This window comes from Punica granatum, chromosome 1, assembly GCF_007655135.1.
Source record: "Punica granatum isolate Tunisia-2019 chromosome 1, ASM765513v2, whole genome shotgun sequence".
Taxonomy (NCBI): domain Eukaryota; kingdom Viridiplantae; phylum Streptophyta; class Magnoliopsida; order Myrtales; family Lythraceae; genus Punica; species Punica granatum.
Window position 1 is genome coordinate 14222213 of NC_045127.1, and position 70597 is coordinate 14292809.

Sequence of the window (70597 nt, forward strand, 5' to 3'; positions counted from 1 at the left end):
ACGCTCCGAAAAATTTGATGATCGATATTATGCGATGAAAATATTTTCAATCTCGAATTTTGTCTCGAATTTTAAAAATTGACGTCGATGTACGCGAAATTCAAAAACGTCCCCAAATAGTATTATTTTTAAAAAATTATAAAATTGGTGTTAAATCAAGAAAATATCATTTTCAAAAAGTCGTGAATACTCAAGTAGTTAATTGGAAATACTTCCCTCACGGGTGGCAAAAACGACGATTCTGCCCCTCTGAAGCCGGTGGACCAAAATTGGGTGCTGACAGCTTGCCCCTCTTTGGTTGCGTGCTCGGATAGAGGATGCAGCCAAAGATAATGAGAAGCACCCGTTCGGTCTTGACGACCACCTAGCCATTCTCTCAGAAGCAACGGATCTGTTTGTGGGAGGAAAAAGACAAAGGAGTCATGGCAAGCAAATGCAGGGCTAAAGTTCGTAAAGCAATAAATGGGAACACGAAGTCCTAAAAGCGATAAAGGTTGACACGAAGTCCGGAAAGCAATAAAAGTGAACAAGAATTTTAAAAAGCAGTAAAGGTGGACACGAAGTCCTGGACGCGGAGTCCGAAAAGCAGTAAAGATGGACACGGAGTCCTGGACGCAGTAAAGATGGACACGGAGTCCTGGACGCGGAGTCCGAAAAGCAGTAAAGATGGACACGGAGTCCTGGACGCGGAGTCCGAAAAGCGGTAAAGATGGACACGGAGTCCTGGACGCGGAGTCCGAAAAGCAGTAAAGGCGGACACGAAGTCTTGGACACGGAGTCCGAAAAGGTGTAAAGATGGACACGGAGTCCTGGACGCGGAGTCCGAAGAGCTATAAAGATGGACGCAGAGTCCTGGACGCAGAGTCCGAAAAACAGTAAAGATGGACGCGGAGTCCGAAAAGCAATAAAGATGGACACGGAGTCCGAAGAGCAGTAAAGATGGACGCGGAGTCCAAAGAGCAGTAAAGATGGACGCAGAGTCCCGGACGCGGAGTCCGAACAGCAGTAAAGATGGACGCGGAGTCCTGGACGCGGAGTCCGAAAAGCAGTAAAGATGGACGCGGAGTCCTGGACGTGGAGTCCGAAAAGCAGTAAAGATGGACGCGGAGTCCGGAAAGCAGTAAAGATGGATGCGGAGTCCGAAAAGCAGTAAAGATGGACACGGAGTCCGAAAAGCTATAAAGATGGACGCGGAGTCCTGGACGCAGAGTCCGAAAAGCAGTAAAGATGGACGCGGAGTCCGAAAAGCAGTAAAAATGGACACGGAGTCCTGGACACAGAGTCCGAAAAGCAGTAAAGATGGACACGGAGTCCGAAAAGCAGTAAAGATGGACACGGAGTCCGAAAAGCAGTAAAGATGGACACGGAGTCCTGGACGCGGAGTCCGAAAGCAGTAAAGATGGACACGGAGTCCTGGACGCGGAGTCCGAAAAAGCAGTAAAGATGGACGCGGAGTCCGAAAAGCAGTAAAGATGGACACGGAGTCTTGGACGCGGAGTCCGAAAAGCAGTAAAGATCTGGACGCGGAGTCCGAAAAGCAGTAAAGATGGACACGGAGTCCTGGACGCGGAGTCCGAAAAGCAGTAAAGATGGACGCGGAGTCCGAAAAGCAGTAAAAAATGGACACGGAGTCCTGGACGCGGAGTCCGAAAAGCAGTAAAGATGGACACGGAGTCCGAAAAGCAGTAAAGATGGACACGGAGTCCGAAAAGCAGTAAAAATGGACACGGAGTCCTGGACGCGGAGTCCGAAAAAGCAGTAAAGATGGACACGGAGTCCTGGACACGGGGTCCGAAAAGCAGTAAAGATGGACACGGAGTCCTGGACGCGGAGTCCGGAAGGCAATAAAGATGGACACGGAGTCCTGGACGCGGAGTCCGAAAAGCAGTAAAGATGGACACGGAGTCCTGGACGCGGAGTCCGAAAAGCGGTAAAGATGGAATGTAGAAGCAATGACTAATGTTGGGGGACGACGCAGGGCGCCGGAGGGCGAAGGCCATGATCCGTTGGATTCGAGCTCATATTGTGCTTATGACGGTGCCGTGGCAAGCGTTGTTCGTCGCTTGTCGCAGGATTGGGCGTTGTGTGTCTCCTTGAGGTCATCCGCTCGGATTGGGATTTCGCCTTGTCGCATAAGGCAGACATGAGTCCGTCAGGAAGAGACACCTTTCAGGATCCGAATGCTCACACCTGCACACAAGGAATAGCGGCTAACGGTCGTTGTCAGTCACGCAATACCGCTGGAATTACGATGTGCAAAGGAAATCTATGTAGCGATGCTTCGGGGATTTGGACACAGTGGCCATTTGAGGGGCGGCCGTGTCCCCGAATGTGACATGTACTTGACTAAAAGAAAGGCTTTTTTACAAGGAGGGGCATGGCCCGCAGAGTTTTGAGTAAAGGTAAAGGGAGGGATCTTTAGGATCCTCCAAATTAAGGATACGACGATTCGACCCCATTTCGAGGCATGTCTCGAGCCTGGAGAGTCGAAGAGAGTTTGCTTGCGTGAGGACTGCCGAACCACTACTAGCTGTAGCTTCACGCGAAGTGCCGCTGTTCTTTCGTGGTCAAGCCGACAATTGCCCCTAATTTTTGCCTAGGCCGTAGGATGAGTAACGACCTAGCGGGGTATTTTATTTGACTTTTCTCACATGAGTGCTCACCTTTTGCTACGATCGCCCCTGTCCGGGTCTGATCGCACCTCTCGGTTCCTCTAACTTTTGCCTAGACCGCCCTTTGCGGGTTTTCGGCCTAGCGAGAAATTGATTTGCGCTCTCCTTTTGCCACGACTCCCCTTTGCGGGATTTTAAGTCGTGCCCCTCGTTCCCTAACTTTTGCCTAGGCCGCCTCAAGGAGGTTTTCGACCTAGCGGGAAAATTATTATTTTTCTCTCTGAAGTATCCTTAGATGAGAAGAATTGAATGGACAGGACACGTGCGTGATAAGTAGAAAATGTGGTGAGGTGAAATGGCACAGAGCCCAAAGGAAGACAGAGGAAGATAAGGGCCTGGACGGTAGCCTGAAACCTCCGAGAACACAAAGAAACCGCCGGATGACAAAGAGGCCATTAAGGGTAGTACTTCTTAAGGGCATCGGCATTGACCGGGAGTGCGTTTTCGGTCCCGTCCATATCGCTTAGGATAATTGCCCCTCCGGAGAAGACTTCCCTGACGACGAAAGGTCCATCATACTTGTATGCAAACTTGCCCCGAGAGTCAGGTGTGATGTGCAAGACCTTTCGTAGGACGAGATCACCGGGGCGGAATTCGCGGTGGCGAACCCTTGCATTGAACGCTCGAGCCATTCTTTGTTGGTAGCATTGACCGTGGCAGAGCGCTGTTAGCCGTTTCTCGTCAATGAGATTGAGCTGTTCGTAGCGCTGCTTCGCCCATTCTGCTTCTTCGAGCTTGGACTCGGCGAGGACCCTCATGGAGGGAATCTCCACTTCGATTGGGAGGATTGCTTCCATGCCGTAGACTAGGGAGTACGGAGTTGCCCCGGTTGAAGTGCGGATGGACGTTCGATATGCCAAGAGCGCAAAAGGGAGCATCTCGTGCCAATCCTTATAGGTCACCGTCATTTTCTCGATGATCCTCTTGATGTTTTTGTTCGCAGCCTCCACCGCACCGTTCATTTGGGGACGGTATGGTGTGGAATTGCGGTGGTGTATTTTGAATCGCTCACAAAGCTCATCGATGATCCTGTTGTTCAGGTTCTTAGCATTGTCGGTGATGATTGTTTCGGGGACTCCATATCGGGCGATGATGTCGCGCTTAAGGAAACGTGCCACGGCATTTGCGGTGACCGAAGCGAGCGTTATGGCCTCGATCCACTTGGTGAAGTAGTCAATTGCCACCAAAATGAACATGTGTCCATTGGATGCTTTGGGATTGATAGGGCCGATCACGTCAATGCCCCACATTGAAAAGGGCCACGGGGCCGCCATCGGGCGTAGCTCATTGGGGGGTGCTTTGATCTGATCGGCATAGACCTGGCACAAGTGGCAGTGTCTGACGTGTTTGGCGCAGTCGGCCTCCATGGTGGACCAAAAGTAACCTAGGCGCATGAGTTTCTTGGTGAGCATGAGACCGCTCATATGGGGTCCACAACTCCCTTCATGTATCTCTCCCATGAGGCGTTGTGCCTCGTTTTCGTCAACACACCGGAGTAGCGTGGCGTCGAAGGAACGGCGGTAGAGAGTCTCTCCGCTCAGGAAGTAATGCGCTGTGAGTCGCCTAAGTGTTTTCCGGTCCCGACGGTTGGCAAATGTCGGGTATTGGCCAGTTTGCAGAAAATGTTTGATGTCTTCGTACCATGGCTGTTCATCGGTCGCCTCGATTGTGTCGCAGTAAGCCGGGCCTTTGGCAATCTCGATCTCAAGTGGCTCGATGAGGTTTTCTTTTGTGATGCTCACCATTGATGCCAGTGTCGCAAGTGCATCTGCAAACTGATTCTTGATACGTGGCGTGTAGGTGAACGAGATTTTCTCGAAGTTCTCCGCTAACTCCTCGAGATACTCGTGGTATGGTACTAACTTTGCGTCTTTCGTCTTCCATTGCCCTAACGTTTGGAAGATTGTGAGCATTGAATCTCCGAACACTTCTAGCTCCTTCACCTTGAAATCAATCGCTGCTTGCAAGCCAAGGATGCATGCCTCGTATTCGGCCACATTATTGGTGCAGAGAAAATTAACTTTTGCTGCAATCGGGTAATAACGTCCGTCCGGGGATATCAGCACTGCGCCGATACCAGAACCGGTGGAATTCACCGCGCCGTCGAAATACATCTTCCACGCGGTCCCATCCTCCTCCTCATCTACTCGGAGGATCCCTTCGTCTGGAAAGTCGGAGTTGATCGGCGTGTCATCCTCGATGGGAAATTCCGCCAAATGGTCTGCAATTGCTTGCCCCTTGACTGATGTGCGGGGCACATACTCGATGTCGTACTCCGTCAGTTGACAGCGCCACTTTGCAATGTTCCTCATGGAGGATGGGCTACCAAGTAGATATTTCAGGGGATCCGCTTTCGACAGCAAGCGGATAGTGTGATAGAGGGTGTACTGTCGAAGTCTCTGCATGACCCACACCAGTGCGCAGCACATCTTCTCAATCTCCGGGTAATTGGATTCCCCTTCAGTAAACTTCTTGCTCAGATAGTAGATGGCATGTTCTGCGCGTGTGGACTCATCTTCTTGTCCCAGCATGCACCCCAATGATTGCCGGCGCACCGTCAGGTAAAGAATGAGAGGTCGACCTGGCGTGGGCGGGACCAACACCGGCGACTGAACTAAGTATGTCTTAATATCGTCAAAGGCCTTCTGACAATCGTCGTCCCATTCAATTGCTGCATTTTTACGAAGCAGCCGGAAGAGGGGTTGACACTTATCTGATAAGTTCGCGATGAAACGCGCGATGTAGTTCAGTCGTCCTAAGAAGCTCCGTACCTCGCGCACTGTTGATGGCGGAGGTAACTCCCTAATCGCTTTCACCTTGTCAGGATCGACCTCGATGCCTCGTTCGCTGACCACAAATCCTAGCAGTTTTCCGGATTTCGCGCCGAATGTGCACTTGGCCGGGTTGAGCCTAAGCTTGTACTTCTTGAGACGTTCGAAGAGACGCCTCAGATTGACGAGGTGATCCTCTCCCTCCTTGGACTTTGCGATCATGTCGTCGACGTAGACCTCGATCTCCTTATGCATCATGTCGTGGAAGAGCGTAACCATTGCCCGTTGGTAGGTTGCCCCGGCATTTTTGAGCCCGAAGGGCATGACCTTGTAGCAAAACGTGCCCCACATCGTGATGAAAGTCGTTTTGATCTTGTCGTCTTCAGCCATCCGGATTTGGTTATACCCCGAAAAGCCATCCATGAAGGAGAACTGATTGTGGCGCGCGGTGTTGTCGACCAAGACGTCGATGTGAGGCAGAGGGAAGTTGTCTTTAGGACTAGCCTTGTTGAGGTCCCGATAGTCGACGCAAACCCTGACCCTTCCGTCCTTTTTCTCCACGGGCACGATGTTTGCCACCCATTCAGAGTAATTGCAGACTTCTAGGAATCCCGCATTTATCTGCTTGACGACCTCCTCCTTGATGCGGAGGAGAAGGCCGGCTCGCTGCCGCCGTAGGTGTTGCCGTTTGGGCGGGAAGTTCTCTGTATCGAGTGGGAGAGAGTGCTTGACTATCGACGGATCTAAGCCCGGCATGTCGGCGTAGGACCAGGCAAAGACCTCTTGGTACTCCTTCAAGAAATCGATCATCCGAGCTCGTTGTGTTGGATCGAGGCCCGTCCCGATCTTTAGCGTGCGAGGTTCCTCTTCAGTGCCTATGTTGATTTCTTCTGTTGGCTCAACTGAGGTGAGTTGACGGTTCTCGAGGCGGTGCAAACTCTCCTCTATCTCAGGCACTCGACCGTCCTCGTCGAGCCCTTCCCCGAAGTATATGGGTTGGGGCTCTTCGAGGAGTTCTTCGGATGGGTTCGAATCGACGCGTCGAAGATTTGGATTCGAGTGGAGCCTGGAAATTTAAACGAGTCGTCTTAGAAATATTTAAAGTGCTGCGAATGAGTAAGAGAGAAGGAAACGAAGGAGACACGAGAATTCAAAAATGCATGTAGGGATTTCATTGAAGGTGGGAACATTGATGCCATAACAAAAACCCCTCTTCCGTCGTGTGGCTTATGACTTTGCCGACACGCGGGAAACATCGTCTACAAAGATAGCCTTACACATCGGCGATTACAGCCGAGTAGCGCGGGACTGAGGTCCAGTTGTTGAGCTCCTCATTCTCCTGCGCGAGGCGGATGTAGACCCCTGAAGGAGTCTCCTCGGTGACGGCGTATATGCCTGGCAGATCGACAAGCGCGTCGTCTAAATCCGAGGAGGGGCCGTCAAGAGTACCTCCGACGATGTGCTGTGATCCTGAAAAGAAGTGGGAGAGTGGCGGAACTGGGGTGCCCCTGTTGATCTTCCCGTAGTACGCTGCGAGACGGTGGGGGCGCTTGCCTCTACGGGCTTCAATAATCTCGTGGCAGGAAGGGCGAAAACCGAGTCCCCTCCTGTTCTTGTACTCTTCGATCTCGATTGGGCGGTTGATCCCTTGCCCACGTGCTCCGAGTCCGGAACCCGGAATGTAATTATGGCGCAGCAAGATCTTCCCCACCATGCGGTCGGCGCGGGACGGACCGGCCTTTCCGTAGTCTCGGATGACGGAGATGGTGTCGAACGAATGGAAGGGGAGGTTCTGATCGTCCCCAATACTGATATAGGGGACAGCCGTCTCCTTATAAATCGCATAGTCCTCCTCACCTTTGACCGTGATGAGTCGCTCTTCCACGATGAACTTAAGCTTTTGGTGCAAGGTGGAGGGGACTGCGCCCGCAAAATGGATCCATGGCCTCCCGAGCAGCAAGCTGAAGGCATTGGGGATGTCGAGCACCTGAAAAGTGACATTGAATGAACATGGACCTACCTCGATCAGAAGGTCGATCTCTCCGTTCACCTCTCTCCGCGAGCCATCGAAGGCTCGAACCGCTGTCTTGCTTGGACGAATACGATTCAGATCCACATTCATCTGCTTCAGGGTGGAAACAGGGCATACATTGAGAGCCGAACCATTGTCGATCATGACCCGGCCTACCACGAAGTTATTGCACTTACAGACGATGTGCAACGCCCGCGAGTGTGCGTACCCTTCGGAGGGAAGCTCGTCATCCGAGAATGAAATATTGTTGGAGAATATCGAACCAACGGTTTCTTCAATGAGATCTGGAGCCGTCTCCTTGGGGACCTGTGCCGCCGTCAGGACCTTCAGGAGCGCTTCACGATGTGGCTCCGAACTTAAGAGAAGGGCGAGTAGTGAAATGTGGGCCGGAGACTTGCCCATTTGTTCAACAACCTTATACTCGCTTGCCTTGATGATCTTCATAAAAGCCTCGGCTTCCTCTTCGGTCACCTTCTTTTGTGGGATCGGCGTAGCTTCCGGGGCGATTCCTAATGTCGCAGCAGGCGCCTTTCCTTTGTTCGCGACCTCCGGGTTTTCATACACTCGTCCCGAGCGCGTCACGCCCATGACGCTGAATTGACGCTCGAGGTTCCCGACACTCCCTTCGTAGGTCCACGGAACCTTGCTATCTTGATATGGCTCTCGTGCGGGGACATCTATCACGAATGGGGCGGGCGTGGCATCAAACCCCGCGTACCCTATACCGGTTTCCGCAGGCACATATTCGATTACGAACGGGGCGGATGGCTCCTGCCCGGTCTCGTACTCCCCTATGGCGCAAACACTGATCATGTTAATGCTGGGTCCCGAGCTTGACCCGTGATCGGGAAGAGGATTAACTTGCACGTTCGGAGGTTTGACGGCGTTGAACGTGAGTTGTTTGCCATCAATCATAGCTTGGATCTTCTCCCGCAGCTTCCAACAATCGTCGGTGGTGTGACCGGGTGCGCCCTGATGGTACTCGCAGTGCCGACTCTGATCCTGAATGGTGGGGTCGAAATCGGGGTTAGGCGCTACTGATTTAATCCTATTGCCTGCGAGGAGTTGCCGGTATATGTGGGAGAGCGGGGCCGGAAGGGGTGTGAATTGTCTGCGCCGCGGCGCAGTGCTTTGTTGGTCCTGCGGGGCCGGAGCCCGTTGCACCGGCTGAGGAGTTCTCGAAGCCGGAGGCCTGCTTTGTTGGATCGGAGGGGGAATAGGGACGTAATTGTGCGGGGCCGGCAACGGAAAGGAGGCCGGCGGGGCGGAATAATATACTTGTTGCGCTGGGAGTTGCTGCTGATAATGCACCGGAGGTGGGGCATACGCCTGAGTGGTCGGTGGTGCGGGCGTGTAATTGATGGAATACTGTTGGGGGGCTTGGCGCCCTGAGTTAACAGCATTGACGGACGCGTCTTTTCCTCTCCTGTTTCCCGCGGAGGGTGTCCCAGTAGCAACCTTCTTCGAGGACTCTCCCTCTTTCTTCTCGGCCGGTCCTTCTATCTTGCCGAGCTTAACGCCGATATCAAGCTTCTTCCCGGCGTCGATAAGGTTGGAGAACGAAGACGTGTGAGCCAACAGGTGCAAGTAGTAGGCCCCTTTGAGGGTAGAGTGGAATAATTGGATCTGCTGCGCCTCACTGATCGGGGGGACATGTTTCGCCGCCTAGCCCTCCACTTTACTGCGTAGGCCTCGAAGCCCTGATCCTCGGCCATCTCCATTGTACTGAGCTCCAACAGGGTCGGGGGCGTTTCTGCACAGTACTTGTACTGGTCGATGAATTTGCCCGAAAGGTCCGTCCATGTAGGGATATCCGCGGCTTTCAGTGACATGTACCAATCAAGAGCCGCTCCCGCCAAACTGTCCTGGAACGTGTGGATGACGAACTCTTCGTAGTCCCAGTACTGCAGCATCTTTCCCCTGTAGTGACGGAGATGGTGACGGGGGTCGGTAGTGCCATGGTACCTTTGGAATTCAGGCACCTTAATCTTCGGGGGTAGCCGCATACCCGGAAAAAGACTCCAATCGCAATCGCCGGCATCGAGGCGAGGACCACCTGATTGTAAGGCTTTGATGTTCTCTTCCATCTTCTTCAATCTCTGCTCCTGCTCAGTCCCCATTTCCGGGAGAAAGTTTGTCGGTGGAGCTATGGGGACAGCCTGGGTTGGCGTGCCCGGTTCAGGGATGGGAATGTTTAGGGGAGGTAGAGTTGGGTAAGAAAAGCTGATGTGGGGTTGTGGAGCTTGGAATGGGACAGGCTCGGCTGTGTGAGCAGGAGCGTGGGGGCTCTGTGCCGGGAAGACCATCGGCGGAGGAGCCGCGTAAACCGGTGCCGGAACCGGTATGGACATCGGCGGCGGTACTAGAGTAGTCGGGTTCGACGGTGGAAGAGGAATGGCTGCCGGGAGAGTCACCGATGGCGGAGGGACGTTAGCTGGGAGGCCCGCCGGTGCGTGTATCGCAGGCGCTTCAATACCTTCCGGAGCATGGGTCGGCGGGACCCAAGGGTTTGGGTCGACTGTTGGCCCGTACCCCGGAGGCGGAGTAGAGTTCGAGGAGGTGTGGTTTGGAGCTCTGAGTAGGGCCATGAGCTCGGCCATGTCGGCAGCCATCTGATTGACCGTGCCCCTTAATGTGGAGATATCGCCTTCCAGTGCGACGATGCGGGCCGCACCCTCTGTAGAGGTGGACGGTGCTTGGGCTTCCGATGTTGGGACTGGTGGCGGGATTTCTCCCGAGTGTACCGGGGGTGCGCCTGCAGGAGTTAGTGGTGGCAGTGCTTGAGTCATGGACGGTTGATAATAAACCGGCGTCGGTGGAGTGTTCTCCTCGGAGCTAGCAAGCTGATTGTTCTGTGCCATCTTCGATTGCAGACGAGTGAGATAACGGTGTGGCGCCAGTTATGGTTACCTGTATTAACAAGTGTGTAAATATCTACGCAAACGAGTTACGTTCTAAAAATAAAAACGTGTGACATAATAAATAAGGGGATGACGTGCATGAGATGCATGGATTTGAAAACTAATGTTGTCACTCGCATTGATTCAAAAGGTTTCTAAGATACAATGCAATTAAAAACAAGCCCTAAATCGTTCTTCCACCGCGCTCAGGGTGCGAGTGACTGTTGCCGTGGAGAGCACCGATTCAGGTGAGGGCCTGGTGGAGGCGTCTATCCTAAGGGGTGCGTGGACCTCCACGGGCTCTCTTCCTGAACCTCTCCAAGGCGACATTCGCTCGTGCCAGCTCCTGTTCGCGCCTCTGCAGCTCGGCGCGGGCCTGGGCGAGCTCTCTCTGTAATTGTCGTTGATCCACAAGCTGCTCGTCTTTCTCTGCGACTTCCCGACGAAGGTGATCTCTCTCGGTCCTGAGGTTAGCAAGCTCCGCTTGGATGGCCACGTTCGGGGTGAGAGACGCTCCCGTTGGTCCGTTATCTTCAGCTCGTGGAGAGTCGGCGAGATCCTCGTGTGCTGTAGGACCCCACCGATAGAAACGGAGGACATATTCCTCGGTAGTCTGGAAATCCTGTTCTTCAAGGGTTGGATGCTCGGGGAAATACGGACGCTCGATGACCACGGTTCGCCACGCATCCAAAACCCGTTCGATGTCTCTTTGGCGATCCACGGATGTCTGATCCTCCCGCCAAGTGTGTTCGAATTTAGCTCGTGCCGTGTCCTCGGGGACTGTCTGCAGGCTGCCAAACTGCCTCATCACTCGTGCCGGAAAATATGTGGTGGACCCCGCATGACTCACGAGTGGTACTCCGTTAAAATCAGGGCACCTAAGGGCTGCGGGTCCGGGTGGCATCCACGCGGCTCGCCACTTAAAGCCCCTAGGTGGTATTTCGCGAAAAATCTTGATCCACTCAGAAACCTTGCGTTCTTCCACACGTATCAAAGGTAATAACTGCGAAATGATCGACCCCGAGCGACTGAAAAACAGGACTGGCCTCACGAGACCGAAGGGGTTTGCATGACTTTGAAGCCACATTTGTAAGAGGATTGGGGACCCTCTCAACCTACGATCAGCTGTTCGTGTGATGCGGTCGAGGGACCGGATAATCTCGGCCACTAGGCCTACCTCATACTCGCGGCCTCCGACCACTTGGAGGACGACGCTAGCTAAAGTTGCATCTATACGATCAGCTGCGCGAGGGAATAAAAGAGTCCCAAAAATCAAAAGTAAAACTGCATGACACAAATTCTTTTGGAAAAGATCCCCTCGGACCACGCGTGATTGTGAATCGATAAAACGGAGTAGTTTCGCAGTTATTTTCTCTGTACCGCCGGAATATGCGAGTTCGGCCTGCAGCGAAGACCTTTGCACCCCGAGTAGGCGCGAAACTAGAAATGGTCGAGTAGTATGGAAATTAGGCTCCATAATTCCGTGAGTGACTGTGGTCCGGCCAATGAGGGTCCTATACTCCTCAATAGTAGGCGCGAGCTCGGTGCCCTGGATGTTGAAGACGGCGTGTGCTGGATCCCAAAACGTTACAGCAGCTCCGAGAAAATTCCAGTCTACCCGACGAGCGGACAACAGAGGTACATCTCCGACGAAGGTGGTGATGTAGTCCTGATCAACTCGGCGCAGGCTTATCCATATGCGGTTGATTTCGTCCAGTGGTGGTGTGATCCTGTCGAGGCGCGGAAAGGAGGCCGGGCGCGACATCCCTTACCAAGATGAAAGGAAAATCGACTTAGGACTCATCAATGCGAGTGACACCCTAATTTTGAAAATTATATGATGTATGCATGCGGAAATGTAAATGCCCACGGCTTAATTGAATTACAAGGTGTATGTACATGTCTCTCGAAATTGGAAAAGACTCAAATGGCGCGCAGGCCGACTCAATGGACTGTCGTTGAAGCCGAGTTGGAGGATGGCATGAAGCTCCTGCAGAATGCATGGTTTTAGTGCTACAGGGACCGTGCTACGTAAGGATGGGGGCTCTCGACTCAAGGGTGTTAATTCCTTGAAACCGAGCGGGATTCTTTTCAAGGCCTAAACGGCAGTCGAACTGCGCGCCGTACCCCTACTTCGAACCCCTATCTAACCTATGCTCCTATTACCGGTCGTGGGACGCGACCCATAGGTACCTAGAAGCTAGTATGATATGCAATGCATGTGCGGGAAATAAAAGTGCGTTAAGTAAATAAGCGGGAAATGCGGAAAGCGGTAAATAAACAAGCAAACAAAGCAAGCGGGAACGAGCCCGAACCCTCTAAGTCTCCCCAGTGGAGTCGCCAAGCTGTGCGAACCCGAATTTCATCTCGTCGGGGCACGCGTGCGCGCGCCTATGCAACGCGGCTTGGGAGTGTCCACCTTCCTGGGGATGCGCGACGGACGCACGTGAGAAGGAGTCGCCACTTGCCATTTTACGACCCGAAAGGTCGAGGGCCAGCAAGTTACCCGGGTCTAGGGGTACGGGGTACACCTAATTGCTAAGGCATATGGTCTGCGAAACTCGAGGTTCCGAATTCGGGGGTTCTGTTACATGCGAGCCTATATCTCGCATGCTCTATCGGTACTCTAGCTTGTCTAAGCTTGCCATTTTAATTTAATTACCGCTCAATTAAGTTCCGCTCATCTTACGCGTTTTGACACCGTAAATTCGAAGGAACACTCCGACCGTCCACTCTCCGACCGGGATTCTTACATGAATAAATGTACAACATAAATCCTTACATTGTCCTATCAAATAAATAAAATACAAATTACGACAACTGAATCCCGGTCGAATCGCGTTCGGTTATTATTCCACTCGTGCTCACCGTGTGGTTTGAAAAGACCAAATTGAAATTAATATGCGCGCTCAGTGTTAGGGGAATTGGACCCCGTGATCTACGGTGGGGCGTTGGATCCCCTATGGGTCGCATCCTAAGGGATCGAGCTCGATCCGCATAACAAAACAAGTGCAAGAATGTAACAAAACGGGCATAAATAAGCAAACAACGGGATTTTGTTATTGCCGAATTTATGTGAATTAACCGATTATTAACCGAGGTATCTTGGCATACAAATCCTACCCTAAAACAAACAAAGTAGGTACAAGGTGTGAATCGATCAAGGATCGCCTCGGGAAGGTATTTCGCATTTGGCATTATTTTATGAGGACCTGACGTACGTGACGTCTGTTGTCAAGCCTTGTGTTTGTGGGTTATTTTTAGGGTTGTTCTATGTTGTGACACTACGGTTGTTACAGGTTATTACCAAACATTGATTCCGCCTGTACATCCTAAAACCTAGTGCCTATCCCACTATTGCCCATTTTGTCTTAGCCGAGTACACAATTAATTCGGTATTTGTATTTTGAGCTAATCCACCCGAACTAACTACCCGAGACTATGCTAGAGTAATAAAAAAACTCATCGGTCGGATAGAGCGGGCTGTGCAGATGAAGCTGCGCTTAGACAGGTAGCCCATCCCTACCCTAATACCGTAGTGTTTCTATTATTCTAACCCTAGGGGTGTCGCTAAGTTGCAAATAGACGATTTTGCCCTTGAGGTGAAAATATTTTCAGAAAAGAGAGATCATGCGGCGCGGGCCGCCTCGGCCTGCGACCGGCGCTAACCGATCCCCTGGACCCTCCAAGGTTGTCAAGAACCCCAGAAAACCAAAAGATCGGTTAATCTATCCGGAAGTGATCTAAGAAGAACTTCCACATCCCGACCTGAGTTTCCTGAAATCAGGTGAGGCCTCGAGTCAAGACGCGCAAGTCCTTCCTGGACATCCATGTCACATCGAACTACGTGTCTCGAGTTTTATAAAATTTGCAAGTTTTGAGAAGGGCACCAACGCACGTTTGCAACCTATCGACGCGTGTTACCGGTTTATTACCAATTCGTACAAAATTATTAGGGCCAAGTGAATTAATTAATCGTGTGAACGTTCAATTACCCCGTTAGTGGAATTATTGATTAAATTAATTAATGTTTTGCTAGATGCTCTAAATATTCGAGTTTCGGACCGTCGAGCCGATCATTGATGGACCGTCCGATGCGAATCCTAATTCCCGATCGCCTTAGGATTTAAAAGTTAATTTTAGGTCGAGTTTGCATGATTAACCCAATTCATGTGAGGTTTCGATTTAAACGATAAAGCATTTTAAACACCGATCAAGAGCATATCACCACATCAAGCACGGCGAACGTACAAATTTACATAACCGGTGCCGCCATGATCATGATAAACACATACAAACATACACGCAAACACGATATCAACGAAATCGATAAAACGGCACCGATTCATGGAAAGCGAAAAATCATGCAAAGCACACACGTTGTCATGCCGTATACATATAATTACAAGAATGAAATATTTAAACATGGCACACACGCTGTCGGTCGGTGATCCAAGTAGGAAAGGGCTGGATGTCTTTGGAAAATGTTCAGGACTGATTTGAAAATTCCGAAAAGTTAAAGGACTGGTCTGCAAATTCCGAAAAGCTCAGGGACTGATGTGAAAATTCGAAAAGTTCAGGGACTAATGTGAAAATTCAGAAAAATTCAGGGACTGATTTGAAAATTGTAAAAAGTTTAGGGACTGATTTAAAAATTCCGAAAGGTTCAGGACTGATCTGGAGATTCCGAAAAGTTCAGGGACTGATTTAAAATTTTCGAAAGGTTCAGGGACTGATTTGAAGATATTAAAATGACCGGGACTTGAACCGAAATAATTCAAAATTCAGGGCTGATCTGAAAAAGGCGAAAATGACCCCGGGACTAAATTGAAACAACTTGAAAAGTTCCTTGGAGTGCTTGAAAAATTCGAAAAATTCCAGGACTGAATGGGAAATGGTACAAATGACTGGGACTTGGCTGAAAGGAATTTTAAAATTTGGGACAGATCTAGAAAAATAAAAATGCGTCCTCTGGACTGAAATGAGACAAAATGAAAAGTTCGTAAAATCGAGTTCGCAACAAATCCGATCACCCACGACCCAATAACGCTCATTTCACATCATATTCGTCCAAGCAAGCATTAATATTCAGAATCGGAGCCCTAAACATGCCGCTAAGTCGGAGATTTACCTAGTTCGGGAAGTTGAGGGGTGATTCTGTAAATAAAAAAAATTAAAAAAATTAAGAATTCGCCGGGGAGTTGGGCTGCTGAGGGAGAATTGGCCGGACTGGGCCCTTGAGATTTGGACTGGGCCGATTGGGTTGTTGGGTGCTGGACTGGGCCGTCGGTGGGTCGGGCCGTGCCGAACGGGATTGTTGCTGGGCCGGGCTGGACGGCTACCGCTGGGTCGGACCGAATGGCTGGGCTGCTGGGCGGTTGGGCGGCTACCTGTGCTGGCCCGGAGAGGAGGAGCCGACGATTAGCAAAAATAATGAAACGAAGGAGAAGAAGGGAGGCGGTTCGGGGCGGCTCGGGTGGCAGCTCGGGTGAGCTGAGGGCCGAACGGGGAGCTGAGGGAGCCGAGGTGAGGGAAAGCCGGAGAATGTGCGGAGGGAGGCGTGAGAACCGAGATCCGAATTGCGGGGGTTCGAGATCGGGAGCTGCGAGCGTCCGGACCGAACGGGCTCCGGGTTTCCGCGAAAAATCGAGCTGCGGGCCATGAGCTATGGGAGACCGCGTGTGAGTTGAGGGATTTTTTTCGTGAACTCCCGGCCGAACTGTGAACTGCCGAGAGAGAGAGAGAGAGAGAGAGAGCGAGCCGAGGTACGGGTTTTAAACGAGAGAGACACAGAGAGAGAAAGAGAGAGAGAGAGAGAGAGAGAGAGAGCGAGCGAGCCGAGTCGAGCTGTGGGGAGGGGTCGTTCGCTGAGGGGCGACCGAGCTGCGGGATCCCGAGCCGGGCGAGGAGAGGGAGCCGGTTTGGTAGTTTCCGTGCGAGCCGGAGTTAACGTGTGCAGAGGAAAACGTTGGAGTGTGCAGAGGAATTGGCGTGTGGCAGGCCTCTGACGCCGCGCGGTCACGGGCTCGGGTTCGTCGCCGTCCAGGAGCGGAAGGAGAAAGGAAAAGAAAGAAAAAAGAACAGAAAGAGGAAAGAAAGGAAAAGAGAAAAAGGAAGAAGAAGAAAAGGGGAAGAAATGATGAAGGAGAAGCAGCGGTCAGAAGTCACTGAGTTCTTACCGGCTCTGACTTTTTTTTTTTTTTTTTCGAATTTCGAAATTGACGCGCGTACAAATTGAAAATTCCGTCTTCTCGATCGGACTTCGGAAAATAATTCGAGACCGCCATCACGCTCCGAAAAATTTGATGATCGATATTATGCGATGAAAATATTTTCAATCTCGAATTTTGTCTCGAATTTTAAAAATTGACGTCGATGTACGCGAAATTCAAAAACGTCCCCAAATAGTATTATTTTTGAAAAATTATAAAATTGGTGTTAAATCAAGAAAATATCATTTTCAAAAAGTCGTGAATACTCAAGTAGTTAATTGGAAATACTTCCCTCACGGGTGGCAAAAACGACGATTCTGCCCCTCTGAAGCCGGTGGACCAAAATTGGGTGCTGACACTTGCCAAAATTAAATGCTCATATATTATTAGTTTTGGTGATCCTGAATCCGTTAAAATCATATATTTGAATAGTCAAGATGGATCATTTCCAACTACGTCGACCTCTATAGGAGGTCACTGTCAAGGTCTACTGTCTTCAAACTTCTCTTTCACAATTTCGCATTTCAAATAATTCGGTTTATAATTGACCTCTTTATTGTAGATAGTGGCAATGGCATGGTAGATTTTCACAATTTTTGCGCTTTACTAAAATTTACATGATCTTGTATCGTTAAAATGTTGAGAAAAGTGGTAAAAAATGATCACATGATTAATGGAGCCCCATATTATCAAGAATTTTTTAACCACAGACTCCTTTTTTTTTCTTTTGCCCCTTTTGTGACAATTGAAATGTCGTGTTAAATTTTTAATTGAAACAAAACGTTAGGACGATTACCTAATTACCCAGAAAAATTCCATACCAAGATTAAGGATCATTGATTTATTAGGAATCAATCAAGAACCAACTGTATTTTATTGAAAAAATTTCAACAACTTTTATCATTTTGGACAGTTTTATGACTTTTCGTATATTACACTATTTAAAATAAATTTTTTTGTGACTGCAACAGTATTCACATCACGAAAAGTTTATTTAAGTATGTATAGGTGATTATGAGTTGTACCGTATAGAGACAGTGGAATATCAGAACATCAGAAGTACTGCAACGTATTCTTCGCTTTGCTCATATCTTTCTTCCTTGGACCATCCCTAAAATGACTTTCTTTTTTTTTTTTTATAGTTATCCCTAAACTGACTTCATATACTATCTCAGTGTTGATGATTCCAAAATTTTCATTTTTCCCTACCAAAAATTACTAATGAATCATCAGCAACTAGAAAACAAAGATCACCAATGTTTACCAAAAAAGAAAAAGGTCAAGAGGGAAAAAAAAGATTTAGTAAAAAAAAAAAGCAACTGCCGATATGTACGATAATGGCCCCTCTTTTTTTAATGAATGATGTACGATAACGGCTAGAGATAGCAGTGGGTCAACTCAATTAGTAATAAAATGTGATCAAGCAGGGTCCAATCCCAGGTAGCTAAGGCCAGTTGAACCACCATTCAATTGTTAACGCCCATAAAAAATAAAAAATAAAAATAAAATAAAAAATAAAAAAATAAAAACTTCACTTGTTTACAACAAGTCGGCTCAGCAGAATGGTTAATCTCTCATAGCAAATTATACAATTCGTCTTCACCAAAAAAAAAATTCTTCCTTTTTTTTTTTTTACTTGGAAGGTAATTCTACACAATTCTTCGGTTACACTGTAGCTTGTACTTGTATATCATCGAATCAACTTTTTGTTGTATTGATCACATTTTAGAAGACTTGATTAATTTAATGGATAGCAGGTATGAAAACAGTTTTTTTTTTCTAATAAAAGGTCCATGAGTATAATTGAACAAAATGTAAATCTTAATAGTTAATAAATAGATACATATAGTTCAACTTCGTGTCGAACATGTGATCTCGACATTGTCAGGCAAGGATGAGCGCTACTGCGCTGCACTCGATTTGATACGAAAGCAGTTCTTTATTTTTTGGATGAATGCGCAGCTTTATTACTTATTGCAAATTAAGTACAAGAATAGGGAAAAACACCCAAAATTACATCTTTAAGTCTAAAACCATCAGAAAAAGGATAGCTAGAAAGATCTAAGAGTAAAATTCGGGAGAGAAACAATCTTGAAAACGATTCTTTAGAAGGTCCTCAGTAGGAATTTGATTTGATAGTCACGCAAAAATTATTCATTCTCGAACTCATTTAAGAAGGGTTGAGATTGTAATTTAATCTGTTCGCATGTGCAAGCATATGAACACTTTAATTTTAAGATTAGGTAGCCTTCAATTAGTTTCTTTCTTTTTTCGGTGAATAAGATAATTTCTTACTCTTCTACTGTTCTACACTTTTCATGTTTACCTTTTTCCTATTATATTTTTCTCGATCCAACTTTGGCATATCAGAGACTGAATTGTACCTTAACCTATGTAACTTCTCTGTGATATCTAAAGTCAAACCATCTACCCGCCCGTTAATGTAAATTGGTTTAAATGATTCAACGTTATTCTTCTTAAATAAAATTTCGAATTTGAATTTTATGAATGAAAAAGAAAGTCAACATTTACCCTTCAATAAGCCGACTTGACTTTAAACTAGATTTGTTGACGTCCATTAGACTTCCAAATATTAAAGTGCACACTAAAAAAAAAAGTCAAAGCCTCTACCACGATTATATGGGCAGTGAATCAAATCTTCATAAGAAAAAAAAATTATTGAATTTAATAAGTAGCCTATCAATAAGTCAATTTTTATCAGAAAACGCCAGGTTCAATGTTGTTTTACCATTTAGGTTCACATGATTTAGCTAGCGTGACTGTACAAATTCATCAAATTTATTTCCATATTCATCGAATTCATGAATAAACATCCAGACACATCAAACTATACAGTTATCCGAGTGAAAAATACAAGTATAACAATCAAAAGAGGAGCGTCCATAACACCTATGCATGCGTAACAACTGCAGATTTTGTAACACAGAAATGATTGTTCCTCCGATTCGGCATATTCCGAATGTCTAAAAAAATGCCCCTGCTTTTAGTGGCAATTTACATGCATGCCGCATAGAGTGATTCGGCTGTGCCGAATTCGGAGGAAATAGAACTTCTCTCTGTAATATTACCTACCATATTATAATTATAACTTTTATTTAACATGCAGCAAGAAAGTCTTCCCTGTTAATTTATATATTATTAGTTCCATAACATCTTGTCCATCCCCAAAAAGAAAGAGAAGAAAAAAATGACGGGGCTCATACAATTATAATACACAACGAAGCTTTCAGCTTAATAATTAGCAGAAAATTTGGCGAAAAAAAAGGTACAGTCCAACAACGCATGCTTTCATATATCAATCAAGAGATATAAGATTCGATTTTTGTGGTGAGACTATATATGTCTCTTTATTAGTTATTAATATTTTTATTTCATTGTATAATTAAATCCATAGTCCTACCTTGTAATATTAATAAAAAAAATAAGCATAAATTTTTGGGGGAAAAAAGAGTACTTATTTCTTAGAGATTACATGTATTAGGTCCATTTGTTAAGCCCCTATTTTTTTTCTCTATATGCACCATGATTTCCGAAAGTTTAACAAGTTCCGACTAATTTAACTCGAGTCCAGTCGATTTATCAAAGGACAAGGTTTTCCCTTTATTAGATTTTTTTTCCTTTCACAAGACTCAAATTCTAAATCTTATTTTTTGAAAAATAATTGTCAAGCCGTTTGAACCAATTTATAATAATATTATGCCCCTTTACTATTGGGGCTTTTTCTTTTTTCCCTCAAAAGGTAACATAGGGCTAATTGGCTTGTTTGTTTATGGAATATAATTTACTCCACTTAACTCCACTTAATACACTTTATTTTTTCTTCAATTCAATTACACAATCATTACTTTTTTATATTTTCTTCATTATAATAATAAATTCTCTCACATACTTTTTCTTAACTGTCATTACAATTAATTTTTTAATACTAAATTATCTCAACTATTCATTGTTTTTCCCACAATTCAACAACACAATCATCACTTTTTTATCTTATTTTTCAATTTAATAACAAATTCTTGCGCATACTTTTTCTAACCATTATTACAATCTCACTTAAATATATATATATATTTGAAGTGGAGTGAAGTTAAACTCCACTCCATTACCAAACACCACTGTATAATCGCTTTGATTTTTGTGCTAGACTAGTAGCAGTGGAGGATAGGATTGAATGAAATGGAAAAATTGTTGTTCCTTTTCTTTTAAAAATGGAAATTGTTTTTCCCAAGTAATTATGTCTAGTGCTTATATAGATAATTATTTTCCCCCAGTTTTCTGCCACGGGTTCTAATAATTATTTCCAAACGAGGCCTAAGCTTCCCTCAAAAGACATCCATCTTGTTGGGATCGATCCTTGGTGTGGATTGATTTGTAAGAATCGGAATGGATCTAACTCACAATAATCTCAACGAAACAATTGAAATGAGATAAAGGGATAGAAGCTTGCACACTAGTATACGTGGTCCGGGCCGGCAGTGTGCCCACCGTACGTCCACGGGCAAAGGAGGCTTTGCGGGTTATTCTTTTACTATGGGCGATGAAGCCGTGGAGTACATAGTGTTTTTCCACCCCAGTTACAATGTTTTCTCTCTATATGATATATGCTTTACTTTCACCCCTTATGTAATCTTGTACAAGAAGAAAATAATCAGGAAAAATAAATCCCATACATGAAAGAAATCAACTGAGCAAAGAAATAAAAAAAACTAGCCAAATCTAATTTTGATATCAATTGAGGTGAAGTCTTTTGAGGTGAGGTTTGAACTTCAGGTTCGCTCTCACATTGATCCGAAGTAAAGATGTCTACCTTCCTTTGGTTAGAACTAGCTCTGGAGGAGCTTCGAGGCATTTTCATTTCCTATAGGAAGACACAGACAACTCCTTCCTCGAGTAAAGCATCACGAATTCATCAAATGTAACATCTCTACTATTAATAATTTTCTTAGTTTCAGGACAATATAATCTATAACCTTTGACACAAGGTTGATAACTAAGAAAAATACATTTTTTCGCTCTAGGTTCTAGCTTTCTTTGATTGACATGAGCATATGCAGGACAACCAGATACTCTTAAATGTGAATAATCAGGAGGATTACCTATCCATAATTCTTCAGGAGTTTTCAACTCAATTGACCAATGAGGAGACCGGTTCACTAAATATCAAGCCAGATTGACTGCTTCAACCCAAAATTCCTTCCCAAGTCCTGCATTTGAAAGCATGTACCGAGCTTGTTCTAGTAGAATCCTGTTCATCGCTCTGCTACTCCATTCTGTTGCGGGGGTTTTCCTACAATTCGATGTCGAACGATGCCTTCCTTCTAGCAAAACTTGTTAAACTCTGATCGGCAAAACTCAAGGCCATTATCATTATGGAGCCTCTTTACCTTTTTCTTAGCCTACTTGTCAATGAGAGTTTTCCACTGCTTAAAGATATCAAACGCGTTAGATTTATTTTTCAGAAAATAAACCCAACCCTTTTCGAAATTATTGTCAATCAAAGTAAGAAGGTATTTGCAGCCTCCTTTCGAAGTAACTTGTGCAAGACCCCATAAGTCTGAATGGATGTAATCAAGAGTCCCCTTCGTTCGATGTACTGCATTAGTGAAACTGACCCTCTTATGCTTCCTGAATATGTAGTGCTCGCAGAAATCGAGTTTCCTGAGACTTGGTGCTGGTAAAAGGCCTCGGGTGCTTAAGATAGACATGCCCTTTTTCACTCATGTGTCCCAAGCGCATATGCCATAGCCTTATTGAGTTGGATTCTGACATAGATGAGGATACTGCTGCTAAGCCCATCACTGTTGAGCCTTGAAGAACGTATAAACTACCGATCTTTCTTCCTTTCATTAAAACAAGAGCACCACGGGAAATTTTTATACTATTAGACTCGATGATAATTTTGCAGCCATTCGAGTCAAGAATACCGAGTGACACGAGATTCTTCTTCAAATCAGGCACATGCCTGACATTTGTTAAGATTTTGATGATGCCATCATGCATCTTGATCCGGACCATACCAGTGCCAACAATCTTATAGGCAGCGTTATTACCCATAAAAGCAACTCTACCTTCAAAGGATTTGTATGTGGAGAAATAGTCCAGGGCGAGACACATATGATACGAGCAACCGGAATCGAGAATCTACTCATCCTTGCACTTGGGCTTCCCGTCCTCAGTCACCAATAGCGCATCTTCGTCCTTCTCCTTGGCTACAACAGCATCAGTTATATCGGCCTTTTATTTTCCCTTCTTGTTGTCATGATTGGTCTTTTTCTTGTTCTACAATTTCCAACATTCGTCAACAAGATGGCTCTTTTTCTTGCAGTATTTGCTAGACTTGCCTCCGCTCCTCAACTTTAATCTAGACCTGTTGTTACTGGAATTTCTGTTCCTCTTGCAACTAACCTTGAAGCCTGATCATTTGATTTATTGCTAAATCCCAATTCATTATCCAGTTGTTCTTTACTCAGCAAATTAGCCTTAACATCCTCAAAGGTGAGATCTTCTCTACCATATATCATGGTTTCCCTGAAAGTCTTGTGAGAAAGAGGTAACGAACATAATAATAACAGAGCTTGATCTTCATCATCTATTTTACATCAACATTCTTCAAATCGTTAATAAGGCTAATGAATTCGCTGATATGAGACTTGATTGACATAGGCCATACGGAACGTGTATAGCCGTTGTTTCAAGACTAGCCGATTGGCCAGTGATTTTGTAATACATAAAGTCCCTAACTTTGCCCATAAATAGGCTGTTTTTTTCTCTGAGAGAACCTCTTACAGAATGTCATTGGTGAGACACAACTGGATCGTTGATAGCGCCTTTTTATCCAATTCCTCCCAGTCGCTTACGGACATGGACTCAGGCTTTATGCCCGACAACACCTTCTTAAAACCATTCTACACCAAGATGGCAAGCATTCGAACTTGCCACAAGCTGAAATTCGAGTTGCCATCAAACTTCTCAATGCGAAGAAAACCCTATCGATGATGGCTCTGATACTAGTTTGTTGGGATCGATTGTTGGTTTGGATTGATTTGTAAGGATCGAAAGGGATCTAACTCACAATAATCTTGACGAAACAATTAAAAAGAGATAAGGGTAGAGAAGTTTGCACACTCGTGAACGTGGTTCGAGCCGGTAATGTGTCAACCGTAAGTGCACGTGCAAAGGAGGCTTTGCATGTTCTTCTTTAACTATGGCCGATGAAGCCGTGGAGTACAGAGTGTTTTCCCGAAACCCCAATTGCAATGTTCTCTCTCTAGATTATCTCCTTTACTCTCACCCCTTATGTAATCTTTTATAAGAAGAAAAGAATCGGGGAAAATAAATCCCACATAGGAAAGAAATCAATTAATCAAGGAAATAAAAAAACTAGCCAAATCTGATTATGATATGCTAGAACTCGCTCATAAATTCTCCTGCTTTCTATAGTCAATTGTGTGGGCTACCACAGTCGACTGTCTGTGGCTTCTATCTTTAGCTTATTGAAACTGCAGTTGGTTGTCTACAATATTGCAGTCGACTATCCACAATCTAGGTCTTTTCCATTGTCTTCAAGTCTTAGGGTGAGAATTCGAGCCACACTCAACATATCTCGTCGGAGATTTCTAACATGACCCGCGTCAGATGACACGGGGTCATCATAGCCGTCCGCCGTGGGGCCCATGCGTAGAGGATGGCAGTGATGCTGTGTGTCACTTGATATTAGAAGTACCGCTATCTTATAGTTAAAACCAGGATAATGAATAACCGTTTGACAGGTAATAATGAAATAATCACCTACGTGCAGAGTTGCCCATCGGGGTAAAAAAAATGTGGGTTGATTTTCCATTTAGGTGGTCCATCAGTGCATGTATCTCTTAAATAAAGTCTCACTTTTCAATCTTGTGAATGAAGAATATCTACAATTGAAAGAACTTTACCCCCATGAGCCAACTCGACTCAAAACTAAATTAGTCAGGGCCCATTAAATTTGCGAAGAGCAAGTGGTACGCACTAAAATGTTAACCGAAATAATTGGCCAACATGAAAAACCAAAAGCAAATAAGAGCTGGACTGGATGAAGGTTTGCTAAGACAATTGCATAAAAGGTTCAATATTTTTTATAAATGAAAACTTCATTTCAGAGTTAATCACTTATTATAGGAAAAAGCATATGATTTCAAATCTTTGTAAATATGAGTCTCGTGGGCCATTTTGCTAAAATTTGCTTTCCTTTCACCCGGTATATTTCAAATACGCATATGAGAAAGGTTGAGGTGGCTCACCATCGATCACCTCGACCTCTATAGAGGTCACCATTGAGATCAATTTCTTCTACTGGCCTTTGCCATAAATCTGATTGCTAAGTTATGAGTCATGCGGCCTTTCTCTTTGTCGCATCTAGCGATTACTTTTAAGAATTTAGTACTCATAATTTTCACAGTACTTTAAAATTTATCCGTTGCAATGTCAGGGGAAAATGGTAAAAGTTAACTAAGAATTAACTAGGTCCAACATTTAAAATTGTTTATATGTGTTCTTTAAATTATTGGAATTTTTCAAGCAACTATATCTATATTAATACTCGAGTTAACTAATTAATTAATAGCTCATAGAAAGGGAAATTCGGGCAAGACAATTATTCTACTAAACAGGGATTATTCAGTTGCCTAGCCAACTATTTAACAAGAGCAATGCTATTTTGTCCGATTCGCATCTGCTCTCTCACGTGGCATTTCTGTAAATTCAAGAAGAACAAGTGACAGTTTCATGGACAGAGACAGATCGGAGGATCTTCCTCCGAAAGTGTTCAGAGGAAAATAATTACTGACTTAATAAACATCGAAAGGGTTGCATGTTGATCCAGCAGCCCAGAACGGTCGGGAATCGGGATCCGTCCGGCTATATATATAGGACTCGATAAATTCCCCTACTAAACACATAGAAATCTAAACTATTCATGATTAGTTCCTTTTTCTACTGATATCTCCCATTCACTAGAAGGGATTCAAAGAGAGTCGAACCCTAGCTAGGAAGGTACGTTCTGTAGTCCCCAGACGGCCTCCTGTTTGTCTCATTTTGAACACTGATGGTTCCTTTCCGGGCAAGTCGGGTTATATCATCTGATGTGTTTAGTAGGGGAATTTATCGAGTCCTTTTTCTACTGATATCTCCCATTCATCAGAAGGGATTCAAAGAGAGTCGAACCCTAGCTAGGAAGGTACGTTCTATAGTCCCCAGACGACCTCCTGTTCGTCTCATTTTGAACACTGATGGTTCCTTTCCCGACAATCCGTGTTATATCATCTGAACTGAAATATCGACGTATGAGTCCTGTGAGATCCAAAAGGTCATATCACCTGCATTTTGTCCTTCCCTTCTAGTATGGATTTAAACCTCTGCACGCGTTTTGACAATAAGAAAAGCACTCAAGCAGCTGGTTTGCTGCGAAGATATAGAGATTTCTTCGTAGATATTCATCTTCCATCCCTCCATATGGCTCAAGTTCGATACCAACATGCTCACAAAGAATCAAACGGTCTATTTCATTGGTTATGGTTAGCCGCATCGAAAGTACACAGCGTTTTGGATTTTGTTGCGTGAATATAACACTAACACCTGCCTAGGACATTAGACGAACGAATGCTTTCTCCTCTACTCGACTCTAAACTTTCTTCCCTTATCGCATCTTTATTGTTTTTGGGATGTTTTGAACAATGGTCTGCAGTTGGTAAGACCCTCTTCTAATGAGTATCTACATTCTACATGTGATGTTATCAAAAAGAAAAATCGAAATCTATTTATACTGAAAATTAAATTTTTTTTTTTTTGGGTTCAACTTTCAGGTCTCCCGAGACACTAATCAACGAGTCAGAAATTCATCGTATTCAACATCAGTGAGATTAGCCTAATTCTAGCCTAACGTGTCATAGTAGAGACCATTTAAGATTTTCTCGTCAATGTGACCATCGAATTGAGTGCCCCCAGCACCGATGTTCGGTTTCTATAGCTATAATTGACAGAAAAATTTCCAGTTTTCCGCCTCTGACATAGAAAATGTCCATTTATTTCTCATGCCTGGAAGACTAACCCGCATGATGCCCAACTTTTTAGTAGCACATGACATGATCCCTACAAACAGAAAATCTTCTAACCAGTTCTACTCGCTATCAATCCCTCCAAAACAACCCAATCCAGAGGTCCTGCCCGTCCCGGCCCTGCATGCCGGTCGACTGACTTCGGATATGTGCTGACAAGAAACTTGGGTTTCTTACAAAATCAGGGACAAGCGCAAATAATTAAATGTGATCAAAATTAAGGGGCCATGACCAGTCAAATGCAAACACAAGCTCTAGTACCACATTAATTCCCCAACCATCGTGGCAAACCAACTGCGCTCGCGTGTTCCATGCCCTTAAACCTTTCATCACATATGAAACACGAAGATGTTGAAGATTTAACACATTATCAGTATCAAAATAAAACTCCTAACATGCGACGATCATCAGAGAGGGAAGCCCCCCCAATATATTTACCCTCAACTCTTAAAAAAACTATTACAAAAAAACTAAAGAGGGCAAACTGATACAAACACAACATAGAGAGAGAGAGTGGGTCCCATTGAGAGCTACAACTAATTTGGTCCCGGCCAAAGACTGAAACGCACCACCTCGAGTGTGAGGATCATCTGCTCCGCGGCACTGGAAGGGTTGGGACGAGGGGCAATTAGATTCTGACACGTAGCAAGGCATTTATCACAGCTGAATCCACCGTGCGAGTTGCGTGGGGTTAACAATCCCCGGGATGTGGGCCCCCTCCGTCTTCAAGATACTCGCCACCTCAGCGTAGCTCCCGTGGTCCTTCCTCCCGCTCGGCTCCGCCTCCGGCTTCGTCCTCTTCGCCTCTGCCAGCCCGGGCCCCACCTGGACCGCCTCTGCCCGGGCGGGGTCGAGCCTCTGCCCGAGCAGCGTCCCCCTCGTCAGGAACTCGTAGGCCATGTAGCCGGCCAGGAGCCGGTTGTCCTGGGGCGGCTTGGCCGCTGCTTGAGCAGGCGCCGGAGGATGAGCCGACGGCTTCGCTGCGGTGATGGCTTCGGGACAGGCAAGCAGAGATTCTCTCTCCTTGCGCTTCCTGGAAGCGACAGGTGTCAAGATCCTACGGGGCTGGAAACTCATCTCCTGGAACGATTACCGCCACGTGGCAGAGCGGGGGAGGGGCAAAAAGGAGAAAGCACTTCAGGAGCAGGGGTAAAGTAGTAAATTGAGTGGACCGGATATCCGGGGTAAAACTGTCAAATCGGCCTCATCTGAAGAGGCGGAAAACGTCCAGAATGGGGGGTTTCACGAGAAAAAGGAAAAAATAATATAAAAATATTAATTCATTTAAGAAAAATAATAATTTTTTTGAAATATATATATATATATATTGGAAGGGAAAAGTTACTAATGTAATAAAGCCGGAAAATAAATTTGGAACGGACAGGAAATTGAAAAGAAAAGCGACGGGAAGGGGTTAGTTAAAGAGCGGAGACGTGACGAGCAATCAGATCCAGAAATCAGTGGCCGGTGGCCGGAGACGGCGGCGGATCTAGATGTACGGGCGGCCGAGGGAGGGGGGCCACGGACGGAAGGGACACCGTAGGACAGAGAACGGGGAACAGATAGGGAGAGGGAGGAAGGGAGAAAGAGAGGACAGAAGAACGGAGGGACGGAGGGAGAAATGAGAAGAAAGTGACGAAAAGAAGCGGTTCATGTATATATAGGGTTTGTTGTTCTGGGAGTGCCCCTCGTGTTTGGGATTAATTACCGGGAACGCCATTGAGAAAATGTGGTTTGACGTGCTTGCCCTCAGGGGCAGTTTCGGAAATTGAGTGTCCTCTCTTTTTCCTCCGCTTTCTCCCTCGATTCCTTGTTCCGTTCGTCATTTTCCACAACCATAGATCGGATTCATCTTTTAATTTAGAAGAAATTATCGCGTGGACCGTGATCGCGAGTAGCGGGAGTAAGACCATAGAAGATAAGGTCTCATCAGGCTGATCGTTTATGCGAAGTAACGAACGCATGTCTGTGATATACGATACGGTAGAAATGACGCATTGATATTTTCCTGCTGAATTTTGCAAATCTTAATTTTGAAATCACATGATGATATTATGGAGATCTTGAAACAACATGCTAGCTTATCTAGAGGGACCCTTATACAAGGGGGAGAAAAAAACTGAGAAAAGATGGGAGTTGGGCAAAAAAAAATCAAATTAATTTGCTTGGAAATTCCTCACATTTTCCTTTGTTCAATTTTCTTTTCCAAAATTGCATTCATATATGCCTACACTATCTGTAATTCATCAATTATGCTTTAATCTTCAGGGTTAGTTCTATAGTATCACTATTTACAACATGCAATGGCCGAGATCGATTCTGATTGCTGACCAATTAAATTGGTCCGACGACTAGGAGCGTATGCAATAACTAATCGGAGCTATCGTGCAAGCTTTCTTATCCTTTTCTTAGGGTATATAATTTCCTGCAAATCAATTTGGAGTTTGGCAAGGGACCTAATTGTTCGATATGATATAAGATTAGATAAAAATTAAAATCACTACCACCTAATACTGTCATTTCATTGAAAAAACCAACGCGTCAAATCAAATTAAATGATCCAAATGAGAAAGTAATGTAATTAAGGTAAACAAACATAATGATTACTAAAGAAATCATAAGCATTCCCTCAAATTAACTTCCATATAAACATGTCTCAGTAGATTTACATAGTAATTACTGAAATAACAATACTAATTTCACATTGTGGGTAGAGAACCAAATTAATTTGGAAGTTCAACAAGTGAAGTCTTTGTTGTTGTAGTTTTTTTTTTCTCCCCCTGGATAAGTCTGCATTTCTTCTACCTTCCGCATCAACTTCACTAAGGCAGCCAATTTGTTCAACAAAACTTGTTATTCAGTGTACAACATTAATCGTTAAAAAATGTTCTCAGAGTGCATATTCTCGGTATTTTTCTTCGGTAGATACATCTTCGTTGTTCCAATTAAAAACGTCCTGATTTTTACTCTTATTTTTGGCAATATTCATAAATAATCCCGACGCTCCTCTTGACATTTCATTCGGAAGACAGAAGACATTTCTCATAGAATATGTCTACATTGATCTCCAGGAAGTGTGCAAAATAAATTTACTTATCCAAGTCTCTATCCTGCTTTATCGATGAGGTGGTCGGGCTATAATACGTTTTTGGTGATCCGAATTCTTTTTCTAATCGATTGAAAAGTAGATATACAGGAAGGTCTACGGACTCGGGCTCGAGGCCCATAATGTCCAGTTGTGTGCTTTGGTGGGCTTATACGGCATTCATAATTTCTTGCACTCGACTTCAACCATCGGTCCAACTCGGTCCGACCGGGATTCGATGTTTAGCATAGCGAGGCTCCAAGGCCGCTTTACGTTCTTGTTGTCCAAGCTTTGGAATTCTGCGGCACAACAGATGTGGTATTTGATCAACTAACCGGTTTTTATAATCGAGGTTTCAAAATTCCTCCTCAGATCATCGCTCGTGGAGGTTCCATACATGCACTTGAATGATATATGATTTTGTTCATGTGTTGTTAATGAGGCTGCCATTTGCATACATTGTTTGTTCATGAGGGTCAAGCGATGCAGCGTGCTCCGGCTTGCCGGAGAAATCATGAGATTTATGTTCTTCAACGAATCAATGTCATTTACTTCCACTAGTTTTTTTATCTTAAATATTAGAAAAGGAAAAAGAATAAAAGAAAATTTTATATAAAGCTGTCAAAATCTACATTTTTATTAAAAAAGAAATCACTTTAAGATGGGGGAATCCAATCTCATTTCTCAAATCAGCCAAGCACGAGAAAAAATAACCAGTAGATAAGTATGGTCCAACCTCCATACAACTAGGGATTCTCCTACCAGGATCAATTTGTGTGTTTCTTTTTTTTTAATTATGTATAATAAAAAATTCACAATACATCAAATAACTTTTCGGACCCACGTGATACGCCAACTAGCACCCAATCAATCAGTCAATCAATTATAATATATAGAAACCGGGGGTGGCATGTGAAACCGCTACGACGTTAAGTTTAAACTCTCAGCTCGTGATGGATTGTCTTCTCGATTAATTGGACTTGAAGTACTTAAATTTCATGCTAGATTCGTTTATTTATTCACTTTTTATCCTAGAGCATAATGGGTTATTCTCTATTGAAACAACCTTGTCGAATTTTGAATATATAGTAAATATTTTTCTTGAAAATTTTTAAAAAAAAGTTCTGATAATGAATATATCAAAAGCAATCACAAATAATTATTCTAGATATTAAAAAAAATCCATAGTCGAATAAACTAAAGTTTATTAATTTTTCATACATTTGGGAAACGCACGGCCTGTACCCAGTTATAAGTGGAAAATTAGGATGATGAGGTAAAGAAAAAATATGTGGCAAATTAGGAATTATAGGCCCATAGATGGGCAAAAGTGATATCCTTCAAATTGGATTGGATTGGATTGGATCAGATTCAGCCCACAATGAAATCCTTCAAATTCACTTGATAAGTCCATATATATCCAACTCAACGATGTGGTCCAGTAAGCTCAGCACCCAGGACTTGTTTCACGGTTCTTGGTTCAACCGTTCACGGACTCTGGGTTTCATGAAGAGGGCCCCGAGACTCGAGGTATCGGTTCATGGGGTCGTGGGATGCTCATCGATTGGAATCGTCTCTAGTTCGTTTGGTTTCGGAATTGGAATGGTATTCAATTCCATTCCAGTCTAATATGGACAAAAGTAAATATTATATGTATATAATACATAGGAAAATTTTATTATTAAAATATTGATTGTAATAATGATAGAAAAAAACATATGTGAAAAATTATTATTAAATTAGAGAAAAATATAAAAAAAATCATATATATATATATAGATGTGAAAATTATTATAAAAATATTGGTTGTAATAATGTTGTAGAAAAGAGAAAATTACCAAATACACCATGAAAGATTGACTATACATTAAATTGAACCTCAAAATTTTTTTTACATCCCATAAACCCTTGGCTATTATAAAGCACATGTGAGGAGCCCTACCGTGTGGCTTTTGTCAAGAAATGAACGGAATCGTCCAACGTTGCATTGTTTGTTGTTTGTTTCTTTCTCTCCCTGTTTTTTGAATTTCTTCATGTTGTTTTTCCCTTCCATATGTCCTCTGTCCGATCTCGAGAGGGAAACGAAGAGATATTAGGTAGGATTTTGCCATTAAGGGAGCAGATCATGCAAGTGATAGAGAAACAAACAATAAACAATACCACGTAGGATAATTCCGTTCATTTTTACACGGAAGTCACATGGAAGGGCTCCTCACATGTGCTTTATAACGATTAAGGGTTTATGAGATATAAAAAAAATTTCGAGTTTCAATTTGTTGTACAATTAATTTTTTAAGGTGTATTTGGTAGTTTTTTTCTTAGAAACAGTATGAGTAAGAATTTATTATTAAATGAGAGGAAAAGATAAAAATAATAATAATTATGTCGCAGCATTGATTAAAAAAAATAGAATGAAACGGAGTGTAGTAGAATTTGATTTCAAAAACAAATGCCACCTATGATTCTAAATCTGGTCTTTGGTTTCTGGAACTTCTCCTTTTTTTTTTCCAGCAAGTCACTATCCTAATTGGTCCAAACGATTTCTTTTAGTAATATTAGCAAATAGAACTAATCTCTGTTTTCTAAAACTTCCTTTTCTTTTTTCTTTTTTTAACACACTTGCCCAATTGGTCCAACAATATTTCTCTAACTTAATTCATTCAAAGAGTTACTGATATTTAGAAATAAAATCGGATGAAGAAAAAGTTCAGGAAGTATACTAAATAAATCAGTCTTTTTCTATTGATCAGAGCACAAAAAAGTTTATTTCTTTTTTTCTCTCAAACGGTAATGAGGACCTTTCATTGATATATAAACGGATACAGCGATCCATTGCAAAAATGAATACAAGAGGAAAATATCCGAGCTAAAATTACAAGAGCGAATATATTAATTGACCCGCCAAGCTAGCTACAGAGGAAAACAAATGTGAAGTTACATCGAGTAAGAACAATTACAATTGTAACTAGTCTTCTTATAACCAATAATCTCAGTCAGCTATCTTCATGCAACAATTCACCATGGACCCAAGTGAAAACTGAGAAAGGGATCCTCAATTCAGTCCACTAATCCATGGCAAATTTATATCTCTGTTTCGGGAGGTAGATCAAAAAGGATGACTTGGGTTGGTATCCAAGAGTAGGATCCCATTATAGATAACAACTCTTAGATAGTCAAACCTAAGGAACTAAAACAGCTAAAAAGTTAAGCGGCTAAAGCTCCATAAATCGATTCAAACCTGTGAGCATCAATCAATCTTAATCAACCTAACCCTGATAATCCTATCTCAAGACAATCAAACCTAAGGAACTAGAGTAGCTAAGCGGCTACAGCTCCATCGATTGGTTCAAACTAGTGACTGTCAACAGGAGAGCCGAACTTGTTCAAATCATCAACAAAAAAGTTGATTTCTATTTTTTGGAGCTACTTTATCCTGCATCAATTTATGTGCCCAATAGGACCAAACATACATATACAACATTTGAGAGGATGAGCTGCGAAAATCAAACTTTAGAGAGATTAAGGCGCGAAATTCAAACATATATAGTGGGATGGTATTTGGTGAAAATTAATCTTTAGTGGGGTGAAATTGAAAACGGGGGACGGCAAATCATCTTAATAAACTAAAACTATTGGACATAGATACCATGTATCACCACCATGTTTTTTCCTTTTTTTTTATTGTTATTTGCCACAAATATTTTATCATTATTTGCCACAATTTATAAAAAGAATGGGATAGGTTTTTTCTTTTCTTTTTAAAAATAAATTAAACCTTTTTTTTCTTTTTTTAAGTTTAATGTATCACCTAATATTCGGAAGTGCGACTAATTTAGGTTTGAGCGAGCTCGATCTATTAAGGGATTAACCTCTCCTCATCGTGAATTTCTCTAACCACATGACTCGCACCTGTTGTCTTACCTAAGGATTATAAGCGCTAACTCGCCTAAAACCAACCAACATTGATATTTGTTTATAAGCGCAAACTCACCTAAAACCAACTAACGTTGATATTTGTGACTAATCTAAATAGTCTCTTTTTATTTGTGACTTTTTGGTGTATACCAGTTGATATTTGAAAGTCCTTTACATCCGATTAATCTATATTCGAGCGAGGTCAACTCACTAATGGATAAATTATTTTATTTTTTAAGCTATTTAAGTAGTCTCTTTAATATATGATGTTAGAAATGTCCTTCACTTTTATGGTGAATCTAATGTTAGATTAACATATTAACAGAAAATAATTCTTATTTGGGTATTAATATGGTCTTAGCCACGATATGCTTTTAATAAATATCAAACCTACTGCAAAAATTTCGTCTACCTAAAATTAGCGAAGCACTTAAGACCTATTATATTGCAATTATGATATTCTAATTAGAACAATTGGCACTTTAGTTATGTAATATATTAATTATTACACGAACTACTGATAATAAATCAACAAATTCATAAAAAATTTGAAGGACATTTTCCTACCAAACTTTAAGGACAGTATTGCACCCACACAAGTTATGGAAGAAATGTGTATTTATTTTAGCCAAAATTATAAGGCCTGAACTGCAATATTTATGTCTTGACAATTCCCTTTTTCTTTCTTTTCGGTAGTGATTGTCTTGACAACTCTCTCTACCTGTCTACCTGTTCGCTGCTCCCTATATGGTATGTCTTTATCGTAACATGCTTATCACTTTCCTTTTTCCCTTCTCGTACATAAACTTTTTCTTTAATTTCATTGCATTAATTGACTTGCCTATACGACTTATATTACTTAGGGTAAATCACACATAAAATTACGAAACTATTTTTTTGGGTCAATCACAAACTTTCATTTCAGTTTCGAATCTGCATCAAATCTACAATGTTGTTAACCTTTCGTCTCTCAATTAATATAGGAATCTTACATCCCACATCTGTCTTCTAGCTAGTGCGGAACTGACACATCATTAAAATATTTGAAAAATATAAAAATTCAAAATCACTAGAGGTGGAATAATGGCTGAGAGACAAAGTGCGTTTGGTAACCAAATAAAGTGTAAGAGTGGTCGCCATCGGCAAGATCACCACTCCCCAGATCAAGAATTCCCAACAAGAGTTTTGGATCTCTCAATCTCGGGAATGGTAGCCAGCCCACAACTCCTGAAATTTTCAAATTTGCAAGAGGTCGATTGTCTTTTTTCAGTTACTAGAGAGACCATGAACTTAGTACAATGAGATAAAAAATCTTAAATATATCTAAGAAAGGGGCACGAGTAGTTTCATTGGAGTATCAAACTTGGAACCTCTTGATCACCAGGTAGGACATGCGTCATTATATAACACCATCTTTGAGTATCAAATTTGCAAGAGGACCATTCTCTTTTAAACCGAGAGAAACAAACGTCATGCACATGTATATGTTATTAGATTGACGACCCAAGAAGGCAATTGTCTTTCCAAAGTTCCGATTGGGTAACATCGTGTAAAATAATACTTGTAGAACATAAATAATTGGTTGTTCAGTGGGAGATAGTGAGGACACTCTCTTATTGAACATTGATGCAATAAATTTCTCAACCACCAAGCACGTGGAAATTAACATTTGCAATCTGCTTACACATACACACACTTATATACATAGGATGCATGAGCTTTCATTTTGATCTTTTTTTTTTACTTTAAGCTCTCCCTCTGGCTATTCAGCACCTAATTTTTATTCATTTGGCCATGTGCAAAGCATTATTATGCTATTCACCCGAACAAAAAGTCGAACGTTATTATGCATTTGAAAGAGAGATCTCAAGGGTTTGGACATGCTTGTTCTTGTGTGTATATGATGCTTTTATGTCTTGCCCATAAATTTGCCACCTACCCTTGTATATATATATGTGTGTGTGTGTGTGTGTGTGTGTGTGTGTGTTTGTTAATTAATTATACTCACGAAGATGTATGAGATAGATTTCTTTTCTTTAACTCAACCGAGCTACCCAGTGATGTTGCATCTATATATATCTTAGACCCAAAACTAAATTTATGTCTAACTTTGATCATCAGTACCTTCTCTTTTTTCTTTTTTTCTCTTCTTTTTTATTTGGTTACAACAGTACCTTCTTTTTCGATCTAGCTGTAACATAACGCGATACAGGATAATGACATGGAAGCTGATTTGCTATTGCCATTATAGATATTGTCCTTATATGAAAGGTTGATGGAGTTTCGAACTTTACGGAGAGAGCTGGCAGTTGGCTGGAGTGAAGATAGAGCTAGGACCAATCGATGATTAATTCAATAAGAGTAAGAGATCGTGTCTAGTCTGATTGTCGAAAGCCTTAACAAGATCGCTGCCGTGCTGTTTGTCAAACATATTTGGTGCAGAATATTTGATGACCAGAAAGGAGGATTGCAACACCGACAATTTTCTCTTTCAAAAATCCTTAAGTTCTGACATGGTTATGGCTCAAATTGAGCATTCCGCAGCGAGATTCAGACCAATATGGTTACTAAGGGTTGCTGCACTGGTCGCTCTCCCAATCCCTTTAACTTATAATAAAAAAAATTCTCTTTAGTATATGCTTTAAATTTGAACACACTACATCATATATAGTTTTTTTGTAGATACATTGCTTTGGATGAAATTTTGATAGACACTTTATTATATACTAGGCATCGCGCAGGATCAAGAAATTTAGTTATTAGATTATAAAATTGATCAAATATATGTTTATGTTCGCTATCATCAGTAACTAATAAAATTTAATAGTACTTCCATATATAAATTTTAATATCCAACTTAAACTTATGACTAACAATGAAAAATAAATCAAAATATCGGCATGTATAAATACATATAATTTGTTAGAATATATTCTTAAAAGGTAGATTTTTATAAATAGGAGGGAAGGATTTTGTATATACAATAGTTGACAAACTCACATATTAGAAATATGTAAGTTCTGTCTCTTAATTAATATTGGGATTGGGATGTTAAAAATAAGAAATGAAAAGAAAACGAGTGAAAATAAAATCAAGTTATACATTTTAGAGGTTTTTATTTTTTATTTGTGCAACATATATAAGTATTTGTAATTTCTCATGCAATAGTCGTTATGCATTGTACGTAGATCAAATATCGACTAATTCATTAAGAATGATTATCAGAGCACGTTTCAATATGTCATTTTGAAAAAGTACCAATCAATAACAGTGCTTCGAGACAAACCTTAAGCATCAATGTATTAAGAATTATGAGAAAGGTAAAATGAAATTATTACAAGTTAAGAACAATCGGTTCAACCTCCGATTTGACTATTATTTATTATTATTTTAATAAATTATAAGTAATTCTACAATTATTTAATTTAAATTTAGAATCATTAATAAAACAGCAATTACAATTCGCATTTGAATTTGGAGATCGTAGTCATGTGACTGTGGGTAGAGATTATAAAATATATATCACAAGTAACACAAATAAGATTGAGAATTGGTATCTCAATATTCAAGATTTTAATTTTACAAAATCATTTTTATACAAAGATCAATTTGTAATATGTACATAAATTTGAGGAAAAAAAGTTGGGGAAAATATTTCTTGAAATAATTGAATTGGGGTGGTTGAGCAGACAAGTCTATTGGTTTACCTGTTACATTGTCTCCACACTTTTAAAATGACCGGAAATTAAAAATAATTAAAAAAATGAAGAACCTTGCTAGCAAAATCGTGTGACTCGAACCAAAAGGGCGAGTAAGGCCACCGCCAAACAGCTAAGCTAACTGCCATTTGATGCTAGGTTTTCGTTATAATATAAGAAGGGAGAAAAAGGAAATTCATGCAAATGGAAAAAAGAACAGTACTCGCCACCTAGAGCCCAAACAGTCCTGTAATCACTTCTTAGGTAATAGTAAAACAACAACCAACTAATTAAGTTTTAATTGTTTGACTCGATTACAATATTTTATAATTATTTAACCCATATACACATCTCTATCTATACAAAATAATAAAAACTGAAACGATGCGTCAAAATATGCCATGTAAGACGAAACATATATTTAGTTACAAGACCTTTCGTGTCGTCACCAATGAGAATGTGACAATTTACATAGTATCATGCCAACAACTCAGCTCTAGAAGCCGAAAAGATTTAAACTTATGAAAAGTCATAAATCATATATTTATGATTATTTATAATAAATTGAATTTGATTATTGTGGACTCAATGGAGTGTCGTGTATAAGAGAAAAAAACCAATTTTTTGCCCAATGATCTTTTACATGGAGGGAATGAGTAAGAAAGTTCTTCATCAATCATGAAAACCGAAAGATATTGGAATCGTCATCATCTTGAGATAAGTAAATTATATTGTATATTGATTAGAGTGAGATGATTTTATATCAAGTAGAGACCAAACATTTTATTCAAACAACTGATAGACTATTTGAGAAGATGCAATCATGTAATATATAAAATATAAGGTATAAATTATATATTTATGTATGAAATAAAATACGTTTTAGGCTTAATTACCTAAAAAAAGCACGACATTTGCACTTTTTCCTAATTATAGCACAACCTTTGAAAAATAACACCAAAATGCACAACCTTTGCATTTTTTCCTAAATGTAGCGCGACCTTTGGAGAGTGACATATAAAGGCACGACATTAGCACTTTTTTTCCAAAATATAGCACGACATTTAGGTTTAGTTGTGCATTTAGTATAATGTAAATTATTCAGTCAAATTGTAATGATAACAGCTAACATGGAGTTAACGGTATTACGTGACAGAATATGATTATACGAGTAGACCCCACATTATTGGACAATAATAGCTAACGGCGTCAAGTGCCATTCGTCCAATCATATTGTTGCATATTGTATCGTTAACTCCTGCTATATGTTATATTTACATTTGATGAAATAATTGATGTTGTGCTAAAATCGCAGCTCAACCTGAAAGTCGTGCATTTCTGTGATTTTTTTCAAAGGTCATGATATATTTAGGAAAAAGTGTAAAGGTCGCGCATTTATATACTACTCTACAAAGGTCATCCTATATTTATGAAAAAAATTCAAAGGTCATGTATTCTTATACTATTTTCTAAAGGTTGTGCTACATTTAGGAAAAAGTGCAAAGGTCATGCCTTATTATGCAGTTAACCATATATTTTATTGAGAATTTTTTTAATTATGCAAATTTGAAATAAACATAAAATATTTTTATAGAGGTCATAATGAAATAACTTATTGACAACAATTTTGTTAATTACCGCAACAATTTTATTTCACGCACACGTGGGCCATTCATCTAGTTGAGGGTAAATTCCAAGGACGCCAACTATTAAAGAACACATTTCTTTTCGGTGTGCAGCACCTGATATTTAAAAATCTAATGGACGTCGCGGCTAATTCAGATCGAGCCAAATTGACTTAATAAGAGGTAAAGCTCTTAACTTATATTAAAAAAAAATCTCTTTACTATATGGTTTGAATTTGAACACACTACATCATTTATAATTTATTTATAGATACATTTTTTGGGTGAAATTTTGATAGACACTTTATTATATACAGTAAAACAACAACCAACTAATTAAGTTTTAATTGTTTAACTCAATTACAATATCTTATAATTATTTAACCCATGTGGATATCTATATTTATATAAAATAACAAAAATCGAAATGACGCGCCAAAATATGCCACGTAGGATGAAGCATGTCTCCTGTTGCGAGACCCTTCGTGTCATCACTAATGAGAACGCGACAATTAACACAGTATTATGTCATCATCTCGGCTCCATAAGCTGAAAAGACTTCAACTGATGAAAAGTCATAAATCATAGATTTATGATTATTTATAATAAGTTGAATTTGATTAACGTGGACTTAACAGAGTGCTGACATGTCCCGGAGAAAAAAATCCATTTTTTGGCTCTACGATATCTTACATGGAGGGATATTTTAAGTAAGAAATTTCTTCATCAATTGTGGAAACCAAAAGATATTGGAATCATCATCATCTTGAGATAAGTAAATTGTATTGTATATTGGTTAGAGTGAGATGATTTTATGTCAAGTAGAAACCAAACATTTTATTCAGACAAATGATGGACTATTTGAGAAGATACAATCATGTAATATATAAAATATAAGGTATAAATTTTTAATTGGATGTATGAAGTAAAATATATTCTATTGATAATTTTTTGAATTATGTAAATTTGAATTAAAATTTGAAATAAATTTACGATCATGCAAATAATTTTTTTAGAAAGAATTAATATATTCTTACAGTAGAGAAGGTCTAGTATGCAATGGAGGAACCACGTAGGATTATGTCATAAGACCCATAGAAAATATTATCTTTGGCGATAATGAATTATTATTATCAATAATGGATTTTTCTTATTTTTGTTTACATACTAAAAATCAAAATGACAAATCCTTATTAGCCTGTGATATTGTCACATGATACCACCATTGCATATAATACTTCCTCCTTACAGTGGTTGAGTACTGAGATCACTCAACTAATCAAGGAGATATTACATCCATAAAATGCTCTAGGTTTGTTGAAAAATAAACAAAAATTATTTTTATAATGAAATAACTTATTAACAACAATTTTTTTAATGACCGCAACAATTTTAGCTCGTGCATGCTCGGGCCATTCAACTAGTTGAGGCTAAATTCCAAGGACATCAACTATTAAAAATTACATTTCTTTTTAGCGTGCTGTACTCGATATTCGAAAATTTAATGGATTTGACAACTAATTCAGATCGAGCCAGATTGACCTACTAATAGGTAAAGCTTTTCAAATCATAAATTTTATCCATTTGCCAGACTTAAATTCGAAACATTGTTTAATGGAAACAACGGTCAAATCAACTAAACCAACCCATGTTTGTAAAGGCACAAGATCATCCCTTTGTCAAGGAAGCCGACGCCCTAGCAAGAGCATTCTCTCTCTAGCCAGACCGAGGTTCTTGTCCAGAGCCCCTAGTTCAAACTCAAGGCTTGCGAGCCCATGATTGGGCTCGCAACAGCGGTGCAAACCCAGCCATGGGGCTCACGAGCCTTGAGTGGCTCAATAGCTCAAGCTCCTCTTAGGGCTCATGACCTACTAGAGCTCAAGCTCCTCTTAGGGCTCATTGAAATCGGATTTGATTTTGCTAGCTTGAGAGCAGCCAAGAGAGAGTCGTGGTGTTGCCAAAGGTGGACATCGAGCGGCCACGTGATGGTGGAGGGATAGCAGAGGAAGCAGCAGAGAAGTGGCTGCATCTTGAAAATTTGATGAATAGTTGAGGATGAATTAGTAATTTTAGATCCTATATATTATGGGTGGGTTATTCAAATTACATACTGGGATTAGAGTTTGGCAAATCGGTATTTATTACAGATATCAGTCCATCAGTAATCGTAATTACGATTTTGCGGATAAAAACAAATAACATAATCATAATAAGCCTGCAACTGAATTCCAATTGCAATGTACCACACCAAATCTTACGCATTGACTTGTGTAATTACGTGGAATCAATTTGCATGCTGTTTTGTTTTTGTCACAGGGTGGATAGAACAGGGTATTGGTGTAAGTGCTTTCTTCCTTGCGTCTCACCCTTTAGCCTCTTGAGACATTGCAACATTCATTTGTCCAAAATAATATACACTCATCATGGCGAGAATAAAATATAATATTTGATACCGAACCTTATCGCGCGCAATTAACCAAAGCTAGGAAAGATCGGTGCTTAGTTATCCAACACGGCGGTAAATGGCATGTTTAGTATATGCGGGAAAAGAATGGTTAATTGCATCGGTGGTCCAAAAAGTTTCATGAATGTTTCAAGTTGGTCCAAAATATTTTTTTGGTAACTTATTGGTACAAAAAGTTTCAAAACCGTTTCAATATAGTACATTTCGTCAATTGCCCCCTGACACCGTTAATATTTTGCTGACGTGGTGCGTCCCATGTGTCACTTTTATTACGTGGAACCAATCATAGTGCGCCACGTCATTTAAGAGAAAATAAAATTTGAAAAAGTCCAATAAAAATAATAAAATAATAATAAATAGTAAAAATTTAGAAAAAAATAAAAAAATTATTTTAAAATTAAAAAAAATTGAAAAAACTTTTAGAAATAATTCTAAAAATAATTTTAAAACTTTTAAAAAATTTTAAAAATAATTTTAAACTTTTAAATTTTAATTTTAATTTTAAAATAATTTTAATTATTTTTAATATTAAATTTAAAATTATTTTTAAAACTATTTTTAAATTTTTAAAAATTATTTTAAAAATAAGAAAAAATTATTTAAAATAATTTTAAAATAATTTTTTTTTATTTTTTCTAAATTTTTACTATTTATTTTTTTTTTTTTATTATTTTTGTATTTTTATTGGAATTTTTAAAATTTTATTTTCTCTTAAATGACGTGGCGCACTGTGATTGGTTCCACGTAACAAAAGTGACACATAGGACGTGTCATATCAGCAAAATGTTAACGGCGTCAGGAGCAATTGATGGAATGTACTACATTGAAACGATTTTGAAACTTTTTGTACCAATAAGTTACCAAAAAAATATTTTGGATCAACTTGAAACATTCATTAAATCTTTTGTACAACCGGTGCAATTTATCCGGAAAAGAATGAAAGAGAAGTCAACATACAAAATACCATCACGCATGCATTAATTCACTTTTATTCAGACCCACTGCAATTATTATGAACAGTGAACTCCTTTGGCTCGTCCAAACAGACTACCGACATCGGAACTTGGTGCGCATTCATGGAAATTACTCTTGCTGATGTCCGAGTATTTAACCTAAAACGTTAACGAGATTATAAGTAAAAATATCTCACAATTTTAGAATTTCTAGTTAATAATATATTTAGAATATATTCTTTCTCCGCTTTCACTTTTTCTTTCTGATATTACCTGTGATCTACAAGTACAACTAAACCAGTTCGACATTTAGTAATTAGTTCGGGAAACTTGATACCCAAATATCAAATGTAAATTGAAGTGCGACGTCCTCCCCGGCTGGTTACATTGGGACCTAGAGTCAGTCGACTTAATTTGATTTAGATCACACGTTCTGGGCCTTCTGGCCCCTATATCATTTCAAGGTCTCACTATACGACATACAACGATATATAATATAATTTTATCCATGTATATGCAGTTACAGTTTAACATATATGATCACATTAGTATATGTGCGTCTGACTTGTAGAGGCAATTGATAATTTGTATTGATTTTTGTGAAATATAAGTTGGATCATAGATTTCACATACGGCTTACATATGTGAAACCGTGCTGGGAAAAAAAATAAAATCCATCAGAATTTAACAATATATATCAATATATGTGTTCCTTTTGCTACACGATTGTATTTAATGAACATTGTGGTTGTTGGTACTGTCACAACAGTGAATTACAGATAGAAGTTTGTACATACTGAAGTGCAGTCGTTTTATTATTGATCTAACAGAAGTCATTAAGTGGGGCGTGCAAATTAGATTTTTCTCCATGAACATTCAATATGTATTATTCGGGAAACTCTGATCGATGATTTCTCACTGCCAGAAACAGAATGGAAGCCATGAGATCTATGAGTTGAATTGGCGCATGCCACTAATTCAACGCCCACTGATGGGAGGTCAAAGTTATTAGGCGTGCAGTTACTCTGTATAGTTTTTCAATGTTGACCATTGATATCTGGAAGTTCAATAATAGAGCCCTCTAATTCATATTCAAGTTGAGTTGACCCTGTAAAGATCTTTCAATTGTGAATTTTTCCCATTTACAATACTCAAACTTGAGTCATTACTTAAAGTGAATAAACGTTGAACCACCTGAACTAATCCACGGTAGTGGTTACCTTGTATAGTTAGACGCAGTAGATCTTGGTCTTTGAATTGTCCCACATAACATGGCGTGGTTAAAGTAACTAAAAAGTTTGTCAGATTTTCACAGCTTAACTGGACATGCCCTATTTGAATAAAAATTCATCCTCTCATGTGGCTGAGATATATAAAAAAGCATTTGACATTGTATCAAAACAATATAGAAGAGAGATTAGACAATATCTCGGTTCCTTTATGGAGGACTTTTGACCTCTGATGTGCTCGAGAGGATATATATATATATACATGAAGTGTGTACAGTCGGGTAGAAGGAAGTTTATATCACAATCAACTAAGATGGTTTATCTTTTAGTAACTGATCTTTGTGAGATTCGCTGTAGTCCAACCTCATGACAGGAATACAAGAAGTACTAGTTTAATTTGCAATGACAACTAATAGTTACATTTCAACTGATCAATATGACTATATCATTCGACTAACTATTAAAAGTACTGGGATGAGGTATATGTAAGTTTTCCTTTTCTTTTTGGTGAGACACGCACTAGACATCCTCGAACTATTACTTGAGCCTCATCCCAGTTCAGGTTCAACTTGGCTTTGGCCACGGAATGCCTCCAATGAGTTTCGAATCCATGCTTTACTGGCAAAGTTTGCCCATCTAAGAGATATTATTTGGTGTATAGTTAGGAAATTATTAGGTAAAAGTTTTGGCTAGGAAAATTTATGAATAATTTCACTATGCTAGGAAAAGAAATAATGGGAAGTGGTGATATATTCTTGGAACCATGTAGATATATAGGAATGAGAGTCTCTTAATTCCATGAAAACCAGAAGAAGCAGCCCTTAGAATCAGACAGATGAGAAAACGCGTGAGGACATGAATTGCCATTGTTAATATAAAATTGTTTGTTTTTACCCAGAAAAAAGTGTGTATATATATATATATATATATATATATTGTTTGTGTTTGTGGAGGGAGCTAACAGCTATAGGACGTAGTTTTATGCATTAAATGTCACAAAACAGTTGGTCGTTGAGTTTTCATCTCATTGAATGCTTCTTTCTTTCATATATCTTTCCCAAAGGCTATAAAATGCCACATACCAGTGTTTGATCAAATCACATGAGCTCAAGACAATTGCCAATCAAATTAATACCAAAAAAATGGAACGAGGCTTTCCTCTGTTGTCCTTTGTTTGCATTGGCTTTCTCGTGGTGAGTGCGGTTGCTAGAGATGTGAGGAAGAGCGAGAATGACGACCAAAAGAACCTAGGATTTGGTAAGGGAGGTGGCTTCGGGGGTGGCTTCGGTGGAGGCGCTGGAGGTGGCGGTGGTTTTGGTGGTGGGGGTGGATTCGGTGGTGGTGGAGGTGCCGGTGGAGGTGCCGGTGGAGGTGTCGGTGGGGGCGCAGGAGGCGGGTTTGGGAAGGGTGGCGGGTTAGGAGGTGGGATTGGTAAGGGCGGTGGGATTGGCGGAGGTGCTGGGGGCGGCATTGGACATGGTGGTGGAATAGGGAAAGGTGGTGGCTTTGGCGGTGGCATTGGTAAGGGTGGTGGACTCGGTGGTGGTGCTGGAGGAGGCTTCGGAAAGGGTGGCGGAGCCGGTGTTGGTGCCAAAGGAGGCTTCGGGAAAGGCGGGGGAGCAGGTGGTGGCGCCGGAGGAGGCTTCGGGAAAGGTGGTGGAGCGGGTGCTGGTGCCGGAGGTGGTTTCGGGAAAGGTGGAGGCGTTGGTGGTGGCATTGGGAAGGGTGGCGGAGTAGGTGGTGGTGCTGGGGGTGGCATTGGGAAGGGAGGTGGAGTAGGAGGAGGCATCGGGAAGGGTGGTGGTCTTGGAGGAGGAGCTGGTGGAGGAGGTGGCAGTGGAATTGGTGGAGGAATCGGCAAAGGTGGCGGACTTGGAGGTGGTGCTGGTGGTGGATTTGGCAAGGGAGGTGGCCTTGGTGGTGGTGTAGGCGGAGGCTTTGGGAAAGGGGGAGGAATTGGAGGCGGCATTGGGAAGGGTGGTGGCTTCGGTGGTGGAGTGGGTGGCGGATCTGGTGGAGGAGTCGGTGGAGGCTTTGGTAAAGGAGGAGGTTTCGGTGGTGGAATGGGAGGCGGTTCTGGGGGTGGCTTTGGTGGTGGTGGAGGTGGAGGTGGAGGTGGAGGTGGAGGTGGAGGGGGAGGGGGAGGTGCAGGCGGCGGATTCGGCAGTGGAGGTGGTCTTGGAGGCGGCGGCATTGGACACCGCTGAAGACCATCGATCATCACACGTTGCATGCATGGCCTCACCTGATAAGTTGTTAAAACTGTCGCAAGATTGCTGGAAACTAATAATCTTTGATGTAATTTATGTTTTCCGTCGTCCCTAGAAAGTCAAAGTACCCACTGTATCTTCTTTTTTATTTTTATTTTTTAACTTTTAGGTTTTTCATTTTTATGCTCGTGGGGGGGATGAAATTGAGATTTCAAGTTGCGCTGTATTTATTTTATTACTAAGGTAAGGACGTCTAATTGGTCTCTATTTAACAAATTGTTCCCTCTTCTCTCAAGCTTCTACACACGTGATAATTTTTCTCGGTTGAGAAAGATTTAACTTCAATTCTGTTTCTGGAGCTATAAGATGGGTTCGTAGAGTAATAAGAAACACAAAAACGATACAAACCAAAGGAGTATGAAAATTCCATTGATGATGATTATCGAACACAATTGTAGAATTATAATGACCACTTTCAAATCATTCAAATTTAGAATCATCATAAGTTCCCCTTGCAATTTGCCTTGAAAACGAAATCCTATACTAATATCATTCAATTCTTAGTATTAGCATGGACAAGTCAATTAGGTTGAAGCCTCATATAACTCACTGTTGGTATATTACCACTGGACATGTTCAATTTCTTTTGCAGACACAAACCTGATCCTAAAGTACCGTCTTCTCGCTGCTTTTCATCGTGCATCAATATGACACGAACTTGCTAGAATCTCTTAGGCGAATATGAGGATTTTCGGTAACCAGCTAGCGGTTGTCACAAACTTGGTTTTTTTCCTAGTGAATGGATTATCTTAACTGAGCAAGAGAGTTCTCTCTTCTTTTTATTTTTATTTTTATTTTTTCCTTTCTCGATTACAAAGACAGTCCATAAACCTAATAAACGATAGAGAAATGGAGAAACAATTAAACCAAAAAGCCCTTCGGTTTTAAGTAACAAGATACTGCATTGCATCCTTTCTTAAGCAGAGTTCCAATTAGTATGATCTGAACAATATATTGTTACAAAACTGATTATCTATAATCATTTGTTCGTCGTGGATTCAGAAGGTTTATGAAGGGATAAGCTGTAAAGGTTTATAAAACAAATTTGTATTATGACCTGTTATAACACATCCCTCCCATAACCCTTCGTAATTCGTGATCTAGACGAGCTATTAGAAAGAGAAAGACCAGGCTCTAAGTATGAAAATAAATTAGCAAAAGAAATAATGTGGAAAACTATGCTTTTACTATAAAATATTAATGTCCCTTTTCCAAATTTTCCTCAAATTACAAAGAGTTTTAAAGTCAACAGAAAATGGTTAATGTTGTGTACATATACCTTTTGCTGAAGATCTCAATATAGTTTTATCCCCTTATCTCCTCTTTGCTAATTGGAATGACTTCTTCAAGAACTGCTTCGACGCACGGTCGTTCCGATGGCACAGCACCCTCAGTATTGTGTTCGGGTCGGACCGATGCCATCTCCTTGTTGTAGGAGGCATTGGCAGCTTTTGCCCCACGCCCATCAATCCGATTCCACTCGTCTCGCACGTGACGATACTGAAGTCGTCGATCAATTGTTCGGTGGGCTGGCCCATCAGGGCGATGACCCCTTCCACTGACTCGGCCTCCCGGTCGACAACGTCCTCAGAAACCAAACCCTCACTGCATGTAGAAAACACTCGCTTCAAGCTCTCGAAGTCCTCCTCGATCATCTTGTGGTCGGACCGATAGAAAACCCTAGAGTTCCCTCCTGCGAGCAACACCATGAGATATGCCTCGAAGGAGACCTTCATCACCTCCTTGATTGCCAGTGGTTGGGCCCGGTCCGTGAGCATTGCGCATAAGAGTGACAAGTTCTGCTTGAGGATCCTCAAAATGGGCCGGATACGGGCATTCATCACGCCGCCGACATAGAGACTTTCATAGAAGGCAGAGTTGGAGTCGAGGAAGACCAGGCGATAGGCCGCGACCTCGGACACGTGCTGGCAGGCTGCCTGGATGGATGTCCTGGCGATGTCAAAGTAGGAGGAGGAGTTACCCTGTTGCCGGCGGTTTGTGAACCGGTTCCGAGCTGGAGAGACCCGGGGGGACAGGCTTAGAGTTTTGTTGAGGGAATGGATGTAGGTGAGGAGATAGTGCAGGACTGTTGAGGCGGATGTAGAGGCGCTGTGTCCCACGGCTTGTCGAAGGGCGGGGGCTGTGGCCCTCGTTCGACCCGCTGACAGGGTGGTGGTCCTCTAAGTTGACGACGGTACATGGGGCGGCTCTCTTGAATAGCTTGATGAATTTCGAGTCGCGGTGGCATCTAGTTAGAGGTGGAAGGGAAGGAATGTAGCTTTGCTTTGATCCTAAGAGAAAAAAAAAAAAAAAAGGGTATATAAGTTCAGGCGATGAATGTGACTTCCCGGCATAAACCGTATATCTCAGAGTGGTCGTCTTTCTTTGGGTTGGTAGTATTTTTTTCCGGAAACAATTGGTGACTACATATGCTCAAAATATATTGAATTGAAATTATCATCGAGATTTTTTATATGTGGATATGAATCGACAGAGGCCTCCTTGCTTACCACAAGATGCAGCAAATGAAATGTAATCCTGGAAGAGGTGTCCAAGTGCATCAGCAAGATCTTGGATCAAATCCTCAGTGATTCCTATGGGGATCTCGAAGAATTCTTCGACGGTTTCCTTGACTGTCTTCATCAGCTCGACCGCTGACTGCGCATATGGCTCCGTCTTGGACTTCGGATTCCATGTCTGCAACACAAGAATTGCAGCGGGTTACTATTGAATTCACCATTATTTCACATTCTTTCCATCCTCAAGCTCTATATTTACATGATCATAGAACTGCTGAAAATCAATCACTATCAGACTTCAGCTATGGCCAATGTCCGAAAAATTGAATTGATTACTAGAATGCAGTAAGGGACTCGATCGTGTAGACTTTCATTATCTACTTTGTTTCTCCCGAAAGATGATGTAAACTTACCTCAGTTTCTTTTGCTCTACGGAGACAGTCCTTCCCCTTCTTGAGCTTGTCATCAATCCACTGTTTCAAGAGTTTCAATATGACCGAATCAACTTCGTACGGCACCATCTCCCTAACAACTACCTTGCCCCCGTCCTCGCACTCGTTGGAGTCCTCGACGACCATCTGGACGAGGAAATTTTCGAGTTTCCCCGCTCTTTGTAGCACCTCGACAGTCTCGTTCGTCAGCTTTGTTGTCCCGATCAGGAACTGCTTCAGCAACGAGCCATAGCGATTGTGGAGCACCACCGCAGCAACTCCAACTGCAACGGGATGCCACTTCTTTAGTATCGGGCTAAAATATTCCCTCTCTCTGAGAGCCAGGTCCTCCATCTCTTTCGCCAGCTGAAGGAGCGCTTCGCTCGCCTCCTGCTTTGAGTCTGATGCGTGCTTGTAGTTTTTAGTGACGAGTATCTAATCAACAATAATTGAAAGAACAATTAGGACCAGAGGCATGTATTACGACTGTACCAGCTAAGTATTAATCAATTACGAACAAGTCAAATCAGTTAACGAAAGTTCTTTAATGTTTCACCTTTTGAAAAGCATTCTGCAAGGAAGATCTTATGTAGTCGTCGACACGATCCTTAGATGAGCTCAATGCCGATTCACCCTTCTCATTAGTCCCTTCCACTCCAGGAAGCACGACATCTTCACCCATGATCTTCGAAGCGGTGAGTGCCAAGGGTAGGATATTCTCGATCAACCCAACGGTTCCCCTCTGAAAATAGTCATGGTAGTGATGGAGCCTCTTCTCTGACCACGCCCTCATTGAGGACAGGACCGAGGATAGAATCCGCACAAATATGGCGTCCCTGTCAGGTTTCTTGGCATCCCTTGAGACCTCAGACAACATTGCATGAGATGCATAGAGGAGGTCGGGCTCCATCTCTGAGGTTGCAACGTACTGGTGGAAAAGCACCCAGGTGAAGCACACATTGTGGATGGCCCGGGTTATCCCTAGCGTCGACCAGGTCTTTTTCATTAGCTCGAAGAGTTCATCCACCTCATCAAGCACTGCAGTCTCATCCCGAATGTCGAAGACTGATTGGAGGAGAGCCATGTAAAGGTGGACGTTCACAGGGTAACCATCCGCCCAATGGCAAGCATCAGTCGGGGTTGTTCCGCTAGCGCTTCTCCAAGCTAAGGAGACAACTGAGTTGCACAAGGTCCGCATCGTGTCAGAGTTCTTGCCCGTGTCAATGGGGCGGGACTCGCCAGCCTTGATGATGTCCCGGAGACGGGCCGCAAACAAATTGGAATTCTCGAGTGGGATTGACGGGTGGAGGAGCAATCCCGCCTCAAGCACCTTCAGCTGACGCTTCTGCCAGGCATGGTACTCCTGAGAATCGCTAAACTCCGATGACTTAATGTGGCGCAGCAGCTCCAACGGGAGCACTATCGTCTCCGCACGTCGTCCCATCTAATGGCAGCATATGCAAATTCGAGAGCGAGTAATTTTACAATTTTACGGAATTTGAATTTATAAGTGACAAAAAGAAAAACAAAAGAAAATCTGAAACGTATATAATGCAAGCAAAAGAACTTACTTGACCAACAAGGGTCCTCACGAGCGTCTTCCTGAGCCTATTATCACTGTGCTCCGTCACCCTCATCTGCTGCCTCATGATCTCAGCCGAGGTGAGCGGCCGCCTGGCCCTTGATGGGGGCACAGTCTGACCCAACATTGTCGAGCTCGATGAGCCACCTCCTCCTCCGCCGCCACCTCCAGAGCTGTGCCAACTTGGCGAGGTCGGGGCTGACGGCCCATTTCCTGTCCAACCCGACACCATTTTCTTCGACGGCGAACGCTTGAGCATCTTCAGCCCGAGGGCCCGCTTCACCCTGCTAGTGGGGGCCATCCCCACGCCACTAGGGCGTGGCGAGCCAGAGCCCATCCCACCATCCCCACCGCTGCTGCCAGACTCCTGGGAGACTGCCGACGAGGACAATGAATTGTTGGAGTGGAAGGTGGGGGCATTGCGGCCGCCGAAGCCAGGGGAAGAGCGGCACGAGGTGAAGAAGATCTCGTACGCAGTCTCGCGGATGGCATCACGGTCGAGACCATCGAGGGGACCGAAGGGCCACTCGAGGTCTTCAAGGGAGGCGGCAACTGGGGCAGGGGGAGGGGAAGGGTTGGGGTGGCAACGGGGGGAGAGGTGGCTGGACTCAGAGGGGCGGGAGGCCGAGTAGGGGCCAGAGAAGGATTCCCGACGGCTGTGGACCATGGTTGTCAGATGTCCGGCGGGATAGAGCGAGGGAAGAGGTCGTTCATATTATGATTGGGAAAAAGGGGAAAAGGAAGGGAGGGGATGGGCTGTGTTTGTGTTGTATGTTTTCTCTGTCTTTCTTTTCTTAATGAGTTGGTTATTTTGGACAGATCACTTTTGCTATCATTCGTGAGAGACAGAAACAGAGAGAGAAAGAGAGGGTGCGTTGGGCACATTTGTGACCAGTGAAGCATTGGGGGAAGAGACGGAGACAATGAAGGGACAAGGATTGCTCTCCACTTCCGTGTATTTCTCCATGTCTTCATGCATACACGTAGACTACATATATACATGTATATGGCTCTTAGAAGCAATCCATTGCCATACGATCAAGAACTCCATGTTCGTGGCTCTGCTCGTCTCTAGTACACTTGAGCAAAAACCAAATCCAAAATCCGACGGCCTCGATCATCTCATAAAGTACGAGTCCCTTAACAGAGCATGATGATGAGTGACCTGTATGTTGAGCTATATGAATGAACCATGAGGACCCCATTAACAAATATAGAATTGTAACGGGTGATGGTTGAGCTGACTAAAAATCATCCCGATGGTCCCCTTAGAGTCAATCACATTGGATCAATTGGAAATGGTGCAGCGACATGACGCCAATTTAATTGATCCAAAGTAATCAACGGAACCAAAGAAGCTCCTCCAATTCTAGTAAACCATGCCTAATTTAGTAAAACAGAAAACTTCCAATTCAGCTTGCTTTCTTCATCTTTCATAGGAACTACATGCAGTCCACAGGCTGTATTTCTCACTCTCCAAGACTGTTTCATTCAAAATCACACTCACCAATTTATCAGTGTCACGCCGAAATCACAATCCCAACGATCAGGTCACATCTCCTATTCCACAACAACTAAAAAGCAAAAACCATTCCTTACCCTTCGAAACAGCCCCTGAGTAAGATGAACTGTCTGCCAGAATAGGGAGTACTTGAATCTCCTCGTTGCCCATACATGGCAATGTTTGGACATTTGACAGCCACATTAGTCGCCCAAGATCCCATCTCACCTGCATAAACGAAAATCCACAAATGCAGGCGCAAAAATGATTATGCAATCCTCATCATGTCAACTGCTAACACTATGCATATCGCTATCCTTCACCGAGCAAGCTGCACATAGAAAAGGCCTAACGAGATAAAAGTTTCATCTCATCCAATCCAAATTGAGACATCATATTTAAAAAATCCCCGATATATATATATATGAATATAACCAACACGGAAAGGCCAGAAGATGATGTAATTCAATTACTACGATAGAACGGACAACAACCAAATCAACAAGTATATATAAGCATAAACACGCAATTGTGAAGAAGAAAAACTACACTCAACCGAATGCTAAATAGGAAACGAAATCTAGTATGCCTCGAGATGCACTACTTATTATTCACTACCAAAAACATATCATTGCAGAGTATTTGACATTCTTTGGAGAAAATCCAACCAGTCCAATGTGCCTTCATTTCCAACTCGAGCAGCCTCTACCACTTGAGCAGCCTCTTCCACTATCAAAGCAGAATAAAACTGTAAATAAAGGTGGTGAGCCAATTCCTGCCGAAGTCGATAATAAAATCAATGCTGCTGCCCTTGCCGGGACTGGACTCCACCATATCCACTGCCATATCCACCCTGACCACTTTGAGGACCGTTCCCTTGTGACTGATCGGACTTCCACCCTGCACTTCCATAGCTTGAGTTTCCATGACCATCACCATACCCACCATATCCACCGTTTCCCTGCATATCTCCTCCGCTAGACCCACCTGCTCCACCAGTGGTACCACCTCCAGAACGAGCACTGTACCCACCCTGATTCCCATATGAGCCATCACCTCCACCGTAGCTGCCACCATATCCATAACCTTGACTGCCATATCCACCCACCCCACTAGGAGAATGGCCTGTAGGAGCTGAGCCAGGACCACCACCAGCACCACTGCCTGTGGTACCACCCCAAGAAGCAACACCCCCATAGCCCATGGCCCCATACCCAGATGCTGCCTGTGAACCCCATGAACCTCTAGGCCCACCCTGCGGACCGCCAGCATACGCAGAACTTGCCATACTCGGATTACCATAAGCAGCAGCAGGACCACCATATCCCGTACCTGCACCAGCATAGCCTCCATAGCCACCGTAACCCATGCCACTACTGGCAGGACCATACCCATAGCTTGGTGCACCATAGCCAGAGGAACCATAAGGTCCAAAACCACCTCCCGCATTTTGGGCCTGCATATACCTATTGGAATCCATTCGACCATCGTAAGCATTACCTGAGTTGCCACCTGAACCCCCATACCCTTGATATCCTCCACCACCCATGCCGCGACCACCTCCACCAGGATTTGCATCTTTTGGTAGAGCTCGCTTAACTTCAACTTGCTTCCCATTCAAATCATGGAAAGTCTTGTGTAAAACCCTATCTACAGCCTCTTCTGAATCAAAAGAAATGAATCCAAACCCTCGGGGACGTTGAGTGTTCTGATCGTACATAATTACTACATCGGTTACATTGCCATACGACTCAAAGTACTCACGAAATCCATCTTCAGACAAAGTGGCTGGCAAGCCTCCTACAAATATTTTCTTGGTTCTAATATTTCCACTACCACTAGCACCTCTGTCAGAATTTGCATTCCCTGATCTTGCATTAGTTTGCTGCTCCTCCCTTGATAAAGCCCTCTTAGCCTCAACCTACGAAAGAGATGAAAGTTCAAATTTTTCAGACAAGGGAGATTAGGAGAACAAAGGATTGACTTGAAACCCAAAGATTTTTAATCATTCCAAAGAAGTTTTAGAGTTACTTAACCTAGTTCAAACACTCCACAATCCATACAATAGTAGAAACATCAGAACTGCACTATAGGTTTATGTTGCATTTAAACTAATCACTTCAGAAACATGTCAATGAAAAATATAGAAAAAGAGACCAATGTAAATACCAAATAGTGATGCCAGCAATGCACCAAATCTGAGATGATTTTGCTTTATATGTAGCAACTACTATAACTGCCATAAACCAAGAGCTAGCTGTCATTCTTATTATTGCAGAGGAAAGTCAACAAAAATATATATATGGGAAAAAGGAAATGCATATGGGGCTAGATTGACTAACTTCAGAGCACAAGCTTGCAAATTGACAACATAAGTCTCTAATTATAAAAAAAAAAGAGACAACACACAATCTTCTGAAACATAGGAAATAATATATATGTCTGCAAACAGAGAGTACACTTCCTCATAACTAAGGAGAACACAGAAACAAGCAAAGCTCCCATTATCTATAATTTACTTCTAGCCAGCAGCACAAGCTTATAAATTAAAAGGACTAACATCTGCCTGCATATTTCATCCTCTTTCTATCCTCTAAAAACTCAAAGAATGCTCAAATTCTTTCTTATTAATATATAGCACCATAAGACGCAATACCAAATTCAGAGGAAAAGAGTTGCTCACAGCAATTGTATAGAACCTTCATCTAATGTAAATAGACTATAAAATCATGATTTAAGCTGAAGCTACTTACTTGAACTCAGCAAATATTGTTATTAATTAATTTATATATAATAAAATAAAAAAGAGGTCATATAGCAGGATCAACAACTGATATAGTCACTGATGAGACATTTTTGCACAATATATATTACTCAATTAAATGACATTCAACGCAAATAAGAAAAATCCCGAGCATAACAATAACAAGTACAAGTTATCGCCAAAATGCATTACCAAGTTTCCTGTCTTCATTAAGACAAGAAGCTATGCTCATCAGAAAAATCTTCAAAGAATCCCGAGCATAACAAGCACTGTAAAATGAAACGATCCTGCTATCGTGTTCAATACTATTTCGTTAACCACTACTTGCGGTCAATGTTCCTAAATGTTTTTCCCCTTTATGTTTGGTCACTCAATTTCTCTACAATCTCTTTCATCAAACCATGATTCAAAATTATTTACTGATTGAAATTGCATAGCATTTTACATGGCTATCCCATATAGTCCTGTTTCCAATCCTCCTACCAAATATAGCTCAAGGGGACTCCCAGCAAGCTTAACCACTCGGTACTGAGTTCTCAGCGAATCGAAGAAGTCATAAACATGACCTGACATTGCTATGGTTTTTTTACCAGCAACTTACTGAAACCCCACAAAAACCTAAGAGCACAAAAACTCAACTCAAATTCAAAGCCAAGCATACTGTTAGAAATAGACGAGCAAGCACGGAAGATGCTCACTGAGAGAAGCTCCAAGAATCTCAAAACTCACCGTCCTTCCATCGATGGTATGCTTGTCCTGAAGAACCCTGTCGAGGACAGAGGGGTCGGAGAACACCACGAACCCGAAGCCGCGGGGCCTCCCGGTGAGCTTGTCCCGCATGACGACTGTCTGCATGACTTCTCCGTACTGGCTGAAGTACTCGATCAGCTTCTCATCCGTCGTCTCCCATGATATCCCCCCGATGAACAGCTTCCCCTGATCCGAGTCCATCCCAATAACCCTGCCTCCCTCTCTCTCTCTCTCCCCTACCAATTCCTCTGTTTCAGTGCGGACAGGTTAGGGTTAGGGTTTTTTCAGGTGCAGGGGTTTGTTTTCGGGAAGAGGGAGAAGAAGGATAGGGAGAGAGAGAGAGAGAGAGAGAGGAGAGAAGTGATTGACGATCAAATGGTACGATGAGGCTCCCTCTTTCGGATTTCGACGGCTGAGATTTCTCGAAGTTCGGTGGCTGGACGGTAGAGATATATCCTGTGGGGTTTTGGGGGGATTACTTTCCATTTTCTTTCCACTCTCGTATGCTTGGGATTTCGTTGACTTGACCCATGGAGTGGGCCCGCTTCTCGGCTCTGGTCACGCGATGCTCACGTGACTCCAATGCTAAATCAATTCCTCTGTTGTCTTCTGTTCTATGATCTAGCTCTCCCATTCGACTTGGTATTGACATCGAGAATGTACGGAACACCCTCGTCCCGTTGAACCATGCTAGTGAAAACATTCCGTGATGTTGGGGGTCGTATGCTACCACGGTTCTTGCTGTGAAAGGCAAAAGCTGGATAGACGAAAGAATTTTCCTTCATTTTTGCACATTTGTTTGTGACTAACTGCCTTATGCGATCGTCTAAGCTTCAGGTTCGTGAAGTTTCCATCCCGATCCCGATCTTTCTGATAGACTTATCTGTTATAGGATCAGGAGCCAGTATTCATTTTGTATGGTGAAACGACACGACAGCTTAAATGGAATGGAATGGCGTGCTGAGTATATGTCGTGAAACTGCATTCACGAACCAAATTAATGAACCATGAAATTGTTTCGGTCCCCAGTGTCAGTCAGTTTCCTTTGCTCAACAACACAGTACGACAGCTGAATCAATGGACGTTTTAACTTTCAGCTGAAGTTTCAAATTTGTACGGGGCACGGGAACTTGTTAACAGCAAACTGGAAAAGGAAAAGGTCTTATGATCCAGCAATATGTTCGTTACTCGTCATACATACAGACACTTCGTGACACTCCAATCTCGATTGATCTCAAAGTTACTGTCCAGATATAGCAGACACAAGCAATCGAGATGACTTCATCTTCCTTAAACGGTTTTTTCCCGCAGGTCTTCAGCATACTCCGTAGCCCAGCATCGCAGCAAAACCGCATACTCATCTTTCTAATTCTGCGAGGCCTCCAGAGTTTGAGGAGAGGGTTCTCCAGAATTAGGGGCAGAGACATGAGAAGCAAGCGGTAGAGGCTTGCCAAATCAAGGAAGACTCAGAGCATCCTGTGAAGGATCGAGGAATATGAATCCCCAGATGGACTCAGTTTTCGCAGGAGGGAAGCCATCATTTTCTTGACAACGCAGTCTTTCAGATAATATATCGGGCATAGCTTACCCAAAATATTCACCCAGAACTATTCAATTCGGCCCCGAATTAGCAGCAGAAGAAATAACGCCATCTCTCTACATGATCGTGCAGACGCAAGAATCCTCATCCTCATCCTCATCCTCACCCTCATCCTCATCTTCACTGTCGCTTATATCGCTGCAGGAAATCAAAACGATGAAATTCATGAGAGAAATAAGGCATAGAATTTAATATTAGCGAACGAAGCACAAACCACTTGAAACTCGACAGAACCTGTCATGCTACTGATTAAACCGTAAGACACTGTTTTGTTCTACGGTGAATCTGTACCATTACTGAGACTGAGAGTTACAATGTTGTGATTGATCAAGATTGTTCTATTACCGGTAGTTGCTCCATCATCATATGAATATCCAACGATCCAATACATGATCAACATGAAGCTTGTGACAGGCATTTATCAGAGGCATCTTGATTAGCATCACCAGAAAAATTTTAGAATTCGACACTCCCTACAGAAAGTTGGGTCATTTTTTTTTTTACCTCGGCTGGAATTCCAGCACTTCGAAGAGCTTGTTCCCGTCGTTGTCGTTCCACCGGACCTTTCGCCCGGTCTTCTCCAATTTCCTCGACATCCCACCCGTCCTCGGCGGCAGAAGAGAGTTCACTTCACTCTCATCTTCTCCACCAATGGGATTGTGACCTTCTTCATCCTCCACCTTCTGAGGGCTTCTGCTGTTCGTCTCAGCTTTTCCATCACTAACACTCTTGTCCATCAAGAACTCCGAAATAATTCAGTGGAAAATTCGGGTTTTTCGGGGAACGAGGAAGAGATCAAAGATGGCGAAAGTTAAAATATTTCGATCCAGAAGCCCCAAATTCAATGAACAGCTGCAAAAGAATAAAAAGAGAGAGAGTGCAGACGAACAGTGTGGCCCAGAAAAAACAGCTGTTTTATTTTTGCAATGTGCGCTTTCCATTTTTCTTCTTTTTTTAATGGAATCAACTAATTCAATACGAATTAAATCAATTCATTAAAAAGTAAAGTTCTCCTAATTAAAGATTTTATCTATTTATAATACTTGAAACATAGACTTTAATTAATAAATTAAAAAGTATCGAATCGCTTGCAATCCTTATTGGTATTTCTCTTTTAATTTCGGCAGATATATTGATGAATAATATATAGATACATACAAATACAAACATATAAAAAGAAGTCAAGGGAAAGAAAGGGATGATATTAGAAACGGGACGAATATTTGCCAGCTAAGGGCTGCCAGTGGCTGATCTGTGGGTCCCAGAGATCGCCATTGGCTATTGGTCTCTGTTACTGTTAGTTAATCTCGTTGAATTTCGTTCCACTGAAAAAAAGATCTCGTTAAATTTCGGGAAAAATGATATTGAAAGGAAAACGCGAACCATTTTGTTATATATATATATATATCTATATATTAATATATTGTCTCGTGCGTTGCACGAGTTTGCTTTTATGTATGTCTTAATCATTTCTTATATTTTAGTTATTCTCATTTTGATAAATCAAATTTTCTTTTATGAACAACAAAATTTTTTTAATTATTCAAGTTTTAAGCAATAATTTTCATTTTTTTAGAAAATTAGAGTAAGTAAAGTAGTTCAATAATAATTTTACAATTAATAGTCTTATCATATATTTAATTAGTTAATTATTTATGCAGATTTATCATATATATTGTAGTTTGAAAATTAAAATTTTTATTTATTTTTACCAATTTTGTATTTAAAATAATGCTTACGACGTCCTAATTGTTAGGTGTTATTTATTATATTTTATAGATAAGCATAAGTTATGGTGCCTCTAAATTTTTTCCTCTTATATAACAACAACCAGGTACAACTACTCGCACGTTGTTGCGGGTGGTGATAGAGCATTTGATGAGGATGGAAATTTTAACTTGATTTTCAAAAAGTTGATCGAATCAAGAATAATATATAAATTGCTTTTTGGATTTTATGCAATTATTTAAAGAATATATATGGATTTTGGAGAATTGCGCAAACAACTATATTTTTTGTTATCAGTTTACATTGTTATATTTATGAAATTTATAATGCAAATGATAAAAAATAAAATGCATTTTTTGTTTTTAATTAATATTGTTCAATAAAATATATTGGGAGTAGTTTCATTTATTGATAACTTTAAATAAATAGAATAAATTTTCTCAAGAACATCAAATAAAATTATAAAAATATCATGGAATCCAGAAGATATTGGAAAAAGTTTAAGTAAATGTTAATGGAAAAACTCGAAGAGATGAACATCCATGAGCTTAGGCTTTGCCCTATACGCTTATGTGGAAGCGGTCATAGGCCAAATTAATATATATTTATATGTATATCTATATTTAGATTTAGATTTAGATTGGCTTCATAAAATTTATAGCAAATAAAAATAATAAATCACTAATGTAATTTTTGTGGATCAATATTGTAGAAGTAAATATGTATGTTCATTAAACTGTTCATATAACAAATTTATTTTATTATATATTATATATAGATAAATATTTTGACTTATAGTAGAATGTAGATACAAAATTTTATATTAATTTAGCATTTGTAATGTTTTTATCGAGAAGAGAAAGAAAAGCTCGGGGCTGATATTCTAATTTAAAAAAATTGACTGGGCATATTGAAGAAAAGAAAAGAACAAATGATAATCAGGTGAGAAAGGTGCAATTTCAAAGGATTGAACCCATGACCAAGAAAAAAGATAAAGAGAAATCTTCCACCATACTGCCTCTAAGCGCCTATTACCATGCATATTTTTTTCACCTTTATATTATTTGAAAGAACGATGAAAAAAAAAACAAGATTTTTAAAAGTATATCAGTTTCTTAACTATTTATATATATTAAATATATCTTTTTATAGATGTTCATACAATCTTGATTAAACGCTTTCTAAAAATGATAATATAAGATACTCCTATTTCAAATATTTAAGCTTATATGTTAACGTAAGCTTATGAATTACTACAATCAACTTTTTTTAATGATTATATTGAAGATCAACTTAAAAATATATTTGCTTGTGTAATAATATATAAATGAATATTCATTATTTTTAAAATTAGGATATCATTTATTAGGGGCATTAAATGTGTGCATAGTTAATTTTTAACATATATATATATAGAAGATTTTACTGAACAAGAAATTCTCTCCTTGAAATATTTGACAAAGAAATATTTTCATTTCATCAACTTATAAATTCAAGTTAGTCAATTAATCTGTATTTATGAAATATGTTCACAAACCTCGATTGACTGAGGCAGTATTGAGCTCGACTGTTACCACATACTTATGGAGAGCTCGAATTCCCATTCATATTAACAGACTATGTGATGAGAAGTACCGTAATGATCCTTACTATCATCTTTCTAAACGATAGTTGTAAAGTGATAAGTGACTTTGAAAGAACAAAAACAACTTTACGAGGAATATAAAAAACGTGATTTTTTTGGGTAGGAATAATAAAAACGTCTTTCTGAAATACTAAGTAGGATGGTTATTATTGGCAAAATATGGCTGTAATACTTGAGAAAACCTCATTGGTGTAACACCACTTAATAGAATTGTCCATGACAAAATAAAGCCGTAAAGCAAGAACCACTAGATGGACTAATGGAGGGATCAATTAGTCAATTTACTTTTCATATGTCAAGTAATTTTCTTTTTTAATAATTATTTTAGTGAATATCTTTTTAATAATTACATGTTTTAGAGATTTTAAATAGGCAAAAAAAAAAGTTACAACAAACCTTGTGCCACACGGGTATTGGCTATCTCAAAGCTTAATCGAACAAACTTAAACAACATTTTTGTTATTCTTTTGAAATATTTGGAAAATGTTTCCGCGTTTTCAATAAATTAAAAATCTATACCAACTTATTACAAAGAAAAAAAAAAGGATATATGGTTTCTAAATTTTACTATATATCTCTCACATAATATTAGTTTCCTTAGTCCCGATTTGTCAAATTTAAGTTTTTTGAATAGTCAAAATATGGGTGATTTCCAGCCATCCAGGCATCTATGGAAGTCACAGTGAATGTTTATTACCTTCAAGCTCCTCTTCCACATATTGGAGTTGTCAGTAACTCGGTTTACAATCAATATCATTATCATAGACAATTATGATTTACAATATAAACTTATTCAAAATTTTCTTAAATTTTGAATTATCTTAAAATTAACACTTTTTCACATTGCTAAAACGTCGAAAAAAGTGATAAAAATTGATCACATGATTAGCACGATCCCATATTAGCAAAATTTTGAAACAATAGGTCCTTTTCGCAATAATTAAAATGTTGAAATAGATATATAATTGAGACAAAACGTTGGGACATTTTGTTTAGTTTTTTTATGCAAGAGACTATGTCTTTATTTGAAATAATTTTAAGTACTTAAAATTAAGTGTTTAATAAATTAAGCAAAAATTATTTTTTAGTAGAATGTTGAAGTTCTTGGAAGCTGTATTTACTTTGACGGTCCTTTTTTTTTACTTTTAGTCCAACATTTTATTATTGTATTATTTTTATAATTTCTAAAAATAAAAATTTCAGAAACGAAAAAGAAAGAGAACTTTGAACTTGAAGCGGTCGCACAAGGAGTGAGGGGGTCGTGGTGACCCCGATCTCGGCCAGAACCATTTAATTACCCGACTGACAACCTTATCTGCATGGTGATGGCCAGGATGGGAACCACCATGGCCTGAAATCCCCTGTCTATCTTTGAAATCAAAGAGAGAGAGAGAGAGAGAGGTGGTGGCCAGGATGGGAAACACCATAGCCCGAAATCCCCTTTCTATTTTTGAAATCAAAGAGAGAGAAAGAGAGAGGGGTGGAGAAGGGGGGTGATTGGAGGGAGATCACAATGGTGGGAGCTCCGTCGCTGACTCCCATTGGCATAGGCAAGGTTGCTACAACCTCCTATAGGGTCACCGACGATCTCAACTTGGATGGTGGTGGTGGTCGGATAGGGCCCACCACGACCCCTTCCCATTCCTGCCCTCACCTGCCGCAGTAGGGTTCAAAAATAACACGCCTAATCTTCATTTAGACGGTAAAAGATAACACAAATCAAATTGATAGATAGACATCCAAGAGGAGATTTGGTAATAAATTGATCATTGATGATAAATTTTGATTCATTTCTTTGTTTAAAATGAGGAATACAACTATTATATAGATTAGAGACCCTCTAAAACTTATTACTTAACTCTAATTACCACCCAAGGCCAGCTAAGGCCATTAGCTTCCTATTAGAAACTAAAAAGTGGCTGAAAATATTAAGGGCTTGTTTGGTTTTAGGATAATATTTTAGAATCACAATTCTAACTTAACTCTACTCACTACAAAACAAAATAACTCATACAAAGTCAAAGAGTGGGCCCCATTTATACCACTTTTTTCCACAACAAAACAATATAACTCATAGAAAGTCAAATGGTGGATCTCATTTATTCTACTCAAAATCAAAATCAAAATCTGATTTTAAAATCCTACTATGAAACCAAACGCAACCTAAACATCCCCACAATCCGAATTTGAACATACTTTACTATATGTATAGATTTTACTGAACAATAAATTCTCCCCTTAAAATATTTGACAAAGAAATATATTTTTATTTTCATCTTACTTACAAATTCAAGCTAGCTAATAATCTGTATTTTTTAAATATGTTCACAAACCTCGGCTGACCCAGGCTCCATTGAGGTCGACCATTCCTACATACTTATGGAGAGCTCGAACTCCCATTCATGTTAACTATCATATTTCTAAACGATAGTTATAGAGTGATCAATGATTTTAAAAGCATAATAACAATCTTATGAGGAATATAAAAAAACGTGATTTTTTTTGGAATAATAAAAACGTAATTCTGAAGTACTAAGTAGTAGGGTTGCTGTCGGCAAAATATATTTAAAATACTTATACTGGAGAAGACCTCATTGGTGAAACATCACTTACCAGAATTGACCATGACAAAATAAAACCATAAAATAAGAGCAATTAGATGAAGGGATGGATAATAAGTCAGTTTACTTACTTTTTGTAACTATCAACCCCATTTATTCTATTTTTTCTCCATCTCTTTCTCTCTCCCTATCTCTCATCTTTCTTCTTTTCTGCTAGCTCAAACTCATTTTCTACTGCCTTTTCTCTTTCATATAAAGTAATTTTCTCTTTTAATAATTATTTTAGTGAGTATATTTTTAATCATCGTTATAAACAATCTACACATTACAAAATTATGAAAAAATGGTTACATATTTTAGATATTTTAAATAGGCACAAAGAAAGTTACGACAAACTACGCTAAGCACGGGTAACATATATATATATATATAGTACGATTATTGGTTGTCTCAAAGCTTAATCGAACAAACGTAAACACCCTTTCCGTTATTCTTTTGGGATAATTGAAAAATGTTTCAAATCAACGCGGATTGGTTCAAGTGGTCTGGTGCTTGTTCGACTTTAGCAAGATCTCGAGTTCGCATACTTGTGAATGCAGAAAATCCAGGCTGAAAAAGCTTTATCCCTTAGTGGCTGGCTCAGCTCGATTGGATTAGTCGGCGCCCAATTGGGTTTCCGTATATTAGGGTTTACACCGAAAAAAAAAAACTTTCCCACGTTTTCAATAAATTAAAAACTAGACAAACTTTTTAATAAATTACAAAGGAAAAAAAATGATATATGGTTTCAACTTGATATAGATCTCTCACATATTATTAGTTTTCTTAGTCCGGATTTGTCAAATTCAAATGTTTTGAATAGTCAAGATATAGGTGACCTCCAGCTATCCTGACATCTATTGAAGTCATACTAAATTGGAGCAGTCAATAACTCAATTTATAATCAGTATCTTTATCATAGACAGTTATGATTTGTAGTATAAACTTACTCAAAATTTTTTAAAATTTTGTATTATCTTAACATTGACACTTTTTAATATTGCTAAAACGTTGAAAAAAGTGATAAAAATCGATCACATGATTAGCACGATTCCATATTAGCAAAATTTTGGAGCAATAGGTCCTTTTTCGCAATAATTAAAATGTTGGAAAAGATATTTAATTGAGACAAATCGTTAGGACTTTTTATGTAAACTTTTTTATGCTAAACGACTACATCTTTGTTTAAAATAACTTTAAGTGCTTAAAATTAAGTGTTTAATAAATTAAGCAAAAAATTCTCCAGCTCCAATGGGCTCTCATACGATGCCATACAGATGATAAAGGAAATCTGTGCAGATGCTTTAACGATCGTTGAACCCGCCAAAGATGGATACCAGCTCACTATCAAGCTCAACTTATCTAAGATCCCCCCAGGCAAAGGTTCGATTATTCAACATCTATCAAACATCACTGTAAGGATGTCCGTTTTTCTCCCATCTAATCTCTGGCAAATGATTGCAGAACAAAATGCTGTAGATCATTTTCTATAAATTGTAATGAGCTTCCAGCTTGACCAAGACCAGTTTCAACAGACCAAGAAGTTTTAAAATTTGAAAAACTATTTCCTGGAAGATAAACATTCTAATAAACACATGGACTTCAAATGTCTACATCTTCATACTATAGAGTCGATAAAGGTCATCACGGAGATCTCCGCGGTGCAAGCAAAACTTCTAAGCTGTCAACTGAAAGAGATGCTGCGGAATGTTAACTCTCAGGAACAGCTTCAAGGGATGTACAAGCCAATCAAACTCGTCTATCACCACAGAGAGCCCTTCTTTGTCATCAGACAGGTAAGTCAGTCTCACACTCGAGAACTCACCATGATTAGCAAGATCAACTGAAAGAAAGATGAACTCTCACGCATGACCACCAATATATCCCAACTTTGTCCATATAAATCTGCAAAGCGGTCTAAAATGATGCAATTTTTAAATTGACAGCCACGGAAGATCGCAACAGTTTTTCCTATGCGATTCAAAGAAGATCCAGATGTGATCGTAGCAACCACATTCTTTCAGGTCCGTCTGAACAATATACAAGACCAATCCAATGTCTTTTGTGTATCTTCTGTAGGTTTAGGTGCCTTAAACGAAAGTTCAGTGATAATTATTATGCTTTCTTTTCGAAAATCAAGAACTCATGGATGTGGGAAGTTCAGAAGAATGGGCCAAAGCACCTCCATGTACATGGTCACCTATCCCTCCTGCCGAGTTGAGAGGGGAACCACTTGAAGATTTGAGCACCAACTGCGGTTTCGTTTCGTTCGGTATGCACTCACTTTGTTACATAATCATCATTTCCAAGGAAGTTTATTAGAACCGAACTGGCGGTGACCGGTCAAGGCACGAATTCCAAGGCCCGCTTGTTGGTCCAAGTCCGACCAACATTCTGATACAATGAAATTGGTAGACAAGAGAAGACTTAAGGATAATAAAGAAGAAGGATCAGCAGTTTAACTCACCTCTTAACACAGTCCACTTATCGGTGATGCAGATATTACTTCACATCATGTGAAAGGCAAAAGGCTGGACAAGATAGTATGGAGTTTACTGAATTTCCATGCCTTCGTCAAATATCATGTGAAGGTAAAAGAATGAAACAACATCGGATTCTGTTACCTTTACAAGAATTATTGCAAGCATTAACTCATGTTGATTGTTCACATAGTGCACTCGAGGCTTTACACAGAGAAGGATGAGAAAGCGCTTGAACAGTCTTGTCAAGGTGATCAACCAGTATCATACCTTCAAATACAACTATCTAGTTTCTGACTGTTACCCGGATGTTTTATGTTCATTTTTCAAACTACAGATCCTTCACAGTGAAGGCCCAGAAGAAGAAAGAGAGCATGAAGAGGAACCTAAAGGTATGATCATATCTTCTGCTGAAAAGTCTCCAAACAGGACAATACAAAATTTTCTATGATGAAAAATTATGCTTCCTTTGTGTCAGTTAGCGAAGGTAAGAATCCAGTTAGATTACGACCTTTTTGAATAGGAACGGAAACCAAACCTTCTCTGTAAACCTGGACATATAATTCATCGTTCTTGGTTTGGACCGATTTCAGCTCATACTAAAACAAATCTTTAAGGAAATTCTTGATCCCCACTCTGTACATGTAGGTTGTGGGTGCATGAGTAGCTTCGCTAGTACCTCAAGAGCTAAGAACCTCAAACGAAGATGCCAGAACTTATTTGTCAGGAAGTCCAAGAGAATACATTTCCCAGTCAAAGTTCGTGGAGGCATGCGCTTTAGGCATCGGTGGTTGAAGATCCCGAAGTTCTCTTCACCAAGGAGATACACCAAATTAGACTAACAGTTTGTGATTTTGTTACGTTTGAAATCAAAGCATCACTAATCCACAGAAAAATAGCCCAATTTCTATCCTGGCACAACAAATTCCTATCAAAAAAATGCTGTAAAACTGAAGTTCTCAAACGTCAAGGACATAAGTTATACTCCAAGAAATTCAAGGGCAATGCTCAATCAGACTGCCTGGTTGCGTGCAACTTCAGGGTGATTGTTGAAGGTTCGATAGTTCTTCTTGGCGATGTGATACAGTTAATTACCATTCCAATAATCATAGAACAATAACATGAAACAACCAGCAAAGATTTTATTTGCCCTTCTCATTTCAGCAGCAATTGAACGATAGAGTACTTGCTGATCAACAGCCATCATAGACATGATCACTCACTCTGTTTGAGACAGGGCACAAAAGAGTGCTCCTGTATCTGGGCACTAAGCAGGGCAGAGGCCGATGAGAAATCGTTGTTTCGGCTTGTTGAGTTTGTGATCTTGTCATTAGCAGCATGGCTTATTAGGTAAGTTCCCACAGAGGGCGACAAAGTGACATGCGATATATCTAGAACTCTCGAGTATCTTGCAATCAACCCAATTTCCATCTGAAATTCACAAAACGATCTATTCAACTTTAAACCCCTTGTAGATGTTACTTCCAAAAATTTTTAAATGAAATTCCTACTCTCTCAACTACCACAAACAAAAATATTGCTCCCCAACCATTGTGAAATGACAAATAAATGAAAATTCAAAGAAAAAGCAAAATGATAAACATAGTCCAGTAGCATTCAATAAAATTTTTCTATCACATAAAAAGAGATTTCTTTACGTCTCATTTCTCAACTAACTCTAGTAATCCTTTCGTGAGTTTAGTGGTATGCTCCGGAGATTTATTGATATTAAATTTGCTAATTTTAGAATTTTCTTAAAAAAATCTCTCTAATCATGCCATCAAAACTGGTCGTGGACGGAATAATAAGTTGACGAAAACTTCAGGTACCGTTCTATAATTTTAAAGAGCACGCGGGCTCCATTGTAATTTCATGAACTTAAAATGGAAACCCTAGCTGCCGCTGTTAGCTCTCCCACACAAAAATACTCCCTTTATAAGCAGCTCAAAACCCTAATCGAGGCCTGAGTTTCTCTACAGCCGTCCAAGATGTCGAAGCGAGGTCAGCTCTATCTCTCTCTCCGAGCTTCTCCTTCTTCACTCGTCTTCTTCCTTCTTCTGTTTGCTTCATGTGAGAATATATGCGGACTAAGTTGTGCTATCCGTTCCTTTTACCTGTGAACATGTACATTTTCTTTTTGTAGAATTGAGGCTTGATCACGTCTGCTGATAGTTTATGACATGTAGCTGAAGATTCGCTGACTTTCTGATCTATATTCGGGTTGGAGAAATCTCAATTTGATTATGAATGTATTAAGACTACTGAATCTTAAATCTTTAATCTACTGTTGTTGTAATGGCGGTGAATTTTGTTGGAATTTGCGATGACGGAAGTTATTTAGAGTTGCCCTGTTATCGTGTAAAATGAATGTGGAGTTATCGGAGAGAATGTGAAGACTGAGGATTTGATGTAGTTTTTTTTTTTTGGCTTATAGGACGCGGAGGATCGGCGGGTAACAAGTTCAGGATGTCGCTGGGTCTCCCAGTGGCGGCCACGGTTAACTGTGCCGATAACACCGGGGCCAAGAACTTGTACATCATCTCCGTGAAGGGGATCAAGGGTCGTCTTAACAGGCTGCCCTCTGCCTGTGTCGGGGACATGGTTATGGCCACTGTCAAGAAGGGGAAGCCCGACCTCAGGAAGAAGGTGATGCCCGCCGTCATCGTGAGGCAGCGCAAGCCTTGGCGCAGAAAGGACGGTGTCTACATGTACTTCGAAGGTCGATACTTTTAAAGTGCTTATTGAACTGCCAGTACTTTTGTTATGTTTTGAGTTTTGTCAATGCAGTTCGGTTCGTTTCTCACAGTTGAGATTGTCTGCTATTGGGTTTTTATGGACATTGTTGTCTTGCTTGTCATATATTTCATAGGCGGTGTTAACTTTTTTTAAGCTGGTGATGTGGTGTGAAGAATTGTTTTGGGTAGTTTCTTTGTACGTCCCATAGCCAGCTAAAATAGCTGCACAACCTTCCCCTACACCAGATGTTAAAATTCTTTTATCATCCCTGTCAAGGTTGGGACACTATTCTGTTTATATATCCTTGTAGTTCATACTTGTTCTCTACTCCTTTGTACATGAGCAAGCCTGTATGTTCATTCTGGCCTCTAAACTGCTTTGGTTCTAGGACTTGTTTGATGATATGCTTGTAGTTGGAGACGTATGCTGCTCGAGTTGTTACCAGACATTAGTCAAGTATCCACCTTATCTCAGTGGTTGATACAGTTACGAGTCTGGAAAAGTGAGTCGTGTCCTTCGTTACAGATGTTCTTGCCCTTCAATGCTCACATCTGCTCCATCTGGGCTCTACATTTTGTTTTCTCCAAGCTTTTCCCTTGAAGTTGCCCCTTAGATTAACAGTTTGTGTGGCTAGATGCTATTGCAGTTGTTCCAGGCCCTTATGGCCTGATATGTGGGGTGTGGAACTTGTTTTGGCTTGGGCATGTTCATTGGTTTGATTCTTGCATGCTAGATAGCTGAGATAATTGCTGATGGTAAATTCATTTACTTGCAGATAATGCCGGTGTTATCGTGAACCCTAAGGGAGAAATGAAAGGTACTGGTCCATATAGATTGCATGTCTCTTTCTATTTGATAATATATGATTAGAAAAGGTTGAATTATGTTTGCTTCCATGACTTCTGATGCTTTTGTTTCCGGTGTCCCCTAGGATCTGCCATCACTGGTCCCATTGGGAAGGAATGTGCTGATCTGTGGCCCAGAATTGCAAGTGCTGCCAATGCTATCGTTTAAGGAGTTCTTAATTTTTCATCTATCAGTCAGTTGTTCAGGACTCGGTTGATATAGCACATGCATTTTGCAGTTTGTTTCAGAGTAGGGATTTTTTAGTAAGCGTCAGAAATTTGTCATATGGGTTGCCTGTTTGGATTCCTGGCATCATTATATTTTTGGAGTTAAAACTAATGTGTTCATGATTTCCCCGTGCTTTGATGATTGTCGATTATCCTAGTATTATGTCAGATATATCAGTTTAGAACAAGAAAAAAAGAGCTTGTTTTCCTTTTCTCAGTAAACAGGGAAAATAAAGCGAAAAAATGTCTTTGAATAATTCAAAAATGTTTTCTTCCATCAAAGTTTCGGACAATTTCAGTGGAAAAATGAAGAAAATTGGATGTGTTTTGCCCATGAAATGATGGAAATGTAAAATGAAGAAATGGAACCATTGTATGAAGTTAGGTCACCAAAAATCACGGCAAGTACAAACACCACCGGAAAATCTATGGTATCTGTTCGCATCCCTCACTATGATCTCTCTATCTACCACTCTGCTAATGTACATGAACACCTCATGGCAGTCCCTACAGATCCGCAAGTTCTTCACAATCCTCAGTGCCTTACCGGGTGGTGTGACACCCTCCAGGAGTCCGAATGCTGCTGCCAGCTTCTCGCTGTGGTGCTGAAGCCTCTCCCTCTTCTCTGCCTCAACTACCGACTCGTGATGCACCATCTCGTCCATTATAGGCTCGTAACCTAACTGCTCAATAGCCGACATCAGTTCCTCTAGCTTTGCATAGATCTCACCCCTCCTCTCGTGCCGCCGGTCACCAGCCATAAACACATGGACCCTCCCACGTGTCTCGACCCAGCTCTGGCCCACCTCTTTCCTCACTCTCCTGTCCTTCATCGCTTTTCTCACCTCAGCGACCTCATCCCATTCTCCTGCAGTCGAAAGCGCATTGGACGCAATTACGTAGGCCGAGTCATCGCTGGGGTTTAGTTCCAGCAGTCTCTTTGCCATTTCCCTTGCCTTGTCAGCGTCACCCAGATGTCTGCAGGCCATTAGGATTGACCGCCACACCGCAGCATCGGGTTCAAATGGCATAGCCAGGGCAAGCCTCTTTGCATCCTCCAATCTACCAGCCCGGGCCATTGCACTTATCAGGCAAGTGTAGTGCTCCAGTCCAGGCTCCAGTCCATAATCAGCCCTCATTCGAGCGATCCACCGTTCGACATCCTCTGCCGAACTGGCACTATTGTAGCATGCTGAGAGGATAGCCAGGAAGGTATACCCGTCAGGAACAAATCCTCCCCCTTCCATCTTGTG

General features: G+C 41.1%; 8 protein-coding genes and 1 pseudogene across 8 annotated transcripts in view; 3 read left to right on the top strand and 6 right to left on the bottom strand.

Annotated features, from left to right (window-relative positions):
- Positions 1-2998: 2998 nt before the first annotated feature.
- LOC116203585 lies at positions 2999-10336 on the bottom strand. Its single transcript, XM_031535382.1, has 5 exons — positions 9158-10336; positions 7656-9104; positions 7266-7565; positions 6753-7181; positions 2999-6391 (listed from the first exon to the last, which is right to left on the bottom strand). The coding sequence occupies exons 1-5, from the start codon at positions 10334-10336 to the stop codon at positions 3068-3070; spliced, it is 6681 nt and encodes a 2226-aa protein (XP_031391242.1). The 3' UTR covers positions 2999-3067.
- Positions 10337-26936: 16600 nt separating this feature from the next.
- Positions 26937-28333, bottom strand: LOC116189834. Its single transcript, XM_031519800.1, has one exon. It carries the CDS (start codon positions 27771-27773, stop codon positions 27354-27356), a length of 420 nt encoding a protein of 139 aa, XP_031375660.1. The 5' UTR covers positions 27774-28333; the 3' UTR covers positions 26937-27353.
- A 16402-nt stretch (positions 28334-44735) lies between these two features.
- On the top strand, positions 44736-46151 carry LOC116193298 (glycine-rich cell wall structural protein). Its single transcript, XM_031522115.1, has one exon. It carries the CDS (start codon positions 44808-44810, stop codon positions 45870-45872), a length of 1065 nt encoding a protein of 354 aa, XP_031377975.1. The 5' UTR covers positions 44736-44807; the 3' UTR covers positions 45873-46151.
- Positions 46152-47076: 925 nt separating this feature from the next.
- On the bottom strand, positions 47077-52260 carry LOC116198878 (annotated as a pseudogene).
- Positions 52261-52414: 154 nt separating this feature from the next.
- Positions 52415-55847, bottom strand: LOC116198882 (heterogeneous nuclear ribonucleoprotein 1-like). The gene is made up of 2 exons (XM_031529147.1): positions 55462-55847; positions 52415-53889 (listed from the first exon to the last, which is right to left on the bottom strand). The coding sequence occupies exons 1-2, from the start codon at positions 55681-55683 to the stop codon at positions 52765-52767; spliced, it is 1347 nt and encodes a 448-aa protein (XP_031385007.1). The 5' UTR covers positions 55684-55847; the 3' UTR covers positions 52415-52764.
- A 713-nt stretch (positions 55848-56560) lies between these two features.
- On the bottom strand, positions 56561-57982 carry LOC116198890. Its single transcript, XM_031529157.1, has 2 exons — positions 57587-57982; positions 56561-57220 (listed from the first exon to the last, which is right to left on the bottom strand). The coding sequence occupies exons 1-2, from the start codon at positions 57817-57819 to the stop codon at positions 57139-57141; spliced, it is 315 nt and encodes a 104-aa protein (XP_031385017.1). The 5' UTR covers positions 57820-57982; the 3' UTR covers positions 56561-57138.
- A 6350-nt stretch (positions 57983-64332) lies between these two features.
- On the top strand, positions 64333-66436 carry LOC116203593 (actin-related protein 2/3 complex subunit 2B-like). Its single transcript, XM_031535394.1, has 7 exons — positions 64333-64438; positions 64685-64851; positions 65002-65083; positions 65196-65327; positions 65555-65646; positions 65729-65927; positions 66184-66436. Exons 1-7 carry the CDS (start codon positions 64333-64335, stop codon positions 66375-66377), a joined length of 972 nt encoding a protein of 323 aa, XP_031391254.1. The 3' UTR covers positions 66378-66436.
- A 949-nt stretch (positions 66437-67385) lies between these two features.
- Positions 67386-69477, top strand: LOC116188621 (60S ribosomal protein L23). The gene is made up of 4 exons (XM_031518097.1): positions 67386-67536; positions 67970-68254; positions 69047-69088; positions 69203-69477. Exons 1-4 carry the CDS (start codon positions 67524-67526, stop codon positions 69283-69285), a joined length of 423 nt encoding a protein of 140 aa, XP_031373957.1. The 5' UTR covers positions 67386-67523; the 3' UTR covers positions 69286-69477.
- Positions 69478-69651: 174 nt separating this feature from the next.
- LOC116188617 (putative pentatricopeptide repeat-containing protein At1g68930) overlaps positions 69652-70597 on the bottom strand; it is a 1868-nt gene continuing 922 nt past the window's right edge. Inside the window, exon 1 of the mRNA XM_031518083.1 lies at positions 69652-70597. This exon is cut by the window's right edge and continues 922 nt beyond it. Within this exon, the coding sequence (XP_031373943.1) occupies positions 69731-70597 (867 nt within the window). The 3' untranslated portion in view covers positions 69652-69730.

What these genes read in the sequence shown, in the direction of transcription:
- LOC116203585 (XM_031535382.1), bottom strand. Translation starts at nt 10,336, where the DNA reads ATGGCACAGAACAATCAGCTTGCTAGCTCCGAGGAGAACACTCCACCG. An exon ending in AGGGCTTCGAGGCCTACGCA is followed by an intron (nt 9,105 to 9,157) that starts GTAAAGTGGAGG and finishes AGTGAGGCGCAG; the next exon opens with CAGATCCAATTATTCCACTC. An exon ending in AGCTCAACAACTGGACCTCA is followed by an intron (nt 6,392 to 6,752) that starts GTCCCGCGCTAC and finishes CGAGTGCCTGAG; the next exon opens with ATAGAGGAGAGTTTGCACCG.
- LOC116189834 (XM_031519800.1), bottom strand. Translation starts at nt 27,773, where the DNA reads ATGAGTTTCCAGCCCCGTAGGATCTTGACACCTGTCGCTTCCAGGAAG.
- LOC116193298 (XM_031522115.1), top strand. Translation starts at nt 44,808, where the DNA reads ATGGAACGAGGCTTTCCTCTGTTGTCCTTTGTTTGCATTGGCTTTCTC.
- LOC116198882 (XM_031529147.1), bottom strand. Translation starts at nt 55,683, where the DNA reads ATGGACTCGGATCAGGGGAAGCTGTTCATCGGGGGGATATCATGGGAG. An exon ending in ATACCATCGATGGAAGGACG is followed by an intron (nt 53,890 to 55,461) that starts GTGAGTTTTGAG and finishes TCTCTTTCGTAG; the next exon opens with GTTGAGGCTAAGAGGGCTTT.
- LOC116198890 (XM_031529157.1), bottom strand. Translation starts at nt 57,819, where the DNA reads ATGGACAAGAGTGTTAGTGATGGAAAAGCTGAGACGAACAGCAGAAGC. An exon ending in GTGCTGGAATTCCAGCCGAG is followed by an intron (nt 57,221 to 57,586) that starts GTAAAAAAAAAA and finishes GATTTCCTGCAG; the next exon opens with CGATATAAGCGACAGTGAAG.
- LOC116203593 (XM_031535394.1), top strand. Translation starts at nt 64,333, where the DNA reads ATGATAAAGGAAATCTGTGCAGATGCTTTAACGATCGTTGAACCCGCC. An exon ending in CTGCGGTTTCGTTTCGTTCG is followed by an intron (nt 65,328 to 65,554) that starts GTATGCACTCAC and finishes TCGGTGATGCAG; the next exon opens with ATATTACTTCACATCATGTG. An exon ending in TCGTCAAATATCATGTGAAG is followed by an intron (nt 65,647 to 65,728) that starts GTAAAAGAATGA and finishes TTGTTCACATAG; the next exon opens with TGCACTCGAGGCTTTACACA.
- LOC116188621 (XM_031518097.1), top strand. An exon ending in TGTCTACATGTACTTCGAAG is followed by an intron (nt 68,255 to 69,046) that starts GTCGATACTTTT and finishes ATTTACTTGCAG; the next exon opens with ATAATGCCGGTGTTATCGTG. An exon ending in CCCTAAGGGAGAAATGAAAG is followed by an intron (nt 69,089 to 69,202) that starts GTACTGGTCCAT and finishes GGTGTCCCCTAG; the next exon opens with GATCTGCCATCACTGGTCCC.